Raw genomic sequence first — 72089 nt, 5'->3', positions numbered from 1 at the left:
CTGCATTCAACTTGTCTTTTCTGACTGTAGTACATTGCACAATGATTAATTAGAATGTGTAATGTGTTTATTATTTGTTTGTTTGTTTCCTAAGTGTATTTGTGGTGGAGGGTTGTACATGTGCCATGAAATAAGTCAAAGGAGAACATGTGAGTGTCAGTTTTCACCTTTCAACATGTAGGGTCCAAGTATGTCACTCATTTCATTGGGCTTAGCAGTAAGCACCTTTACCTACTGAGCTATCTCAAGTCCTGTTATAGTTTATGTTGCTACAGTAGGTTAAATGGTTTGTTTATCTGCTTTGTCACTGACAAACTCTCCCATAGAACTGAAGCTGGTAAATAACCCCGCTCTGGTGTGTGTGTCCCTTTCTCTCCTTCCTTCTCGCCCTCCCTTTTATATCCTGTTTGTATGGGGTGTGGTGTTGTTGCTCAAATCTGTGGGTTTGCACATATATTATGTAAGCATATATAAAGTATAATCCATATGTTTGAATGAACACTGATAGTAAACTTCACTGTCTTTACTTTCCTCTATATTATTGTACAATTAATGCATGTGCGATATACAAAACACCAAAGCAATTATATTATCTTTATTTTATATCACATCCACTAACTGTTTGGTTTTAATTTCTTTTTTTTCTTTTTTTTTTAATTTTTTTTATTAATTTATTCTTCTTACATCTCAATGTTTATCCCATCCCTTGTATCCTCCTATTCTTCCCTCCCTCCCATTTTCCCATTATTCCCCTCCCCTATGACTGTTCCTGAGGGGGATTACCTCCCGCTGTATATGCTCATAGGGTATCAAGTCTCTTCTTGGCAACCTGCTGTCCTTCCTCTGAGTGCCACCAGGCCTCCCCCTCCAATGGACATAGTCAAATGTGAGGCACCAGAGTACGTGAGAAAGTCATAATTTCAAAGAACTGATTTTATTTTTCTCTCTCAGTGATACCTATGTTGTTTATAATTTAATGAAAAAATCTTACAAAAAGAGTCAAGTAAGCCTCAAGAAAAAATTTAAACACAACCTTTTCCCCCACAACTGCAAATATTAATGTTGCAGAGCATTGGCTATGTGAATTTGAAGTTTAATATTTCCTACTAATAAAATAACATTTTGATTTGCTGTGTAATATCTAAGGATTTCACATAACATTTAATTTTCCATTTTATAATTGCAGTAAATTCAAGCTGTCATTGTCAAGCTCTAAGTTCATTGGACATGGCTTATTCTTTTATATTGAACTCAGTGAATGAGTACCAGCAATAAAAACTACAATGACAAATCTAAGCAAGATATTGATTTCTTGTTACTGGAATTTGAGTTTTGATATTGCATGTAAATCAACACCTCCTAGTTTTAATATGAGGACTTGATATAAATCATTAGCAACCAGCAAAGTGACAAAACATGAATTAAATGCTCAATTAAACCTGGCAAGACTACATAATGAAAAGTACTTCATTAAATGGACAGGCCATTATTATATGGGTCAACTGTTAAGTCTGAGCTTGTTTATTTCTGTATGGATAGGAAGCAAAACAGTCACAATGAAATGACAAACCTAATAGTAGATTTTTCCATGAATAATTTCCCTTAAGATTAGAGACAAAATTAATGTTGAATTTTCAAATAATTACTTTAAACTAATTAAAAATAAAAAGGAAAAGCAATGAAAGAAAGTGTTCAATGTATTAAATGAAAACAACTAATCATTGGATAATTTTCAGAGTAAACAACTCCTGCATACAAATTTAACTTCATATTCCCAGTTTGTTTCTAGTACAAAGTCAAAGTGTCATATCATATCAAGTGAATAATAAGACTCCACAGCTCATTAAAGCATAAATTCATTTCTTTGCTTCTCTCATGGTAACATGTTTGCATTTTTGCCCTAAGGACAGATACTAACAGGAACATTTATCTGTAATTAAAGATTCACAGACCATTAACAATATAGTTCAATTGCCAGTTAATGCAAAGGAATGAGATAATTTAAAAATTATTTTCTCCTCCATGTGAAATTTATGCTCCCTTGGTTCAGGTTTCTTCCATTTCATCTGCATGAGGAAAACTAGAACACTTTCTCAAAACCTATGAGGGAAAATTTCAATGACATAACATGTTACTTTTTTCAAAGAAAAATTTTAGATTCTCAGTTGTTAAGGACTTTCTGAAATGATTGAGAAAATAGAGGCTAACTCTTTTCTGTATTTCAATGCTGTAATGAGTTTCTGTCAGAAAAAGTAATATTGAAAAAATTCAACTGATATGTTCAAGTCTGCAAAGCTCATCATCAAAACACAGGTAGAAATATTTATTGACATAAACTAAATGTCTACAGTTAAAATACCATCAATTGTCAGCCAGAGAAAAGCATACTTTATGCTAAAAGTCTAAGTAAGAAGGCGGGAGCATGAGACTGGAAGGAAAGGAGTGAAGGGGCTACGATTGTGGTGTAATATGAATAAATAATTAATTTAAAGAGTGATTAATACAAAGCAAAACAAAACAAAAACCCAAAAAATTCTATGTAACATTGTCTTGTATATTGCACAGTTTTTATAAGTATTGAGAAAAATTGTTTTGAAATCTAGAGAAAAACTATCTTTCCCCAATTATTCACTTAGGAAATACATATTGAGCCTTTTTATGTGTTGAGCACAACATGGGGAATAATAATCAGGAAATTAAACCATTTCCTCTGTCATTACTCATCTCCTTGTGTGAATGTGAAAGCTCTATCTGTCTTGGCTTTATTTTAAATACACAGACAATATTTTATAGGACTTATTGCTCTTTGTACCTTTTTTGTTTGTAGCTACAATTCAGTTTTGTTCCTTTCTTATAATAGTCTCATATCTCAAAGTGAATTTATCATAAAGCATGCTAATCTAATTACAGTACTTACAGACTTGGCCCATAGCACTGATTTGATTCCCCTCATCATTAATAAGCATTCTGTATATGGACTTGGACAGTGGTGCAGGCTGAGGTGACCGTGAACCTCATCGTTGACTAAAGGAGCTTATCACTAACTCAAACAGATCGCTGTCATGTAGCAAAGAAACTTATCTTTGAGATAGAATGTTGAAAGTGTTGGAGATGGCTGTCAGAACTCACCTTCCCCAAACTCAACCTGAGAGATTATGGGCATTTTTTTTAGAAGTAAATGAGGGTTGCTTTAAACACACTAAAGGAAGAAATTTGACATTACAGTCATATTTCTTTCTATTGACTAGGATAATTGTGTCATGGGAAAGCATTGATTTAAATCATATACATGTTGTTGGTGACCACCCAGTTTTCTTTCATGTCCACTAGGGACGTAGAGGAATATAGGTAGAACCTTCCTAAGAGGGGATTAATTTATAAAGAAATGCATAAGTGTATCTTCTTTCCCTGTCAATAGTTATTGTACCCTATCAGAAGACTATAAAGATTCCTGAAAGTGTGTGTGTGTGTGTTTCATATTGTACCATAAACATAAGATTTTATATAGAAGTTTTACTATTCACTTGCACAACCTGAAAAACTGCTCATTTCCAGTGAGGATGAGAGCCAAATCATAGGTTCCAGCACACTAGAAATCTTCCTAAACTTACTTGGGAAGCGACAAGTACACATTTTAATTGCAGCAAACATAACACTGTATATAATATTTGTATTATTAAACCTATAAGAACTTCCACTCATCCATTAGATTAACTAAGGAGTGATATATAAAGTAAAATGCATGGTTTTGGGGAGATTGTTAGAGAGATGGTTCAGCAAGTAAGACGTCATAAAGCTGTTGTAGAATACTCAGGCTCAAGATCTAAACCACCAATGGAAATTTGCCAACCAATGCCCACTTCTGTCCTCTGTAGACACCTGGAGCACACATACTGTGCAGACATATATGCAGGCAAACACTCATACACATAAAATAAAATAAATCTTGAAAGCCCAAGAAGTAAGGTATTATTGTTTGTTTGTTTGTTTGTTTTTCTATAGGGAACCAGCAAATATTTTATCTGAGTTTTTAAATTTACATTTCTCTGGTAAAATAAATAATTCCTAACTTTGCAGATTACACATTTTATAAGTGAATTTATATTTACAAATATAAGGCAGACTATTTTTTTCTGAAACCAAGTAGTAACCAAAAATAAGATACCATTGTTGCTGATTCAGCCTCTATATAAGGTCTTGAAAATCTCCACGAAACCAAACCCGAAATGTAAGAAAAAAACATTAATTTACCTTTAGACCAAATGTTCTTAAAATTAAGCTAATCCTGTCTACCTGAGGCAGTAGAGAAACATTCTCTCCTTCATTGCTGTAAAACATTGAACTTACTTGATTTTACCTAATTTTTAGCAAGAATTACATTTTCTCTGTTCTATTTCCTTGTTTTCACCAAGTAAACACTGCTGCTCTCTCTTTGACTAGTTATCACTGTAATATCTACATGTGAAGCCAACTATCTCTCTGTTTGACTTATCTTTAACACAATAAGTGCATTAGAGATTTTCTATTAGTTTTAAAGCAAATGGCTTTTGTGTGTCTTCCTTCTTCTGACATCTTACTAAAGATACAAGCTTCCATTAGCTATTGGGTTTAAGGTAAGAAATGTTTACTGACCTATCAAAATTAACAATACGTGATTATTTTTGTCTTCATTTGGTATTAATAAAGTTAAAGAAATGTATTCAGTAATTATAAAATGCATAGATACAAAATCCTAAAATATTAAATATTCAACAATAATGTTATTGGTTCACTATTACATAATGCTTAAGCCAAAATTAGCATATTCTCTAATACCATGTGTAATTTCTATTTTTAAGAATAATTTCAGATTTGCTTCTACTTGAATTTTATAGTTATGGTTCATGAATTAAAAGTTAGAAATTATATTCATTGCACATAGTATGAAAAGTAGGAAATAATTTTAAAGTTATTAACTGCATCTATTTTTTAATCTATTATATTTTCTCTTTTTTATGTTCTTGGAATTTACATATCACTTTTAAGGTGATGTATTTTATTTTCTTTAGAGAAGTGCATTATGTATGTACATTAACAAAATAATAAACTGCTACTTGCCAGGTATTTAGTTTTAAAATACCTCATGAAAGTATCTAAAATTTCTCTATTAAAAAGAAATTTCAGAGTGATTCTCTGCATTCTCCAGAAAAATGAAACAGTCACCAGCACACATTGAGATAAAATTTTATATTCTATCTTTCAAGACAGAAAGCAGTATGGGAATAAATACACTGAAATTAAAAATTCAGAAGGGCTTCAGATTAATACCTTCATATTGAGTTAGTCCTGGTCAGAAAATTTACAAAGTTGTAATGTTAAATATAGCTTATCATGTGTCAGGAAATTTAAGTTGTGCTTACTAGTTAATTAGTTAAGAACATAACCTTGGAGGCCGGGCGTGGTAGCACACACCTTTAATCCTAGCACTAGGGTGGATCACTGTGAGTTTGAGGCCAGCCTGGTCTACAAAGCAAGTCCAGGACAGCCAGGGCTACAAAGAAATCCTGTCTCAAAAAAACAAAAACCTTATATATTGATGAATATATGATATATACTTATATAGGTGGATTTAGTGTATTAGGCCAATCAGCCTATTGTATCTAGTTTATTTTAAGGAGAAAACTAGTAATAATCCTGAGCAATATGCTATACAAAACTAATTCAATTTCAAAGAAACACTACTTAAATCATTTAGAAAGGAAAGAATGGGACTGGAGAATGGGAGTCATTGTAAAAAGAGTTAAGTACAACTTTGGTTGGTTTTCAGCCACCTGTAACTGTAGTTCTTGTAAATTTGATGCCTGCTTCTGTCTCCTCTGGTAACTGTATATATGTGTGTATGTGCGTGCTTGCATGTGTGCCTGTGTGTGTGTGTGTGTGTGTGTGTGTGTGCCCATATATGTACATACATGAATGCAAGTTAAAAAGTCATTTTGAAATTAATAAATCATTTAAAATCAATTGAAATTATAAAACATTGGATCATTGAACTACGAGAAGCTTCATGTTGGAAATGTGTTCTCTTTCCATGTCGGCATGATGTCTACATAATGAAGTCATTAAAATATTTTAGCTTGTTTATTTTTTCATACGTAGGTAGGTGTAGGAAAGCAAGCATTCTCTATTATGCTTTATTTTGTGATGTTTATTAGTATATGCTAGTTATTTGAGGAACTTCTGGGTTAAAAAAGGACAAAGATAAGGGACAGATGAGTTAGGTGAATCATGTAATGCCTCAAGATCTTTTTTTCATAGCCCCTTAAAACATTGCTTTCCCAAATCACATGTCACTCAGCCTGCATTTCCATCAACAGGCATAATATCCAAACTTACATATGTAGCTAAAATGAGGATAAAGCTTGAAAGCTCCGTCAGAACAATGACTGTCATGTTTATTCTCATGATCACACCAGTCAGAATGTCTAAGATAAAAAATAAAGATACCAGTGATCTTGTGGATAAGGGGAGTGAATACTCATTCTCTCTTGTTTGGATTATATGCTGATGAAGGCAGTCTCGGAATCCACATAAAGAACTCTCAAAAGTCCAAACATAAACCCACCATATGTTTCATCTATACCAACCCTTCACATGTGCTCATAGGATTCAGTATTCTGCTTCAGAGATATTTTCTCAGTTATATCACTGTCTGCTCTGTTCACGATATATAGGAATGGCAAACAATGTAAATGCCTTTCAACTGATGAACTGATAATGAAAATATGGAACATATGCACAATGGAATTTCACTCATTTGTAAAGAAAGATAAAATAACAAAATTATCAGGTAAATGGACAGAGCTTATAAATATAATTCTAAGTGAGGTAAAATACACCCATAAAACAAATATCCTATGTTCCCTCTTAGTTCCATATCTTTATGTGTTACTATATAACTTTGAGAGCCAAAGAACTCACAAAAGTAAATGTGGACCAAGCAGGAAAAGGAGCTCCGGAAGTTCTCTGGAGCATATGTCTCTGCAAAGAGAAATGCAGAAAAATCAAGAACAGCAAAATGATTGCTAAACACAGCAATGCAAAAGCATCATCTCACTGTCTGTGGGTTACAATTGATTTCTTCTCAGAGTCTATACAATGATGTTTTGCAGCTGGCAAAGACCGTGCTCCTCATAAGAGAAAGCTTCCATCAAAATATCACCTGCCCTCCAATGAGTCTTTTTTTCTGTGGTCAAAAAACATTTGCACATTCTACACTTAGGACCAAAGCAAAAACACACATTCACATGGCACACCTAAGTTTTTGAAGAAACCAGAATCTTCTACCTCAAGTTTCTGTCCTGCCACACTATCTTCATCAAGGAAACTTTAAGGTTTCTGTCTGTCCAAATTATCATCCACCCAGGTGCAGAAGAGATGCTGGCCTTTAACTTGACTCTGCAACAGACCTAGGATGTTCTCAATAATCTTCACAAGAGATGGTATTGTGGAGAGCTCAGGTTACCAAGGAAGAAAAGAATGCTTTCTGAGTCAGAAAATAAGTATTTCTTGTTTCTTACAGTCATACTTGTGGTGTGAGGACAGCAGAGATTTCACTGTGAAGCTGACCTGAGCTATTCTCCAAATCTCCAGTGAAAATTTCCTGCAGATGTTTGAGACTCAAGCAAAAATGCATGCATTCCACATAAATAATGGAAGTGTATCTTCTTTGATTTCATTTGGAATGGATATTGATGGGATTTGGGATAATATAGTGGCTTTCAGTGTTATCATGTAATTTTTTTTTTTTACTAATTCTTGGTAATTAAAATAAAAATTCTAGTCAGAGCCTGGTAGGTAGGTCAACACTGTTTTTCTCAAGGGTTTTATAATAAGGAACAATTACTGATTACATTAAAAATATTCTGAGTGGAGAGTGGGGTCTGACTTTCACATGAACTCTGGTGACCTATATTTGACAACGTCCCCTGTATCGGGAAACATGGTGGCACTCAGAGGAAGGAAAGCAGGCTACCAAGAAGAGACTTGATACCCTATGAGCATATAGAGGGGGAGGAGGTCCCCCTAAGTCACAGTCATAGGGGAGGAGAGTAAGGGGAAAATGAGAGGGAGGGAAGAATGGGAGGATAGAAGGGATGGGATAATCATTGGGATGTAACAAGAATAAATTAATAAAATATATTTTAAAATAATAAAAAATAAATCTGAGAAAAAAAGACGTATAGAAAAGCCTTCAAACCATAAGTCAATATTAACTCAGAATTCAATCATGTTTCTCAGACCATTGCAATTATAATGACTACTGAATAAACAGAGGGAATTTTTTCATGGAAAAATATTCTGTATTGTAAGTGTGTTTTAAAATGTTGAATACCTTAGAAATGTAGAGAATTTATTTACAACAACGAAACTTTCTAAAGTAAATGATTGAATGTCAGAAAATCAGGACTCTATTCTCAGAAAACAAATCTATCCTAATAATTTGCCAGCCAAGAAAACTTTAAGGTTCTATTGGTATAAACTGTGGCTAATACCAAAAGGCAAGACAAAAACATGAAACTAGAAAGGAGATATAGATTATTCCTGTAACTTCTTGCCAGGCCAAGAAACTCAGTTTTGACAACTTATTTGATTAAAATTTAGGAAGAAATGTAATAGAAAATGAGATAGCAACCAACTGTTAAAATAATGTACAATATATTTGGAATAAATCTAATTGGAAGCACAGGCTCTTCATGAAAAGAAAACAAAAAAACCTGGGAGAATGTTTTATAAACACCAAGGTTTAACATATTTAAGCATAAAGAGACATACTTTATAAACTAAGCAATTTCTCAAAAGTGATGAACATATATCACTGTCTAAAGTCAAAAAAGAGTATGGGGACTTTTGTAGTTTGACTAAAAACATTTTGCATTATGATATTTTAAGAAGCCTATGGAAGTCAGGAAAGGAAGCATGGCTGTTTGAATGAGTATGGCCTCCATAGGCTCACATACTTGAGTGCCTGGTAACAAGAGAATGGCACTATTTGAAAAGGTTAACAAGATTATGGAGTGTCGCCTTCTTGGGAAAAGTATGGAACTTGAGGTGGATTTTGAAATTTCAAAACCCCATGCCACGCTCAGAGAGTCTCTTTCAGCATATGAATCAGGGCATAGCTCTTAGCTGCTTTCCAACCACCATGATCGCATGCATCTTTCTTGCAACTGTTCTTCTTGCCATGAAGCTAATGGACTAATCCTCTGAAACTGTAAGCAAGTCCCAATCAACTGCTGTCTTTTATAACAGTTGCCTTGATTATGATATCTCTGCCTATCAACAGAACACTGACTAGGACAGACTCTGAAGACAGAGCTCAGTATATTGGGTTTCATGGCAAGCACCCTACCTGAGACATCTTACTGGTAATAGGAGCCTGTTGACTTCATGTGTTTGAAGTCCTATTACCTATTTTTTTATTATGCATATATCCTACAATATTAAATGTATCTTATTGCATATGAAATATGTATTATATATTCTCCTTGTTGAAAGCAAGAGATTTATCTCAGTGTGCTTAAGTCACATGTCATTTTCTAGAATATAGGCACCTGAAAATGCTTGTTTCAGTTACAGGCCATATCACTAAGCATCTTACATGATGCTGCTGATTCAGAAAATATGGAGTCTAATCTGGTTTAAAAAAAAAACTGACAGGGTGATTTTATTTCTTTAATATGAGGAGTTACATTCTTAGTCACATAAATGGGAAATATGAAGTATGTAACCTCAAATGCCAAGAAGCACTGATACCAGGGGTAGAATTCTTTGAATTCTGTGGTAGAAATGAAGACACTTTGCCCAGTGGCTGCTTTCTCACATTTGAAGCCATCTCCATAAGGAGGTTCTTTGATGTTCATCATCTTCTTCGAGGTAGGTTGGGTGTTGCCAGGAGTTAACCTGTCTTATTGTCTAAAAATTAATGTTTTAAAATAAAAACTTCTTTAAATGCCATATTCTGTAGGACTTTGAGGTTTTGAAGCCAGGTTCATATGCATTCTGTTTATTACTTTAAATTATACGTTTTTCAAAACCAAGTAGACAGATGAACTTGATCTTATTATTACTTAATTTGAAAATGCCCTATTATAAGAATGATAATACAATGATTTCATTTGCCAAGTTGAATAGAGGTGGCAGGAAATATAAGCTAGTTATTCATGTTATTCTCTTATTTTAACGATTTTATTACATTTTTAGTAAAATTTTATTTTATATAACTGCTTTAATATAATTACTCAAATTCAAGTATTTTAAAATGCTGATTTTAATTTAAATTTTCCATCATATATTTTAAAGTGCAATCTGGATTCACCACACACTTTTACTATGTTTTACATTTTGATAAGAAATATTAGGGTTTGGAAATTTAGGCTGGATTTGGGTGCAGTAGTTAATGGCTCTAATCCCAGCAATCAGAGAATCAGAGGCAGGCAGATCTCTGTGACTTTGAGGATAGTGTGGTCTACAGATATAGCCTAGGATAGCCAAGGCAACATTGAGAAACCCTGTATCGAAAAACTAAAAAGAAGAGAGAGAGGGAGAAAAAGAAAGAGGAGAAGAGAGAGGAAGAGAGAGAGAGAGAGAGAGAGAGAGAGAGAGAGAGAGAGAGAGAGAGAGAGAGAGAGAGAGAGGAAACAGGAAGGAAAGAAGGAAGAAAGGTCAATTGAAAAAGTAGAAATTTAAGCTATAAATGGTACAGGATTCAGAAACTCCCCTTTTTCCATATAACCAAAGTGAATTTATAACTCAATAACTTTTGGACTTTTGTACAAGCTTATGATTTTATGTGCCCCCTTTTGTGAAATGATTTCAGTATTTACTTCAGGCTAACCTTAAAATCAAGATGCTCTGACACTGCATTTCAATGCTCAGATTATAGCTATATGTCATTCACTCTGATTCATGCTTTACATTTAATGTGATAGCAAGTCATTACAGAGTGTAGAGAAATGGAAAGGCACAACCTCTTTGACAAGATTAGAGTAATCAGATCTATGTTGAAACAATTGTCTACACAATTATCAGATATTCTTGCAGGTGAATGATTATAATTCAGAATTGTGTAGAAGTAAACTGTTCAAACTCTGAAGGTTATAGCAAAGTATTATTTTTGTACTGGTTGTTACAAGTTGTTCTAATTTTAATCTGACATATCCTTTGAGGCTATTAGTTTTCTTAGGTGTTGCTGAGGAAGTGGTAACTGACTATGAGTAATTTAGTGCTTTATAAACTATTATGTATAGAACATCTGTCATCAGCCCCTAACACTATGAGCACATATACCACTGTCTTTTCTGGAATGTCTAAAGTACCATCTTTATTTGAATGTTTTTTTTTTAATTAATTTATTCTTGTTACATCTCAATGTTTATCCCATCCCTTGTATCCTCCCATTCCTCCCCCCCCCCCATTTTCCCATTATTCACCTCCCCTATGACTGTTCCTGAGGGGGATTATGTCCCCCTATATATTCTCATAGGGTATCAAGTCTCTTCTTGGCTACTTGCTGTCCTTCCTCTGAGTGCCACCAGGTCTCCCCCTCCAGGGGACATGGTCAAATGTGAGGCACCAGAGTACGTGAGAAAGTCGTATCACACTCTCCACTCAACTGTGGAGAATATTCTGACCATTGGCTAGATCTGGGAAGGGGTTTAAAGTTTACCTCCTGTATTGTCCTTGGCTGGTGCCTTAGTTTGAGCGGGACCCCTGGGCCCAAATCTGCCTATCATATTGTTCTACTTGTAGATTTCTAGGACCCTCTGGATCCTTTTATTTTGCTGTTCTCCCATGCGTCTCTCATTTAGAGTCCCAATAGGATGCCTTCCCCTCTGTCCCAGTTTCCTGGTAAGTGAAGGCTTTCGTGGGACATGCCCCTTGGGCTAGTATGCAGATATAAGTGAGTATATACCATTTGATTCTTTCTGCTTCTGGGTTAACTCACTCATTATGATCATTTCTAGCTCAATCCATTTATCCATAAATTTCGGGAATTCCTTGTTTTTAATAGCTGAGTAGTATTCCATAGTGTATATGTACCACAGTTTCTTTATCCACTCTTCTACTGAGGGACACTTAGGCTGTTTCCATGTTCTGGCTATTATGAATAAGGCTGCTATGAACATGGTTGAGCAAATTTATTTGAATGTTTTAACCGTAATGAGTTGGCTGCAACCTTCTGAAATTGTGAGGCAAAAGAAAGTCTCAATCTCTTAATGTATTGTGTTAAAAAATTTTATCCGAGCAATTTACTAAAATAAGAAGTATAGACAAAGGAAATACCGTTGATGACAAAAGTATTAGAGTTTAGAAAAAGATAATTTATATTAAGAATTTTCATTTGAGATTTGAAATATCAAATATATAGAAAGTGAAGGTAAAAAGTAGATTTAAAATTTTCTTGTTATCAATTGGGATGTGTTCATTAGAATGGAACTGCATAAAAAGTAGATTACAGGAATAATATGAAGTGAAAATATGAAGCAGACTTTTCAGAGTATGAATGGTATTTAAAGATTTGGAAGTGAATCAAGATATGGAAAAATGAAAGGTTTGTTTCCCCAAACATGGTGTAAAAGAATGATCTATTATGGAAATATTTGATGCAATAAATAAAAATGTTTAGTAGGAATATAAATGATAAACAACATTTTATATAGTACATAATGATGTGTTTATTTCAGTTTTGTGGTTCTATCGGACACTCCTAGAAAATTCCTGTCCCTCTGGCTCTAATTCTCTTTAAGCTGCTTCTGAGAGGATTGAAGGTAGTGGTATAAACTTCTAAATTTATACAGGAAGCTTCCTTGTGTGATAGATGTCATCAGGGAAGACAGTTATTTCAAATTTTAAGTATGGAAGGCAGAAGCATAATTGTGGGATGAGGCACTTCCAGGAATCTCAGGTGTTCAATCTTAAGCAGTGTAAATATTATTCAGTGTAAAAAAATTGATATTTCCTTGTGGAAAAGACCATTTTCCGATTTCACTATTATTCAAACTTTGACTCTTTCCCTATTTATATCCTGATTACTTAACTTTCATACCTGTTTTGTCTTGTATTATTTTGTTTCTCAATAACATTTCTCCAATAATTCATGTATATCAGTCCAATTAGCACAAGGTATATTGAGACAAAAGACTAACCCAAGTAATAACCTGGCTATATTTTAAAAAGAAAGCCAACAGGTAACAAACGGTCATTTTCTGTTTTGGGAAGCTGCTAACCAGCACTCACTGTATACTCATGTAAGCAATTTTATTCCTTCTCAAATCTCTGATGGGGTTGAAGACCAGATATTTTAGTTTTATAATTAAGCTTAGTTGTTTAGGAGTTAAGATGCTTTTTAAGTCTAGATAGATGTGTTAGTTTGATAAAGATGAGATATGATAGATATTGATTTACATTCAGAATTTTAGATGCACCAAGATAAGCAAAAATGTTCTCTTCAAGACTGACAAATACAAATAGCCAAAAAACTATGAATACAACATTTATATAATTCTTAGTTGTTTCATGGGTTTTGTTGCTGTAGTTAGTTGATTGTATATATGTGTATTAATATAAATATATATATATTTATAAAATGAAAATGTATAAAATAAAAATGAAAAAAAATATTTGATAAAAACAAAGAGGCTGAAAATCTTAACTTATCTTTCATTTCAAGAATTGAGTAAAATAAAGGATGAATTTAGTTTAATATTAGAGAGTTTATTTGAGAGGATTTGGATTCAGGCCAGCCATTAGATAAATGAGCTGGAAAACACTTTTATTCCTAAAAGTTGAGTAGTACTCTTGTTATACTATATTTGTAGTCATTCAATACTTTACCCCTGTGCTGAGCTAAGATGTGATAAACACAGAATGCTATACAGTGAATGGTGAAATGTTGCTTGCATGTGAGATTTATGGAGAAATTGAAATTAGTGCCATGGAATCTGGTGACTTTTGCTAAGGATATTCAATATTCTGGTAATATAAAAGTTTGTACTTAAGTGAATTCATCATGTGTGAAAAGAAATATGCTGTACCTAAAATCCTCAGTCTAGAAAAGTAATTTTATCCACACTGCTTGGAGGATTGATTGTTCTGTACATCACATTTGAGACTATATAAAAATATCACAACATCAGTAAAATTGAATTGTTAGCTTTGGATATCTATTGCACCATCTCTGGGTACTGAACAGAGAAATACTGAGGCCATGAAAAACCATCAAAATAGAGGACTGATGGCAAATGCTTAGAATTGCTCAACCCTTTGAAACTAAAGAAGAAGCTTTATTATTTTTCCTTTCTTTGAGGCAAAAAGAGTTACTTTTTTTTCTACCTTCTTCTTCATTGAGGAAGAAAATAACAGTGGTAATATGAATCATCTTAGGTATAGAACCTTAATTCCACATCTGGAATAAAAACCATTAATTATCATAAGAACACACAGCTTGGTCTTATGAAGAAATCAATGTCTTTGCTAGGAATTGTTTGTGTTTAAAAGACAAAATATCTGCATTAATGGATTAATATATTCTAGAACAAACTTGTAGCCTATGCAGGGGAATAACTCAGTACCAAGGGGTTAAACATAAATAGGAATTAGAACTAAAGTGCCAATATAAAAGTTTCTTCTTATGTGTCACATTATTTATAGTCCTGGCAAAAACATGAAGAGCCAGATCTAATATTATGTCTTTGAAAACCATTTCTCAATTGGGTTATTCGGTTTGGTGGTGTTTAATTTCTTGAGTTCTTTATATATTTTGGATATTAGACCTTTGTCAGATGTAGGGTTGGTGAAAATTTTTTCCCAGTCTGTAGGCTGTCGCTTTGTTCTCTTGACAGTGTCTCCTGCCTTACAGAAGCTTCTCAGCCTCATGAGGTCCCATTTATTAATGGTTGACATTAAGGCCTGGGCCGTTGGTGTTCTGTTCAGGAAGGTTGTCTCCTGTGCCAATATGTTCCAGGCTCTTTCCCACTTTTTCTTCTAAGTGAGTTAGTGTCTCTGGTTTTATGTTGAGGTCTTTAATCCACTTGGATTTGAGTTTTGTGCAAGGTGAGGGGGAGACCTGGTGGCACTCAGAGGAAGGACAGCAAGTAGCCAAGAAGAGACTTGATACCCTATGAGAATATATAGGGGGACGTAATCCCCCTCAGGAACAGTCATAGGGGAGGGGAATAATGGGGAAAATGGGGGGGGAGGTTTATGGAGGCTTAAAAAACAAACAGGCCCCATTAATTGAAGTAGAGCTGCCTGCAACAGTGACAGTCTGTGGAAGATGGGTCAAAAGGCTTAGAGAATTGCAAGCACTGTGACAGCTCTACTGTATGAGACCATGAGCTGGTGTGCTAGGCTGTTTAAGAGCAGGAGTGTACTGTTAACATTGGCAATGATGAGCAGATCATGCAGCAGTGCTAGAAGCTTCACCATAGTGCCATGGCTGCTCTTTGTAGATCAGGGTTAACAAGACATGCTGCTACAGAATGTGGATGACAGGCAGTTTAATCGCTAGGGTTCAGTGACAGGTTTTTGCATCCACCAGCAAGGTTCGGTAATAATAATCAGATACCAGTTAAAATACTTTCCTGGAAGTTTCTTTTTTTTTTTTCTTTACTTATGGGAGTGCATCATAAATTTATTAATAGGCTTTGGTGTGACAGGAATAGGTGATTTACTGTAAAGAGAAACTCTAATTGACATAAAGAAAAGATATCTACAATCTCAAAGCTAAAACAATTACTCTGGTGAAAAAAAAAATGGTAAACTAGCTATTAGCTTACAATAATGAACTGGAAATCAGAATGGACCTCGCGATGAAGACAAGATTCAGGATACATTTGATATATGGACCCACATCTATTTTACATCATTCTTCCTCCAAAAGATTATAAGCCCTGTTTCATTGGCATCAAACACTAGTGAAAGTAAGGACATTAGCATTTTTCTGAGTGTTAAACATATAGTCTATGATAGCCTTAATACAGGTTGCAAGCCCTTGTCATTAGAGTGTATCAGAAATAAGTTGACTGTTTCAGTTTGTAATCTTAAAGAGTAAATTCACTGATTTTAAAAATTATTACTTTTCAACTTTGTATTTCTATGGGACAGACTATTTTAATGGAATACATATATACAGTATATAAAGAGCATGTCTGGGTAGCTAACATTTCTAGTACCTGTTATTCTCTCTTTGGAGACATCTAATTCTACTTTGCACCTAACAAAATATATAATGTGTTATTGTAAACTATAATCACATTACATTGCTGCAAAATGTTAGAAGTTTTATTCTTCTGTGGTTGTTTTTTGGTACATATTTTCTTCCTTATCTTTCTATATTTTTACTCCTCTTAATCTCTAGTAAGTACCGTTTTACTTTCAGAATAACTTTTACATTCAACATATGATCCAGACATGAGATAGTTGTCATTTGGTGCCTTCTTTTTTCCATGAATTTTCCTGCAAAGGATAAGATGCAATCAATCCTTTGATAGCTATATAATAGTATATTATATGCATCCTACACTTATTATTCATATATTAATCTATTTATAGACATCCATATCTGGTTAGAGTGTGACATCTCAAATATCAAGTACTGGAGAACAAAAGCCATAAGTGTGCATATCTCCATGTTACATTTATTTCATTTTTTTCTGTATATACACAAAGTGACTAAATATTTTTGTAGAAAACTTTTTTCTTTTTTCATTTTTTATTTATTATAATTTATTCACCTTACATAACAGTTGTTATCCCTATGATAATATCTTCCCATTCCCAACGTTCCTCCCACTTCCACCATATTTCCTTCCCTAGACGTCTGAGGAGGACAGCTTTCCTCCCTCACCATCTGACCACAGCCTATCAGGTCTTACGGGGATACTCTGCATTCCCTTCCTCTCTGTGCCCCTGGCCCCTCCTTGCCAAGAGGAAGAAATTAAATTGTGGGCACCAGAGTTCTTTTCAAAGTCAGTACCCTCTCCTCCCCTCTTCAACCATGGAGAATGAGCTGTCCATTGGTTATATCTGAACAGGGCATCTAGGTTCTCTGCACACATTGTCCTTGGCTGGTGAGTCTATTTGTGTAGGACCCCTTGTGTCCAGATCCACTGACTTGATGGTCTGTCTCCCTGTGGGGCTCCTAGCCCTTCTGCGTCCTTCCATACCCCACTCTTGCATACAACTCTCAGCACTAGTCCAGTGTTCAGGGTCAATCATTTGCTTGTAAATTTCAAGATTTCCTTGCTTTTAATAGCTGAATAGTATTCTATTATGTAGATGGCCCTCAGTTTCTTTATTCATTCCTCAGTTGAGGGACATCTAGGTTGTTTCCAGGTTCTGGTTATTAGGAATAAGGATGCTATGAAGACGGTTGAGCAAATAGCCTTGTTGTACGGTGGAGCATCTTTCAGGTGTATGTCCAGGAGTTTTGTAGCTGGGTCTTGCTGTAGCAATATTCCCAATTCTCTGAGAAAGCTCCAGATTGATTTTCAAAGTGGTTGTATAAATTTGAACTCATACCGGCAATGGAGGAATGTTCTCCTTTCTCCATATCCTCTACAGTATGTGCTTTCACTTAAGTTTTAGATCTTAGCCGTTCTGATAGGTGTAAGATGGAACTTTTAATGTTCTTTTTTCTATCCAATCATTTCATTAGCATTTCTTATTTTCTCACATTTGATGGAATACATTCCAGATGATTTTACCTGAATTTATGTGATTAGTCAAACAGTATTTTTCAAAAATGTATTTGAAAGAAATTATTTTTATCTTTAAAGAAATACCTTGCTCAGATGTAGTAGACAGGCAGCACAATCTCCTTGTGAGTCCCATAATATGGAGAGTAGGGACTAATTCTGACATGGACTCTGGTGCCCCACATCTTGATCACTTCAACCTGGCCACAGAGGAAAAGGATGCAGACACTCCAGATGAGACTTAATAGGCTGAGATCAGATGTTAGGAGAGGAGGGCTCTATTTCTGAGGACTAGGGGAGGGAGAGAGGCCATATTAGGAAGGGAAGGTAGGACTGAGAGGTGAAGGAGGAGCAAGCTGCAATTTGAATATAAAGTGATCAAATTTAAATAAATAAATAAATATCGGAATTATTTACCAGATTCAGTCTAGATTAAAATTGTTTGTATTGTGTTTAGGGCTTGTTTATCTATTATGAGTATTTGGCCTTTGCAGGATGAACTGTTTCCTCACTCATTCTCCACTACATATGTATCTTCAGAAGAAACCATGTATCTCTCTTTGCTCATTTTCTTGTTGCTTATTACCTTGCGCTTTGAGTATTGTACAAAGAAATTAATCTTATTATGATATTCTAAAATTATCCCCCATTTTTCTTTTAGCAAGTTCCTATTCTTGGGGGTTCTACTCTTGTTTTGATTTACCATCAATTAGTTACATATAGTGTGAAAAACAGTGTCAAGTATTAGCCTTTTAAATTGCAATGCTTAGTTTTTTCTGTCCTTTTATTTAAGATGGGTATTTTTTCTCAATGCGCATTTTTGGTTTCTCTACCCCTAGTAGAATGGCTCAGAGTTACAGGTTAATTTCTGAGTCCTATTTTTATAAGTAATTATACATTATATAATCATTTCAGTTACCATAGTCTTAAAGATATGTTAACATATCCTGATGCCTCAAAATTTTTTCTTTTTGGTAAAAATTGTTTTTGTTTTTGGAAATCTTTTTGTGTTTCCAATTAGATTTTGCAATTCTTTTTACTAGTTTTGATAAAATAAAATACATATGTTGATGACTGTTGGACTGACTTTGTAATGTGCTTTATGAAGTAAGAAAAATTTAAACACCATACTTGTTCTGATCATAAGGATTAGAAGTCTTTTTCTTTGTGTATGTGTAGATGTGTCATATTCAACTTTATTTATATACATTGAAGAGTTTTCATTGTAAATTTCATTTTGTTCCTTGGTAAAATCTATTTTAATTATTTAACTAATTGGTTCACATATTACTTGTTGCTGTTTAAAATTTGTATTTAATAATAAAAGAACAGAATTTTAAGTACTGCAATAACCATTTAGTTTGTGAGGAGAAGAAATGTTCTTCCATTGGGAGAAAATGCATAGTCATTGACAGTGATGAATGGCTTAGTTTATATTTTAAAGGACCTAAGAAATTAATGTGTAAAACCAACTGAAAGATGTAGCTGGTAAAATGAAATATAGATGGGAATAGGGAATAAGCAAAAGGTTGAAAATATTCCTTAATAATTGCCATCGGCAAACTTCTGTTGAGATCTAGTTTATACCTGCCATCGTGTCTCTATCCATATAGAACCAATGCCTTGTGCTGTGGTGGCAGAGCAGAGAGGTGAGCATGATCCCCAGAGTAGAATTTATCACATTACACAGTTGATTTAACATATGCTGCTACTGAATGTCAGACCTGCTACATCGGAGATAGCAAACTTCCCCTGGGAGAACTAACTATCTAGTTAGTGACAAGTTGTTTACACTGTGCCTTTTCCACTCTCATTAAATGCAAAGCTTCATGTTGATATTGGTGGAATCGTTTTCTGTGCATGTGTTTTTAGTTGTCATCTATCATGCCTATCTACCATCAACATGTCTGGTGGTCCACACAATAAAATTTAGCTTGATAACTTTAAATATATCATACCATTTTCTTAAGATAAGGAAATTCTTCATGCTGAATTAAGTGCAAAAGACACATTTTTCTTACACATTTTCCAGTGCATTAAAAAAAATTTTTTTATACATTTTCCAATTCATCTGCTATAGCATGACAAATGAAATAAAATATGGTTATGAGGAGGTGAAACACTGTATGTAAAGGTTAAAGAGACACAATTCCCATTCCACAGCGTCCTTATTGTGGCATTCTTAGTCTTGTAGGTTTAGCCTTTCGGTATCTAGGGATTTAATACACTGCTATTTAATAAACAGCGAACATCTCACTCATCTAAAACAAGAGCAAAATATTGAGCAATTTCCATTACACAAATGGATAAGATCACATGTACATAATAGGATTAGAGATGACTATGGTATGCTCAACCCTTATTGCTCCTCCTAATCACCAAACTACAGGAGCATCCCAAAAGAAGGGAAGGAAAGAGTGTTAAGAACCAGCGTTCAAGCAGAACTGTACAAAGCAGAGGAAGCAATAAATAAGTAAAACCCTGAATGAATGTGATATGATTACATGGACATGCCTGCATCAAAGAATCCATGCTTTGGAGCCATGTGAGATCAACAGAGCATTTCCCTATGTAGACCATACTCGGAGGGATAGAAAAGCATTCCTTGGAGATGTGAATTGGCACACTTACATCTAGAGAAGGCTCACCTGTAAAGACCACCTTTCAAAAGTAGATAACCCTATCCACTGCGCTGTCACATAATAAAAAACCTGAGGTTTTAAGTTACAGAATTATTGGGTGTACATTCCACCTGATCTCAGCTTTTCTGCATGTGTGTCTGTGTGCTTGTTATTCCCCTATTACATTGACATTCCTTCACAGGGTTTCAGTGGAGAGGTATGAAGGGTATAGTAGCCCATTGCTAGAAATCATTGGCTTTTGGCTATGAAAGGGCCTATTTACACAAACTCAGAGAACCTGTGCTTACCTTCAGAAAACCTGTACACAATCAAGCCAGTCAACAGTAAAGCATGAGTGGTCGAGGAGCTTACAAGTTCCAACATTAGGTGAGATGTTGTTGCCTCAGTGATGAAGAGGCATTTTTCCTGAGAGGTATGTCCCCAGGTAGGTTGGCAACATTGCAGTGCTTGGTCCAATAGTCAAACACATTACATATGGATAGAAATAACTAGACTCACTGATCTATTTATTTTAATTAAGGAAAGATGTAAAGTTAGTACATAATGTAAAGAGTAGACCAGAGAGAGTTCAGGGCACAGGTGACACTATCAAATTACATTGTGTATATGTGTAATATTTAAACAAAACTAATACTTTAAAGTGAGAACCAGTGTGAACTTAAAGTAAAATGATGTTTTGTTGAAGATGAAATGAAGAAATGCGTTAATTATTGTTCTTGATTTGTTGTCATATCTATATGAAAGCATATGCATATCAATATATGTCTACACATATAGTTATACAGAAGGGTAATAGCTTACTATCATACTTACATATCTATAAAACAATTTTAAGTGGTTTCATGTTATGTTAGTAGTCTCATTATTTGCTTAGTTGATATAATTACCTTGTTATTCTTTTTGTGATTATTTCTACATTGAGATATCTTATAATCTGTATTTTATACATGTACACATTTTTCTAATCAAAATATTTTTAAATATATTATAATTTGAATATTAGTATATCAAAATCTCAATATTTTGAAAATGCTTATTATTGTTTATAAGAGATTAGATATAAATACACATAATCATTTGTACTAACACTAATTTAGGTAAATGAACAATTTTCTTAATTTTCTCTCTTCCAAGCCTAAATTAAAAGATAAAAGAGTTCTTCAGTATAACTATTTTATCCTCATCAATTTGCAGGGATTCATGATAATATCAAGATATTAAGTTATTTATTATATAGTACAGGAGAAAAAAGTGTGAAAAGGTTTTGAGACAAAGAAAGGCAATAATGTAGTAAGAAAAAGATTGTCATTTCTTCCACACACAGCACACCTAAAATCACTCGTTCCAACATTTCCTTCATTGAAATATTTACTTCAAAATTACAATTCACCTTTTCCCTTTCATCACTCTTTAATGCATTAATTGCATAATATATTTCATATTAAATATGATTTCAAAATGTTTCTGATAGAATCAGAATTGCCTCCCCATGACTCTATGGAAGGCTTGTTTGGCATTGATGGGCTTTGGGGAAAGTGTTGCTACACAGCAGTATTAAGCTAATCACTGGATTTATTGTAATGAACAAATGGACCTAGTGAAAACTATACACTATAGGGCAAATGTGGAGAAAGTGAAGCACAGGTGTCTTCCCCATCTTTGTGCTTCCTTTTTTCATTTAGTTGTCTGGATACATGAGAGAAGTCATATTGCTATAATGAACAGTTCCATCAAATTGTCTCTGTCTTACCATGGGAGGAGGACAAATAGAGACATCTGACGTTGGGGTGATACTTCTAAAACCCTGACCAATGTATCCTTGGGTATCTTGTGGTTGCAATAAACTCTTAAAACTGAGATAATGTTCATATGTTTATAATTTTGTCCATGAATATTTGTAGCTACTGGGAAACTTAGCTTTATTTTATTAAGTTTTGAAAGATCACACATTATACTCACTGAATTTGGGAAGAAAAAAAAAAAACCAACTAAGAGTGTTTTCTCTTGTATTATGAAGATGAAAAAAATTTGGTAAAGTCAATTATCATAATTCATACATTTCTATTCCTAGAGGAGCTATCACATATTTATTTTTATTTCTAAACACACTGGATTATACTTAAGGACTTCTCATTACTTTTATGTCTAATTTGTGCTGGAATTAGTTAAGGTACTAGAGTAATACAAATTCATACACCATAAAAATAAGTATATTAATTTATCCTTTTAAATATCAGCAAGTTGTCATTAAGATGTATGTATCCAGTTTGTTTACTGTGCCATAGGACTCAAGCCAATAGACAGGAAGCAAACATTAATACATTGTCATTAGTGACTATACTTTTGCCAACTGAAGACGATTTCGACTAGGGAAAGGATGCCTATAAGGTGATTAAACTAAAATGATGAGAAAACAAATAAATAAAAATTCATGATTAACCTGACAAGCACTATGTTAGGGAAGAAACTGAAGACTCAGGTAAGACAAACATTGAATTTTTTCTCTAATATATAAAATGTACATTTTAAATGAGATAAAATAATAGGAAGGCTATGTTATTGAAAACTAGATTACTCAGGTCAAACATAAAAAGAAAAATCTGTAGTTAACCATGTCAGTCAATGAAATATTTACATAAAGCAGAAAAAGCGTAGAGCCCGGGAGAGATGACAATCTCATTGATTCCCACTGCTCGAAAAGAATATGTTGATTACATTGTTTGCTTTTCTGTAACACTGACACACGTAACATTTATAGACAACTTCCTCCTGGACATGGAGGACTCCAGCTCTAGCCAGTTGTAATGTTTAGTAATGAATATACTTGGCTATCACAGCTGCGTTGAAAAATCCCAGAAATCCAGGGTGATTTCACCTCTACAATTTGAAGAAATCACCCAATTACCATCAGATATGGCACAGTTTTTCTCTATCATTTTTGAGTGAAAAGAAAGAATACAAGCTGTAGAACATAGTCTCAGTCCCACCAAACTAGGAAAAAAGGAAAAATAAGGGATTATTAGTGTAACAACTGCAGACACAGAAAATCAAAAGTGACAGAAAATTTGTTTCTCTTTATTGTTTTTCGTTTCATGATTCCTCTAACATTATATTATTCTATTCCTGCTTTCAAATCCAGACAGTGCCTCTATATTTCTCTACTAAAAGCTCAGAACCCAGTGCTAGAAAGATGGCTTAGCAGTTAAGAATACCCTACTCTTGCTGAGTATTCAGCTTTAGCTGCCAGCCCCCTGTGCTCATATGGAGGGTCACAGTCACCTCTAACTCCAGTGCTAGAGGATTTAATGCCCTCTGCTAGACGTCAAGGAGATCACTTGCCCATGGTGCATAGATATCATACATATCAAATTTAAAATGTAACCAACTATCCAAACACACCTGATATACTAATTATTTTTTTGTATATCATTTTATTTTGTATCTGAAAAACGGTGTTCTATTTTTAAAAATTAAAAGACAAAACGGTTACGTATAGTAATGTCAAAACTCACATGTTTACTAACTTTACTTTTTTCTAATTGGGTGATTGTGTGTTACTTTTTAGTCTCCATTTTCAGACAATTTTCTGAAAATAGAAAGCCGGGGGAAGTGATATGAAGTGATAATAAACTTGAGGCTACAAACTAAAATCATTGGCATAAAATTCAACCTAGTATAATCTGCCTTCAAGACACCTATCTGTATCATTGTCACCACATGGAATCTAGTATCATGTTGAATAGAGAAAACACACATTTCTCTGACCTCATCAGTAATGAAGAGATTTTTTTCAACATAAAATAGATTAAGATATTAAGAGGTTAAGGTGATGGTACTCTCTTCAACACTGTAGGAAGACAAGACTTTACATGAGAGGCCCCCTGTGCTGTTAGGTTCAGAACATTATATTTATGTAATTTTGCTGTTGACATGAATTACATTTATTCTCATTGTTCTGCAGCAAAGGTGGATAGTGTATGAGCTATATTTTTCTGTTAGACAATCTTTTGGGAGCTATCTTTCCTTCATTCATTCTCTTTCCCCCCCTCCCTCCCTCAACCTCCCTCTGCCTTCCTCTACCCCTCCCTATCCCTCTCCATCTCCCTCCCCTTTCCCTTTCACCTTCCCTTTGCCCTCCCTCTCCCTTCCTCTCCCTCTCTCTCTTTACACGACAGGGTTTTCTGTGTAGCCTTGGCTGTAGTGGACTTGCTTTGTAAACTGGCTGGCCTTCAACTCCCAGCAATCTACCTCCCTCTGGCTCCCTGAGTTTTGGGATTAAAATCATGTGCCACCATGCCTGGCTCTGTCAGACAATATTAAATATTGCCTACCATTACTTAGAGAACTAATTAGTAGTTGAATTTTTAATTTTATATATTTCTAATAGAGAAAAAATAAAAATATATAACAATCAGCCATCAAAGGAAAATTTTACTAACTCTCACTACAAAAAACCAGATATATATCAATGGAAAAGATTTTTCAATATTTATAACACTTGAAATATTCTTTTCATGGTTTTATACAATATGCTCCAACTTTCATTCATGTTTTAACCTTACAGATTTAATTTTTCCTGTATTTCTACTGTGTATCAATTTTATGCCTTTTAAAATGTATTATATAGTACCCCCTCCAGGGGACATGGTCAAATGTGAGGCACCAGAGTATGTGAGAAAGTCGTATCACACTCTCCACTCAACTGTGGAGAATATTCTGACCATTGGCTAGATCTGGGAAGGGGTTTAAAGTTTACCTCCTGTATTGTCCTTGGCTGGTGCCTTAGTTTGAGCAGGACCCCTGGGTCCAAATCTGCCTATCATATTGTTCTACTTGTAGATTTCTAGGACCCTCTGGATCCTTTTATTTTGCTGTTCTCCTATGCGTCTCTTATTTAGAGTCCCAATAGGATGCCTTCGCCTCTGTCCCAGTTTCCTGGTAAGTGAAGGCTTTCGTGGGACATGCCCCTTGGGCTAGTATGCAGATATAAGTGAGTATATACCATTTGATTCTTTCTGCTTCTGGGTTAACTCACTCATTATGATCATTTTTAAAGACATTGAAAGTTCAATTCTGAACTTCATATGGAAAAACAAAAAACCCAGTATAGCTAAAACAATCTTGTACAATACCAAGAATTTATATGATGTGTGGAATGTTTTACTTATATATTATCTATAATGAATTTAAATCTGTTCTCTATTTAAATCTATCGTGTACGTATATCCATCTAACATGTCTATATATTTATCTTGTTACATTTTTCATTGTGACAAAACACTAACAAAAGCAGCATAAGGAAAATAGGACTGATTTTGGGGGTCCACGGTTTGAAGATAAGTCATGTTAGCAGAAGCATTAGGCAGCTGGTATCATTACACCTGCATTCAGGAAACACAAAATGATTAATGCTGGTGCTTAACCTCCTTTTCCCTTTTTATTCCACCAGTAACCTTAGCACATGGAATTATGTCACCCATATTAAGGGCAGTTATCCTGCTTCAGTTAAACATCAGGATGATCTCTGTCACAAACAAAATCAGAGGTTTGTCTCATAGGCAGTTCTAAATATCAGCATGTTGGCAATCAAGATTAACTATCATATTATCCTCTACCATCTATCAATCAATCTATCATCTATCTATCATCTACCTATCATTTATCTATCTATCATCTACCTATCTATCATCATTTACCTGAAGTGAGTTTAAGTCTGTTTTTTACCCACCTATATTCAAAGTATTTGGACACCCTTTGGCTTGCTTATCGTTATGTCATTATGGCTTATCTAGTTACTGATTTTGAAGTATACTGAAAGACACAAAATGTTTATAAATAGAATTTATCTTTCCTTAAAAAATTATCTAATGAAATATATTTTTTTTCTAAATATTATCACTGAATATGTGCAGCTATCATAGAGCCAAAGAATAAGGTTATTTTTAGAGCTAGAGCTCTGTCTGAATAATAGCAATGCAATAATTTGAAGAAAGCCCCACTCTTAGTTTCAAAAAGTTGATATTTTTTAAGATTTGCTTTTCTTCAGCAATATTTTAGAAAAATTACTGTCACTCAAATATGTTCTTTCCCAAAATCTCTACTTCCATTAAATAAGAATAATTGACAGAGAGCTCTGTAGAAAAGTAGGGCATTGAATTGTGATAATCATTTGTGAAATTGCCTCATTCCTCTGTTTTCTTTGTGGTTGAGCGAGTGGAGCCTTTATTTATGAACTTAGGTATTTGATAGTTGGTGTAAGCAGAACAAAAAAAAAATAGTCTGATTCTATGTCAAGTATCGTGACATTGCTATCATAAACTTTTATTTTAGTATGATTTGATATTTGTTGCTCTTTACTTTTGCCTCAGGACATTTCATGCTTCTTTGATAATGAGCATCCATAATTTGTACTTGGGTTATTCTCACTAATCAACCTTGGCTTACCAAAACTAAGTTATAAAGCACCATGGCAAATTTTTCTTCTTAACTTGTACTTTATTACCCCACAATTTTGTTAACACTCCAGTTACAGCTATTAATAAGATGGCAAAATAGTTCAACTATATTGATTCACCTTTGTCCTGCTAATTCCAAGGTTGTTGTCTTTTACCATATCTCAAGAATATCAACATGGATATTCTCAGGCATGTCATCTTAGATACATATGTGCATACTTAGCTCCCATCATCTGAGCTTTTATTTTCTATGGTAAAATCAGGTATAATATTAAAATCTTCTTGTTCTTATAAAGAAGAATAACATGCACAGGCATTATAGCATTTCCAAAACTGCCTTGTATAATACATTGTAGTGATTTCAAGTTATTGTTTGGTCTAATTAATTCAAACTGCTATAACAAATACCATAAAGTAAGATGTTTAAGCAACACATGTCTTGTGTTTGCATAACAAAATAGAAAATGTTGACCGTGTACTCTAAAAAAGTATGGTTCAGATGTGTTTCTCACATGGCAGGCAGCACTCACTCACCAGAGGGTTAGGTTCTTTTTCAGACATGTGTATTAGCAAGAGACCCACTTTTATGACCTCATTTTACCTCAATTTTTTCCCTAAAAATATTTCCTTATCCAGTCAAACTCAAGACAAAATCTTTAACATTTGAATTATGAAAAACACAATTCAATTCCTACTGTTTTTTCCCAATGTTCTTTGTTTTTTCTTTGGTTGACTTTTGTTGAACTCTGCAGATCTGTCTGTAAGGCTAGGATTTGAGGACCTGAAAGAATGAGGCTGACTTCAGTCTAGTTCTGCAAACAACTTTATTTCAGTTTCAGTGTACTTTTATGCATAAAGAAAACAGCAAGGTTTGTTTGAGTTCATAAAAAAGTAATCAGAAAAAAATATAAATAAATGGCAGGAACCACACACTAAATATTAACAGAGCAGTCCTTTTCCAGAACTTCATCAGGACAGGCTAATTTTACCAAAATTGCTTGGTATATACTATAGATTCTATCTGAGAAAGCACAAAAGCAAGGTAGAAGACCATATCCAGATTCAAGCTGCATTGAGGACAGCACTCAGCACATATTATGACCAGACTCAGTTTTATAACTATGTTCAGACATCCAACAAAAACAAAAATGTTTTAAAATCTAATATAAACATTTGTCACAGGAGGCATAAAATTATGTCCAATAACTATCCGCGGAACTAATTACACATGAGATTAAAGGGCATCGACCTTTTTTCTTAAAGTCTTTCTGAAAGTTTCCCCAATGCATTGTTTACGATGTTTTATTCCCTGGCCACATTCCAACACTTTTTAAATTAGTTTGCAAAAATAAAGTGAATACTGGTTGATTTATGCAAATTTTAAAACCACATAGAGCAATATTCTTATTTAGACTATAACAATGGCCATTTTTATCTGAAATGCTTTTGATCTTTTTATATATTCATATCTAAAGCTATGAATATTTATGATTGTCTCATTTTTATGATTGGCATGTGTTTATATCTAGAATAACTTCCTGTAAACTTTAAGGATAAATTTGGCTTTGTTAAAGAAATTATACTTGTAACATTCCACCAAGGATCTATAATATTTTTGATATTATACTTACATGATTGAAATTTCTTTCCCTGAATTCCCAGAATTTCTAAGTAAAGTGATGCCTGCTTCTATTTTGCTATGCACAAATATTTCATTATATTTATAATTTTTACTCCTTCCTTAAATTTATTCAGTTTATGGCTTTTCTGTGTTTCTTGATATTTTTATTAATTCATATCAACTCTATATTATTTTAGTATTAGAATTAGTTTATTAGACTAATATAAGACTTGGTTTTTTATCATTTTTATTGTTAACTGGCTGCTAGTTCTGTAAAAAAAATAAATAAATCCCATTGTCTCTGGACACCCAAACTCTGCCAAGACAGGGTAAACAAGTTCTCAATAGTTCCTGCTTCACATGTATGTTTGTCAGATATATTGGGCCAGAACGCTGAAGATGATGTTCCAAGAACAGAGAGTTTTGGGTGACTGTTCAGATAGCAAACTGTGTCTGTCTTTTTTTTTTTTTTTTTTTTTCATTTTGGAAGCTGCTAACCTGCACTCACTGTATACTCAGGTAATTAATTTTATTCCTTCTCAAGTCTCTGATGGGGTTGAATACCAGATGGTTTAGTCTTACAATTAAACTTAGTTGTTTAGGGGTTAATATGTTTTTAGGTCTAAATATATGTTTCAATTTAGTAATAACATAATATGATAGATATTGATTTACATTCAGAATTTTAGACTCACCAAGATAGGAAAGATGATTTCTCCAAGACTGCCAAATGCAAATAGCCATACCACTAAGAATGTAACATTTATATAATTCCTGATTGTGTCATGGTTCTTCTTGCTATAGGTGATTTATTGTACATATATGCAAAAATGTAAAAGTATGTGCACCAAATGAAAAATAATAATAATAAAAGAGAAACTCCAACCCCCACAAAAGTCTCTCAAATCCTACCCTCTGCTTAAAGGTACTCATCAGGAATTACCAAATTTATTCTCTACTCAGTATTAGTATTGAAACAAAACTTTAATTTGTGACAGAGTTTCTACCTACTTCTGCACTTTCACTGCTTGTGTTCATATCTCCTAGCATTTTAGTAAAAATGCTTTCAGGTATGCTAGCCCAAACTATGTACAAATAAATGTGACCTTGTTTAGTATGGTGTCTCCCTAAGTAAAGTCTCTAATGCAGTATTTCTTTCCAATGCAACTAAAAGTAGAAAAAAAAAAAAACAAGAGACTTATCAAAAACACTTGGGGAATTTGAAAATGTTTTAGAAATCAAGACTCCAGAAAGGACATACCTGCTCCACCAAGTCCACACCTCCTAAGCCTTTTCCAGCAGTGCCACTTCCTGATGACTAAGCATTCAAATATATGTGCCTATGCAAATTCATTCTTATTCAAACCACCAGAGAAGCCCTTGAAAGCAGAGAGGAAACAAGGTATATGCTGGAGAGCCTCTGATTAGACATTTTAAGCAGAAAAAAACACTCATCACATCTCTTTAATGTCTGTGAATATGACTTGGTAAGTAGGGTATTTTTGCTAAAACTTAGTTGTAATACCTGGCATTATGTTCACATGTGAACTATATTTTTGCGACTCAAGATCGTAGCAAACAGTCTAAATGGTAAAGCACGCATGAGTGTCAGTATTCACTAACTGAAACTGCTCATTGGTGCTCACTGATTGTCTCCTGCAGGCAAATATTTCATTTGCATATAGAGAGTAAGCCGTTGCTTACTTCCTGTACAGTAATGGCTAATGTTCTTAGTTTCCAATGTGAAAATTATGCCTAAACTGGTTCTCTTCAAGTGTTTCTGGGGCTTAGGGATGTTACATGACAACTAGAAGTCAGGGTATAAAAATCTCCCTTGGAAAAATACTAATCTGTTTTGTATTCCTCATGTTTGAGGGGGAGTGAGTACTTGTGACAGAGAAGCACAGAAAAAGAGATATGGACTAATATATTATAATAAATTCATATTGTAAGTACATATATACTTTAATAAGATATATGCAAATAAAAGTAATAGAAATCAAGAAGCATGCCTGTATATTAGCCATATCTAAATTATATTTAATTGTAGTGAAATATAGCAGTACCTACTTTCTGGATATTATGTTTACAGACTGCTGGGTCTCTCATCAAATATGAAACAGCATAACTATAATAGACACTATTCATACTTCAGGAGACTCCTGCATTTTCTGTCTTATAATCTTGAATTCTTTTCTCCCTAGTTGATCATTGTTGTTTTTGTTTTGTTGTTTTGCTGTTGTTGTTGTTTTTAACAACTCTAGAAGCCTCAGCTAGTACTCCTTGGAAATACTTCATCTTGACTAATTAAAGATGAAAGAAGAAAAAAGAGCCAAGTGATAATTTACTGTCCACATACTGAACATAATTCATGAACATGCACTTACATTGTGTACACACACACACACACACACACACACACACACACACACTAGGTAGAGAGATCTGAAACTTGTGGTAAGTTATATATCCTTGAAATCTGAGGATGTCTAAAATAATAGCAGCAAAGGAATAACGTTTGAACACACATTTGAGAAGAACTCAGTGTGTCTTCATTTCTTTAACATAGTCATGTAATGTAAGAAATTTGCAACAGGACAACATCTTTCCTTCCTATTATTCACTATTCATTCTTTGACATACGTGCCTGCGGTATCTTCTTTTATTTTTCTCAAACTAATGTAAACTCATTATATGAGCTCAGAGATAGTATATACTTTCTACAATCATTTAGTTATTCTGAGAAGTTTTTTGTTGTTATTTTGCTTTTATTTTCTATTTTGCCATATTTTTTGAGATTAGAGTATGGAAATATGTATTTCATGCTGGCCTTATACATGAAATCCTCTTGCTCTAGTCTCTGAGTGCTGAAAATGCCAGTATGTAGTGCCATGTACAGCTCAATTTGGGATTTTACTCAATATAAGCTAGTATTCTTGGTCAATTTATATTGCTATTTTTCGGGCTCCAAATATTTATATTTTCTCGTTGCCAGTTTATTTTCCAAATGATGCTCTGTGCAAATAAGTAACTTTGAGTAAAACAATCATGCAAGTTCCCATGTTTCAATACCTCCAAGCAGAGAAAACAGCAGTGTCACAAAATTTTCATAGAAACTCTATAAAAAATAATTTGTTAAATATGATATTGAACCAATACCTGCCAATGATTATATTCCAAGTAATGACACACACTCCTTTTTACATTTATGAATTTATCTAACAAATCATATAGGCATTATATATAACTCTCTATATATAACCTTTAATTTAAAAGTTGTCCTGTAAGATGATGGTTTTATTTTTTTTTTATTTTTATTTTTTTTATTAATTTATACTTGTTACATCTCAATGTTTATCCCATCCCTTGTATCCTCCCATTCCTCCCCCCCCCCCATTTTCCCATTATTCCCCTCCCCTATGACTGTTCCTGAGGGGGATTATGTCCCCCTATATATTCTCATAGGGTATCAAGTCTCTTCTTGGCTACTTGCTGTCCTTCCTCTGAGTGCCACCAGGTCTCCCCGTCCAGGGGAACATGGTCAAATGTGAGGCACCAGAGTACTGAGAAAGTCGTATCACACTCTCCACTCAACTGTGGAGAATATTCTGACCATTGGCTAGATCTGGGAAGGGGTTTAAAGTTTACCTCCTGTATTGTCCTTGGCTGGTGCCTTAGTTTGAGCGGGACCCCTGGGCCCAAATCTGCCTATCATATTGTTCTACTTGTAGATTTCTAGGACCCTCTGGATCCTTTTATTTTGCTGTTCTCCCATGCGTCTCTCATTTAGAGTCCCAATAGGATGCCTTCCCCTCTGTCCCAGTTTCCTGGTAAGTGAAGGCTTTCGTGGGACATGCCCCTTGGGCTAGTATGCAGATATAAGTGAGTATATACCATTTGATTCTTTCTGCTTCTGGGTTAACTCACTCATTATGATCATTTCTAGCTCAATCCATTTATCCACAAATTTCGGGAATTCCTTGTTTTTAATAGCTGAGTAGTATTCCATAGTGTATATGTACCACAGTTTCTTTATCCACTCTTCTACTGAGGGACACTTAGGCTGTTTCCATGTTCTGGCTATTATGAATAAGGCTGCTATGAACATGGTTGAGCAAATTTTCTTGTTGTGTGCTGGAGCATCTTCTGGGTATATTCCAAGGAGTGGAATAGCTGGGTCTTGAGGAAGCCCTATTCCCATTTTTCTGAGATAGCACCAGATAGATTTCCAAAGTGGCTGTACTAGTTTGCATTCCCACCAGCAATGAAGGAGTGTTAATTAAAGAAAAAGTAATATACACTCAATTTAACTTCAAGAAGGGAAAGATTTATTGGAATGTGTTTACTAAGGAAATATGATTGAAGTGGTTTATATGCTCTATAGTTGTCACCTCTTTTAAATCTGCATTTATGGATCGTTTCTTACAGTAATCCCCTAGGGGAGACATATATGAGGTGATACGCAAGTTTGTAGTGAGGCTAATGAAATAATTTGTGGTAGTGTTGACTTTTAGAGGACTGTTAACATAGCAAATGAATGAAGGTTAGCTCACCCCTCCTAATGTAATACCTTTATGCTATCAATAGTAAAACATAGCAATTTAAATTCATTCTAATATATTTTGAATACCTGAAATTATACTATGCTCTTTTAATATAATTTACTCATAGCTTTGCTCACTTAAACTATGTGTTCAAATTTTAAGGCTGCATGAAATGTTTCACTACTGTTCCGGGGTTTAAAATGCATTAGTTTATCATGAAATGAACCTTGTTGCCATGAAGCAGTACTATGCAGAATTTTAAAGGCATTGCTAAAAGGATGAAGTTTATTTTAGGAAGAAGTAAGATATTCATATGTATATGTAGCCCAAAGTGTGAAAAATACAATCTGCTTTATACTATCTTCTGTTATTTGAAGCAGATATTCAAATGAAATGGTTTCTGTGAAAAGAGAGGGGGGAATGGTGCAAACCTTAAAATATTTCCTGAGAAGTGAATTTCTTGAGAGGGTAATGTGTGAGCTTCCTTTGGATTTTTGTCATAATGTAAAAATGAGATGAAACACTTTTTCTGCTGTCTTTCTTTCTTTTCTTTCTTTCTTTCTTTCTTTTTTCTTCTTCTTTTTTTTTTTTTTTACAATATAATAGTGTGTAAATATAATGATAGCCTGAGGAAAATTTATGGCTTAGGATAAATTGAAAGTAAATAAGACTGCCAGAACATATAGTCTTTCAATGTCATTCCTGATGATTTCTGTCATTTTTCATCTATCCATTCTTTCTAGTGATACCTATAGAATAATCTTTTCTAAATGCATTCAGAACATTGAGGATGTTCTTGAAGGAAATTGATTGAACAAGATTATTAATAATAAGATTAATAGTTATGTTAATCCATGACATTTAAAGAAATCTTAATCCTTAAAATTAGACATTATTTTGTGAACATTTTGTCCAGGTATCACTATGACTGTGTTCTGATGACAAATTAGTCTGAACATCATCAGGAAAGCTAACAGGAACCCTCTTTTCCCCTACTTTATTGACAGGTAAGGCTTCTTGACTCAAAAACAAAAGGTCACAAGGTACTAGAAATCTACAAAGATATCTGGACCCCCCCAGAGACTGTTTCATATTATAATTGCTCCTGGTAAAGCTTCCTGCCCTCTGCCATCATGGACATACTTATAAAGAACCAAAGAACAGTTTCATTTCTCCAAAAACTAGTTCAATAAAAGACCATATCACTATTTATCATTTTGAAATCCCCCAAGCATCTGGTGTCAGTAATTTTGTACTGACTCATAGCCCAACGAATATTTAATATTATTCATCGAGATTTAATATTATTCATCATTATTAATGTCATCTTCTCTAAACATAAATTAGCCTTAACACCTTTCTGTTCTTTACAGTTGTGATACTGATTTGAGGGAATTACAAATGACATTCTTTCTAGGGTTGCCAGATGGATCCCAAGAAATGACTCTTCTCGCTGTTATATCCACATGAAGTTTATATCTCTCTGTTGCATGCAGTGTGTTACTGATTTATGGGAATGATAAATGACATTCTTCCTGGGATTGCCAGATGTATCACAAGCCAAGTTTCTGCTCACTGTTATCATATCCACATGAAATTTTCACTTAGCTTAAATGGTGTAATGAATTACATTTCTGCTTATGTGGAAAAATGATGAAAAGCAACATAAAGAAGGGAAAGTTAAATTTTGGTTTACTGTTCAAAAGATAAGAGTTAATCATACTTTGAAGATTAGGGCATTATTATAGGAGCAGATAACTGGATGGATGCAATTCATAACACATAGGACACAGAGAGAGAAGGAAACAGGGTAAGGCTATAAAGCTTTAAAGCCCACCTCTATGATGTACTTCCTCCAGCAAGGTTGTCCCTCCCAAAGTTTTAATAATGTCTGCCAAGTACACCAGCAACTAGGAACAGCATTTCTAAATATGTAAGCCTATGGGGAATATTTTTCCACTTAAAACATAATATTAAGATTCTGTGCCCAATAAGCTTATAACCATCTCATGTTGTGGGATAATGATTTATTCAAATATCAAATGTCTCTATAACCTTTAACACTCTCAGTAATATTTCAACTATTGAAAGGCTTTCCTGAAAATCAAGACCATCTAATTGTGATCCTCTGTAAAATACTGAAAAGGTAAATACTTCCAAGATAAAATATCATAGAGTGCACATTACCATTTACCATTCCAAAAAGGATGAATGAGTGAATAGTGAGGAAAAATTGGGCCAAAATCAAAGCCAAAATTCATCTAGGCAAACACCAAATTTTTCATCACTCTGTCCTATGTCTAGTGCGCCCATTTCAAAAGGTGTAGATGAGTCCAGCACTCCAGCTTTGCTGCCTGTAACATAGACCTCTCTACTGGGTGGAATGTTCTTCCTGTACACATCTCTCCATTCCAGATGCTTCCTGGCTCTGAAATCTCCAAGATCCTGGAGGTTCCATTAAAGTATGGGCTTCACTTTCACAGATTCATACAGTTGCCTTCTGTGGCGTCTATTCAGTGTCCACAACCTTGCCAAAGAGGCTCTTCATGACAGCAGAGGAAGAATCTATCATTTCCTCCACCTTATAGCTTTTTGTATCTAACACAAGTGTCATAGGGGCAGCATTGTTTACATTCAGCTGCCATACTCGGAAGGAATACAGCTCCTTCAAACCATGATAACAGCAGCTTCTATAAGCATTCCAATAATAAGACAAATTCTTTCACAAATCAAGGTGTACCCGAGACTGGTGTTTCTCAGACAACAGGCAGAAGGCAGCCAAATTCACTGACACACTATTCCATGAATGCTCTCTAACCCAGTTGATAATACAAAGTTCTTATTCTATCATAAGCTCTCAAGATCTAGGACTCCACTTCACATATTACTCATAGAAATTGAGTCTTTCAGACTCCTAATAGATGAGTCCCTTAATTTCTTGTTACAGCCCCAGAAGACAATTATAATCCAAATCCTTTACCTGTTCCATGTTCATCAAAAAAATATTCTCATAATTTCCAACAAGCGCATTTCTGGTACAATTTTTGTATTAGTTAATTTTGGGTGGTTCTGATAATATATCATGAATCAAAACAACTTTAGGAGAAAGAGTTCATTTTAGTGTAGAGTTCCCAAACAATAAGAACCCAGTATGACATAAAAGGCATGGCATGGTTGCAGGAGCAAGAAGCAGAAAGATCACCTTGCATCTAATTACAGGAAACAGTGAGAAAGAGAAGACTGTATAACAAGGCAATGTGTCTTCAAATCCTAACCTCAGAGATACTCTTTCCCCAGAAAGCCTGTATATCTTAAAATTAATCTTTTACAATAGTGCCAGCAACAGGGACTTATGAATACATAGAATCATTTTTCTCTTTAAGCAACAAAATAGTTCATTGGGTAGGTATTGTGACAATAGAATTCTGTAATCACTGGAACAGTATAGCACTGGAATTTGACATGAGCTAAGTAAGTCCATAGTGAAAAAGTATGTCTTTAATAATTTTGTTAAAGATTTTATTTTTGCATGCATGGGCATGTGCACAAGAATGAGAGGGGCGGGGGAGAGTGTGTGTGTGTGTGTGTGTGTGTGTCAGTGCCTTTGGGAGAGCAGGGAAAGACCAAGGTATTTATGAAGAAAATCACATGAACCTGACTGTGTAACAATGTGTTTTTTCTTTAATTACAAGTTATATATTTTTCCTGATTTAAAGAATTATACAATATTTTCTTGCCACCTTCCTAATTTTTCCATGATCCTTCCCACTTCCCTATTCACTGAATGTAATAGTCTCCCTTTTTCTTGAAATGGAATACAAAAATAAAAACAAATAAATGACAAACAAATCTAATTAGACAAATATAGTACCTAAAAAAGAAAACAGGAATCAAACACTGCCCCTCCCCGCTGACACACATACACACACACAGGCACCGACACACACACACACGCGCGCACGCACACACACACACACACACACACACACACACACACACACACACAGGTATGGCGTCTTGTCTTAAGCATAAATTCTGCCCAGGTGACATCAAGGGGTACAAAATCAGTACTTTTGATATGATCTTTTTCAATGTACTAAGTAGGCAAGGTTGGAATACATTTTCCATGTTTGCTTTTCTAGCATATTTTTGGTAAATGAGAAGCAAGAAGAGAAATATACATGATTTCCTAAGTAATCAATTATATGGCAGTGAAATAGCACAATTTGCTCCTATATATGACAAAAAACAGAGGCTGAATCTGTCACTTCCTTTTATTCTTGATTCTTCTTATAGTCTATGATAATCCAAAGTGCTCAGGTCTGTTATAAAAGAAGAACTGTGCCTCTGCAGGGTACCCATTCACAAGCTTACATGTTATAGACACCAATATAGCATTAATCCTCGTGTTAAAAATACCATTGCTGCTGAGGAATTTAAGATTCCTTTTTTCTTGTCTCATATCACATACATCTTCCTTCTTTACCCACTGTCCTGTAGACTTTAAGTCTACCAAAATTTTCAAAGATGATATTACATAACCAATAAGCATAACCATCACTGGTAATAGAAAAAGATAAAATTTCTGCAACAGCGACAACCACAATTCCATAAGACTAGCATGTTGAACAATATAACCATAACACTAGGAATCTGAGACAGAACGATTGCTGCTTCTTAGAGCATAAACATAACTTCACATTGAGTTCTCTAGTAGGTGTGGATTGAGTGAGATACTGGTCTCAAAATAATTAAAATAATAACAATAACAAGTATTATTATTAATAATAAAATACTAAATATAGCTTCTGGATTTTTCAATGAATAATACCCACAAAAGGAAGAAGATATACAATTTTATGCACATATTAGATGTTTATAAAATCATGTTTCAAACATTATTTCTCATATTAAACTCATGTGAGCACTGCTGATCCAAAGACAGGAACTATGGGAGCCTCATACTTACTAGGCAACTTTGAAATTTTAATGTTTCTCTGCCTCACCTAACTGCAGAGAATGGTTGGCTGTACTACCATGTCTGGCTTGTACAGTGCTGATGATTGTATGTATGACTTAGTTCCAGAAAATTCACCAACTAAAATGTATCCTCAGGCTGTAATACATTTTTAAAACCCATTTAATCCATCAATGATTTATACTTAGAAATATTTGGGTTGACTTATGATTGATAAACTTAGCCTTGATGAATCTGTTTCCATAGATACAGATTATTACCATTATTATCATGAGTGCCACTATTTAAAAGTTTAGTTGTGCTTGTTGTCACCATTCATACTTTTAATTAAAGCACTCTGGAGATGGACCCAGGAGCATACTAAGCTCTAACTTAACGTGGTGTATGTAGGAAGTTAAAGGCTTGAGTGTTTTATGTTGTTTCTCAAAAAACAAAAAACAAACAAACAAACAAACAAAAAAAACTTTAAAGATAAAATGAGTTTTCTTTTTCCAGATAATTTAAAATTTCTCAGGAACATGAAAACTCTAGCCATGTTTTAATTTGGTAAGTTGCTTTATTTCTATCATTTTTAATCATTTTAGTCATATGTCCTAAATGTACACAATTCTCTCCATATTCCACCCAGCTTCTCCCATATACCTCTTCTCAATCCCTCCCATATACTATCTCTTTGAATTCCTGACTCCTTCTCATTCTTTGGCTCATCCTGTCTCTTGGGCTAGGCTCTTTTATTATTATCACTTCTGAATGTATACCTAAATGCAACCTGCAGAGTCTGTTTAGTGTTCCTTGAGTGTATATTTTTTAAAGACTGTCTATTTGGTATTGGATAACCAACTGGGGGCTATTCCAGTGAAGCCAGTCTCCTCTCAGGAGTCAGTAATTGCCTGTTACCCTTCAACTAAGAGTGGGATGTGTAAAAGTAATTTTATTTGCCTGGTGTAATTGGCATGTCCATCTACTCACCTAGGCCTAGTCCGGGAAGATTCTAGCCTTCGTACAAACTAATCTAGGCCTAGAATATTTTCAACCTCAGAGACTTACTTCTGAATAAGCTCACCCTTTCTAGTTCTTTCTGACCTCTGGCTGGGTGTTTCAACTCAGGTGTTCTGGAACAAATTAGGCTCTAAACTGACTGATTCAATCTGGCTTCACTCAGTTTCTCACTGAATAGCTCTGCTTGGGTTAAAACTAACTCTTATTCTCTAGCTTATTCTGTCTTCACTCTGTTTAGCTTGTTCTTTCTTCAACCTGTCTCTGTAAAACTGTCCCTGGAAAACTCCTGAATTCCACAAACTGAACTTCCATGAACACAATTCCACTGCTCTGCCTCTTAACTCAGAGAATCAACCAAACTCCTGAACACATCTGACAATGACTCAGAGATCTGTATATTTCTGTTTCCTTGGAGCTGACATTAAAGACAAGTAGCAGCACATTGGGACCTAAGCTTTTCTTTGCTTGAAACTTGCTCTATACCTGCTTGTTTTGGAATCAGAGAGATTTGCTTGCCTCTCTCCTGGGATTAAAAGCATGTCTGTGTTTCAGACAGATAAGACAAACCTGGAGAGTCTTTGAATGTGATCTTTTTCCAGAGCATCCATGTTAAGAATTAAAGTTCTACAGAGAAGCTATAAGATTTCCTAGTTCCTAGGGTATCAAGTCTCTTCTTGGTAGCCTGCTATCCTTCCTCTGAGTGCCACCAGGTCTCCCCCTCCAGGGGACATGGTCAAATATGAGGCACCAGAGTATGTGAGAAAGTCAGACCCCACTCTCTACTCAACTGTGGAGAATGTCCTGTCCATTGGCTAGATCTAGGTAATGGTTTGAAGTTTACGGCCTGTATTGTCCTTGGCTGGTGCCATAGTTTGAGCGGGACCCCTGGGCCCAAATCTGCCTATCATAATTTTCTTCTTGTACGTTTCTAAGATTCTCTGGATCCTTCTACTTTGCTATTCTCCCATGCTTCTCTCATCTAGAGTCCCAATCGGATGTCCTCCCCTCTGTCCCAGCATACACAGGGGGAGGAAGTACCCCCTCAGTCACAGTCATAGGGGAGGGGAGTAAGGGGACAATGGGAGGGAGGGATGGAGGAATGGGAGGATACAAGGGAGGGGATAACCATTGAGATGTAATATGAAAAAATTAATTGAATTAAATTAAAAAAATAAAAATAAAATTTAAGATTTAAAAAAAAAAAGATTTCCTAGTTCCATGTTGACACGTTGACTCATCTTTCATTGTTCAGGTCTTATTTAGACAGACATGTTGTTGAATTTTATGTGTATGGCTTCTCTGTCATATAAAGAATATACAATGGCACTGGAGATTTTGGGCTCCTCTGACTCTTAAAATTTTTGACCCCTATTATCTGTAGTGTTCCTGAGCCTTAGGTGTAGAGATTGCATTGCATATGTATTTATTGGGTTTGTAGACCACTTGTTCAGTTGTTCTCTGCAACTTGACCAGCTGCTGTAATTATCCCTATCCTCTGCAAAAAAAAAAACAAAAAAACAAAAAAACAAAAAAACATATATGTGTATATATATATATATACACACACACACATGAGATATATACTAATATTTGAGCAGAAGAACAAACATTTAGAATACAGTTAGCAATTATCCTAGCTTAGGAAAATGGTAGTAAAAAGTTTTCCTCTAAGAACAATGACCTCCTTAACCATGAGTAGATGGCTATATTTACAGTACCTAGATTGTTTTCCCTTTTTGGGGTAGGTCTTGAGTTCATTGAGACAGTTGTCACTTATTGTAAATATGTAAATGCTATTACTCTACTTTTAGGAATATCTTGCTGTGGTAATAATTGTGGCTCACAGGCTTCATAGCTGGTTATAATTATTGATTGCCTTTCTGCCTAGCAGACTGGATAGCACATTCTATCTATTAAAGCTAATCCTCAGGGGGGATGCTTTGGGTCATTTGCTTATTTTTATTACAACATTATTCCAATAAGTTAAAATTTTTATAGAAACAAATTAAGTGAAACCACTCTAAATATTCATTTATCAAGGTTACTTTTCATTATATTTTCCCATATGTCCCAATTATCTCACAGTGAAAAGATATTGTTTTCCTATTAACACTTAGGATTGCTTGAACATATGGATGACTATTTATAAAATTCTTTATCCTTCTAATTTCCTTTACCATCTTGTCCCAATGCTAAATTCTGCTTAAGGTTAATATATATTAATAAGCTATACATTATTCTTTTCAGGAAACATGATACTAATTATATTTATTTACAAATACTTTCATGTGGTCTAGCAACAGAAAAAATGAATAACTTTATGTTTTTGTATGACTTTAAAGGTAAGATTTTGAAAATTCAAATAGATATAGTTTATAACAGCAATTTTAACTCATAGGTTGGTGCTTTATTTAATAATTTGGAAATAAATGTGCACATTCTAATTTTTAAAATATTAGGCAGGAAATGCAGGAAAGAACTCTATTGATATAATTAACTAATATTTGACAGAGAAAAAATTACACAAGGCAATAAAATTTCTCTTTTCAAGTGATGGTGTTGGAATGACTAGGTATCCACATACAAAAAAATTTAATGTTGAAATAAACCTATAACTCATTTAAAAAATTATTTTAAATGCATTATTGAATAACTTTCAAATGCAACAGCAAAAACTCTTAGATGATAAATATGAAAAAAATGGATATGGCTCTTAGTACAATGGCTTGTAAGAAACACATAAGGAGGGGTCTAAGAAAGTTAGAAGGCTTATGTAGGAAAACATGTTGTAAGCATCAAAAGAATATTTACTCTTCAAAATAGATTATTAAGAGAATAAGATGAACAGCCAAGAAGTAGAAGAAAATATTTACTGAAGGCATGTGAATAAGTTCTGTTATATATGTTATAATGTAATTGTAACAAATCAGCTCTATCTTAAAATGTACTTAAATAGCTAAGCAGCAACTTGAGCAAAAAAGAAAAAGAGATGACAAAAATCAATATCTTCTGTCAACACAAGACAAAACAATGATGAAGTACCAATATCTGCTTCTCAGAGTGCACAAAATTCAGAAAAAGCACTCGTATTGCTGACCAGGATGTGGCAAAGCAAGAACTTTCATTGCCGACAGGTGGGCACGTAAAATGACACCATTGCTACTTACAAAGATCATATGTAATTATTATGAAGCTAACCACTATTTTGTCATACAATCCAATTTTTACCCTATGAAATTAAAAGTGCACCCTTTAAATTTTTTCTTTATAAAATTTATTCTCTCATCTATTACGTCTATCACAGTCTCCCCTCACTCCTCTGTCACTATCTTCTCCATCCCTGTTCTCACTTCCTCCTCTCACCCCGTCAGTCAATTGATCCTCCATTTCCCTTCAGAAAAAAAAGCTGGCCTCTCAGTTCTATCAACCAAACTTATCATATCAACATACAGTAAGATTAGGCACCTCCTTTCAGATCAAGACTGCATGAAGCAACTCAGTAGGAGGACAAGAGTCCCAAAAGCAGGCAAAAGCTTCAGAGACATGCCCCAAATGCCTCCGTTAGGAACCTTACAAAAACAACCAGCTACACAACTATAACATACATATAGAAGGCCAAGGTTAGAGCCATGCAGGCTCCCAAGTATGCAACAGGTGGAGATGAAGACCAAAACTGAATGATGGCACAACAGAGATGGCATTATCCAGTTCAGCTTTGCTGGAATTTTGTCAAGCAGCTGTGCTTGCTTTATGACTTTCACTGTTCCCAATAGATACGGCAGTGCCAGTGTTAAAAGGTACCTTAATTACATTTAGAAAACAAGCTAAGATATAATATAACTAAAAGTTCTCTTTATTTCAAGAATGTGGCTCTTAAAAATTAAAGTCAATAGTTTCTAAAGAATAAATATTACTCAATCCACTTAAGTTGGATACATCATTTAATTTATAAAGGATATTTTATTGTAGCAACCCACATATGTTTCCAGTAATTTTCTGTTCTACACAACTCCTGCTAATTAAAGTGTGCCTGCAATCAGAGGAGTGTAAAAATCCACACAAAGATGATGGGTTATTGTAAATTAGGAACTGTTTTTAGATTAAATGCTTATTATTTTTTCAACCTGGATTATGTCGAGTGAATCACTAAATCCTCTCTGATAGTACTTGATTTACCAGTGTTTATAAACTACACAGTTGAAAGTATGAGCACTCAGATGTTGCACTCTGGAGCAGCAGTGCTTGGTTTTCCTCCCAGTTATGTGTGATTGGTGCAAAATGTTCGCGGATTTGAATCTACACTGGGTTACTGAATGAATCTTTTACAAAAGTTAAATATAGTAAGTTAGAACAAAACACACAAACAAAATGCTTGCACTTTCACCGAGCAACAGCATTTGTTAAATTCTTACTAAGCATAGATTCAGATACACCATTAGAATTCACCATGCTTAAAAATGTGGGTAATTGCATGTTTTGAAATCTGGAAGCTGTCATGAACTTTAGTGCCCCAGATTTGACCACTTCCCCTTGATAAGGAGACCTGGTGGCACTCAGAGAAAGGGTAAGCAGGCTATCAGGATGATGCCTGATAAGCTGTGACCATATGGTGGTGGAGGAGGTCCCCTTCTGTCCCAGACCTAGGGGAGAGGAGTAGAGTGAAAGAAGGAGGGAGGGAGGAATGGGAAGATACAAGTGAGAAGATAACAACTGAGATGTAATCTGAATAAATTATTTAAATAAAAATAAATAAATAAAAATTGATGCTGAAGAAAATAAAATAAAATCTGGAGGCTATATCAAAATAAACAATGTAATAATAAATTTCTATAATATATATTTTTATATGCAGGATGATCATCATAATGCTATTATGAACATGTTTTTGTTTTGTTTTGTTTCAGGCCAGGGTCTCTCTGTGTAGCCTTGGCTGTTCTGGACTCACTTTGTAGACCAGGCTGGCCTCCTCAAACTCACATGGATCCCCGTGACTCTGCCTCCTGAGTGCTGAAATTAAATGAGTGTGCTACCATGCCTGGCTAATGAACAAGTTTTATTCAACATCTTCTTATAAGATATGTCAGCTTACAAAGATACTGCTTTTTGTTCCCTTCTTTTATTTTATAACTAAGCGAAAGCTAGTTTATTACTGTTGTTGTTGTGTTCAATCCATGGCTTTCCACATTTTGTTGGTTGTCTGTTTTGAATAGGGAATTGCACTGAAGCATTGGCTGGGTTCAGGTTTCCTATCTTCCTACGATAGGCTCCCAAGTATATCACAGATGTGAATCACCATCCTTGACTATGTTTCAAACTTGTGAATGTGATTGTTAAGTCAATGTTGTTGGTTATGAAGATTTCTATAATATTTACCACATTTTATGTTGCTATAAATAATTTATTTTGTCTAATTTATTTGAATCATCAAACTTTACCAAAACTATCTATCCTGTAAATAACTGATTTGTGTTTCAAATCTTGGGGTTGTACATATTAGGCAAAAAATTTACCATGGCAATGAATCATCAATCCAATATGGTAACACTTACAAACATGCATTATCTTGAAAATGAAGTGATCTTCTCTTCTTTATTACTTGGTTTTATTTATTTAATTGAACTTAAGTAATCATAGTTTGATAATATCATAGTCTGCCTTCTCACTTTAAAAGCCACACAGCATTGGTTAAGTCTGTCACAGCACTTCTCTTTTTTTATATCAAAACAATTAAAAAAAAAAAAACATTTTTCGAAGTTCCTGAATGAAAATCACCTCCTCGCTAACAGAAACTGTGAATCATGTCTCAATTATAACTATAAGACCAAAAGGGAAAAACTGAGTAATAGCTGTCTGCAGTTTGGAAAACTGAAGAGGATTAAACTTGGAAGTAGGTATTAGAGAAAATGATCTCAATGTCTATTATTTGTGTGTACACAGCTTCTACCATGTCTAGAATGACGTTTTATAGGAAAAAAATATCTCACTGTGATTTTGTGTGACATATTTATTTTCCAAATAATGGAAAAACAGTAATCATTCATTAAAACTCATTCATTAAAAATAATTCATTAAACCTCAGAAGTATTATTCAGGTAAAACTCAGAACCATATTACAAATATACATATATTTATGAAAGATAAAGGACAGAGCAGAGTGAAATAATGAAAATCTTTCTGATATTTGTTATTAGCATCTTAGCTGGTTTAATGTTTATTTTAAAGTTTACTTACTTTAGTGTTAAAGAAAAAATAAATGCTTTAACTTCCTATGAAATATTTCTACATAATGCTTTCTTTAAATTTAAAAGTAGAATGTGACACCCATAGAATTACACAAACCTGTATATCATATTGATTGCTTGTTGCTTTACATTTTCTCAAACTGCAATAGCTTTTACTATCTTGTAATTACGGAGGGATTTTTTCTACCAAAAAAAAATCATTGATTATGAAATATCTGGAGTCAAGTTCATTCACTATTCCTTGAACTTTTCGTCATTTATAGACTCCTCTCATTCACCTTTTCATGAATATTCTGGAATGTTGTTTTTACACATAATTTCATGATTTTCTCAAAGTAATCGGATCAGTGGAAGGAAATATCATTCATGCTCAAGTAGAAACAAATATATTTTTTTCAAAAATTATAAAGTTCATAAAGTTATGGTGAGTGTCCTTGACCGTCACCTATGATTAATACTCTCACTGACTTATGGAGTCTAGCTCTGGATTTTAAGATTTGAATATGTAAGCTGAAATACCTATAATTACAGCATCCAGGAAAGTATAAAGTATAAAGGGCCGATAGGAGGCATGAGGAAGATGGAGTTCTAAGGAGAGGGGCATAGATATGATCACTGAAAAAGAAATTAAAAAGTGTGGGACTTTACTGTGATGGGGACATTTGGGTAATACAGAGGAAGATACAATAAATGGAACTGAGAGTGCATGAAAGAGTCATATGTGAACACAGTATTATAAAAGCGTATTCAAAATCCATTTAATGTGTGTCCCTGTGTGCATATTTAAATACACCCATTGTATATATGCATGAGTATATATTATACCACACGGAGGGATGATGATTTCCCAACGACGAGATCCATGGAGTATCCTAACCAAAACCCTGTAGTCAGACAAGAGAATTCTTCCTTACAACTCTTGGTCAGGTGAGTCTGACAGACTTTCCATATAATATGGGCTCTTGACCATGGTTGCTTTGCAGAACATGAAGTAAAGATGTGATATAGACACCACTCTGTCTTCCCTTCAGACTGAAGACTCAAAGGAATAGAGTTAGGATAGAACTTTAAGCCCCTTCCAGGAAGGCAATACATAAAAGTAACAGAAGGTACTATTCATGATGCTAAGGGGGAAAATATCAATCAATAATCCTTAGAGCTGCAAATCATCGAACTTCAGCATGTACTAACCCATCAATATAGCCTGTGTCAGAGTAGCCTTGGCTGTCCTGGACTTGCTTTGTAGACCAGTCTGGCCTCGAACATCACAGCAATCCACCTGCCTTTGCCTCCCAAGTGCTGGGATTAAAGGCGTGCACCCCCACGCCAGCACCACAATAAGTCTTAACACTAAACCCTGAAACACTTGAAACATATATGTTGTTTGTTGTTTATCTGCTCCATTTGCATATAAAATTATTTTAATTGATAAACTGAAAATTAAAATTTAAAATAATTGATATACCCCTAAAGAAAATATTCAATGATATTACAGTTTTGAAACAATAATTGACACCTTTTTAACAAGTTTTTTTTCCCAGAGGAGTTCTAAACCTCACAACATATGGTAATTGGTTTGTCTAGAAATGATTTTACAATATGCACTTTTGTAAAAAGTGTAACTTCTTGAGCTGTCTGTCATTTTAACTAAATTCACACTTTGCAAGCATTTTTGTTTCCACCTACTGCACCTAATTATGGAGTCTTGCCCCCTTGTCTACGTTTAACAGTCTGAGGATGCTCTTCAGTAGAGAATATGCTGTTTCCTATGGGCAACTGGTCCAGGTAACAACTTTAATAATGTCCCTTACTGTGTCAAATGTGCAGTGTTCACTAGCAATGTGAGCTCCTGTATTTATAAATTCCTCTTATATGACATTGATTGCAAATGATATAATCTAAATGTTCAACTTTTTTAAAAGGTAGAATTTCCAATGTCTTTACTCAAGTAAAAATGTCCAAATAACTTCTTCATTTTATAACAGAACAAAACCAAATAGAAATAAAGAACTTTGAATAGAATGAAAAATTATTAAAGAAAGGTTAATTAAATGAGTGCTAAATTCATATCAGCTTGTTAGGAAAAATATTTTGAAAAATATATTTTGTTGTTGTTGTTTCTTTTTCTTTCTTTTTTTTATTAATTTATTCTTGTTACATCTCAATGTTTATCCCATCCCTTGTATCCTCCCCCCCCCCCATTTTCCCATTATTCCCCTCTCCTATGACTGTTCCTGAGGGGGATTACCTCCCCCTATATATTCTCATAGGGTATCAAGTCTCTTCTTGGCTACCTGCTGTCCTTCCTCTGAGTGCCACCAGGTCTCCCCCTCCAGGGGACATGGTCAAATGTGAGGCACCATAGTACGTGAGAAAGTCATATCACACTCTCCACTCAACTGTGGAGAATATTCTGACCATTGGCTAGATCTGGGAAGGGGTTTAAAGTTTACCTCCTGTATTGTCCTTGGCTGGTGCCTTAGTTTGAGCAGGACCCCTGGGCCCAAATCTGCCTATCATCTTGTTCTACTTGTAGATTTCTAGGACCCTCTGTATCCTTTTATTTTGCTATTCTCCCATGCGTCAATTATAGCCAATCAGAAGGTTTCCAAAGATAAAACTTGGAAGAAAACTTTTCCATTTTGGAAGCATTGGCAGCACCTATTAAAAGGACATTTAATCTTGGTTTTAGAATACTCAGTGTTGATTTTCAAAATTATGCTGTGAGTTGCTGGGGCATTTTGCTGAGCATATATTTTTGTTCTGTGTGCTTTTCTTAATGTGAAAATTAAAATCATGATATAGCAATATATCTTTTTAAAAAAGAGATAAGAATAACAAATTTCACAGCAGTTTCCAACATACTATATAAAACTAATTAAAGGTGATGATTTAGGTGGCTGGAGTAAATACTGAAATAATACATGCAGAACTTTGTGTCATGTGTGAGTTAAAATTATACTTTAACACTTTCCTTTGCTTAGTTTTAAAATTCTGTTTAATAATACATCTATTATAACTTTTAAAACATAAGACTTTGATGCAAAACTGTCATTTATTTGTTAAAAAAAAAAGGTTGACTGACATTAGAACTTAACTCTAGTTAACTAGATACCATTAATAATGAGCTGTATATGATTATGGAATTATATCCTGTATGGATTTTAGTTCACATTTTGCAAATATGTACATTTATACTTTCATTTTTGAAATTTTTTCTTGTTAAACTAATAACATTTATGGTTCTTTAAAGTTGTGATCGATGTGTCCTTATGTTCTGGTGATGCCCTATTTATTATACTATGTAGAGGTAATTACTGCATAACTTAAAATCCAATAAATGAGGGTGAAGCTTACAATTATCTGCGAGTATAAGGACAGATGTTTATAGATTGTAGCTAGGAATTATTCTGGTTTGTTAATTAGAGGCTGTAGATTTTCTGTCTGGAACCAGGATTTCACTAGCACTGAATAGTTAGGAAGATTTTCAGTGCCAGGAGAGAACTTCATGAACAGAACACCAACAGCTCAGGTGGTAAGATCAGCAATTAATAAATGGGAATTCACAAAATTAAAAAAGCTTCTCTAAGGCAAATGATACTTTTAATAGAACAAAATGGCATTCTACATATTGGGAAAAGATCTTCTCCAACCCTACATCCAACAGAGGCCTAATGTCCAATATATGTATATAGATGTCAAGAAATTAAAACCAATAAACTAAATAACCCAATTAAAATTGGTCTACAGAGCTAAATAAAAAATTCTCAACTGAGAAATCTGTAACGGAAAAGGAGTACTTAAAGAAAATTTCACCATCCTTAGTCATCAGGGATGTACAAGTTGAAACTACTCTGAGATTTCATTTTACCCTTCTCAGAATGACTAAGATTAAACACTCAAGTGATAGCACATGATGGAAAGGATGTGAGAAAGAGGAAAGCTCCTCTACTGCTGGTCAAAGTGCAAACTTGTACAAGCACGTTGGAGATCAATCTGGCTGTCTCTCAGAAAAGTAGGAAACGTTCTATCTCAATGGCCAACCTAAAAGATGTTCCATTGTACCACAAAGACATGTGCTCAATAATATGCATAAAAACTTTAGTCATAATAGCCAGAAGGAAGAAGCAACCAAGATGCCCTAAACAAACAAACAAAAAAGGATAAAAAATGTGGTCCATTTACAACACTACTCAGCTATTAAAAACAAGGACATCATGAAATTTGCAGGCAAATGGATGGAAGTAAAACATATTATCCTGAGATAACACTGACCCAGAAAGTCACCCATGGTGTGTACTCATTGGTGGATTTTATAATCTCTATAGTCTATTGCTTCAGCCTGTTTGAGCTTTCCTTGTGTTCTAGCCTCTGCTATTATAATACCTCTATATTAAATGTGCTTGCTGGTTTAGTTTTTGTTCAGTAAACCTTTGATGTAAAGTCATCTGATTCTGTATTGTTTTTGTTACAATTAAGAGCTCCGTACTCTGTTTTGTTGGGAAAAAATAATTTTGTACTTACTCCAAGAGTTTTTCTGGGTTTTGTTTTGGGGGGTGGAAGAAGAGCCAAAATAGATGTAATTTGTGAGGTGGAAATTCATGGAGGTTTTTTTTTTTATTTTAATGTTTTAGATTAACTGAATTGTTATCTTCTGGATTTGAAGAAACGATTTGATTATACACACAGGACTTTATTTATGCTGGAGTATGTTACTAGTAACATACTTAAATACACTATCAGATTATAATTATTATTAACCTTTCAAAAGGTTAACTATATTTTAAGTTTATTTTCAGTTTTATGTCTCTTTTATTCCTCATATTTATCATAGATATTACAAAAAGGAATTTGAACTCCAGTAGTTTTTTGACAAGTAAGTCATTGTGATTAACTTCTCTCTGAAAATGACTTAATTTTGTTTAGGTTGTGCTCAACTATAGGCATTTACTTTACTTATATTCCCACATCCATAGTTATGTCCATATGACAGAATACTGAATAAGATAGATGTGCTTAAATTTCTTCAGAAAATAAAGTTATTAGAAAAATATATGTAATTTAATTATCCTGTGTCTTCTGCAAGCCCACAAGGCAGTCATGATCCTGAGTGTTGAATCATTACCTTGCCACCAAGAAGATGAAAGTCACGTGGTATGGATGAGTAAACAAGAAGAGAGAAGAAACTGAAGTCATCAATAAATACTCTCAGTCAACACTGTATGCTCTCAGAAATGTCACTCTCCCTGAGATCCATTTTAAATGTAGGCAATGAACATGAATGGTTTCAAAGTAGGCAGACCGATGAAACATGAAAGGAGATGGTCCATGAAATGTTTCCTGACAAATGAACTGGCAGAGCATGATTGATGAAGACCCTTCACTTGCAGGAGTATGTAGTCCTTTGTTTCAAACAGTCAGAATTCAGTTTATGCCATGGACTACTGGTAGCTGTATGCTCCCAGTCCCCTTCTTAGCATAGTGTCATTTTGCCACTATCATTTTCACCTTATTCTAGTTTTGCAAGAATCAGATAACATGTATTGTGATGATTTTAAATGGTTCTAGGTCTTAAAACATAAAATTTTGCTAAGCCATATAAAAACGGAAAGAAAATTGAACATATTGTTCTACAATCTCAATGAAGTAATTTATAATGATTTGGGTTACTCTCCTTGAAAGTAGCTGAATATATTCCCTCTAAGAGTGGTAAATTAAGAGATGTCAGGAAGCTAGGCAAGCCAGTTTTGCACTTGGTATTTGCCTGTCTAATGCATTACTCCTGAAAAATCAGTATGTCTTAAAGTTAGTAGTGTGAGCAGCTAAAATTATTCACAAACAGTACTTGTTCTGTTCTATCTTCATGAACTGTCTTCAAATATATTAGATTTCAAGTAGAAAAGTTTAGCATATACTAAGCAATAAAAATTTCCCCAGACGTCTAAGAATACACACTACTATGCAGAACACTTTGAAATTAAATACTAAGAAACAATCATAGTATTTTTTCTTACAAGTGAACAAGTTGAGGCTCACAGAAAAGTAGGGATAATCAGTAGTGAGACTTTCTTAGAGGAAGAAGTTAATCACTACCAGAATTGCTGGTTCTCTGTCAAAAATAAGGTTCTTGGACATGAAATTGCTTGGGGAAATGAAGGTCCTTTCTGCTAAGCCTGGGAACCTGGATTGGATTGCTCATGCCCACATAGTGGAAGGAGAGAGCCTTTTGAAAATGGTTCTCTGAATCATATGTGCCATATCAGTCATAAAAAGTACACATGTGCACACACACACACGTACACACAAACACAAAGGCACACATGTGCACATATATAAGGATACACATGCACATGCACAGGGACACACATGTGCATATACACATGGACACACATAAGCACACATACACAAACGAATGCATATACATGTACAGGAAGGAACACACAAGCAATGCTAAAAATGCAAAAGATGATGTAGGTATGGAATTTAGAATGTAGTCAAAGTTGATATGTAGGGATTAAAGTTAAACAGAAGTGCTGGTTTATTCAATTTACAGAAGCAGAGCAAAGGTGCACAGGCAAACTGATGCTCAGTGACTTTTCAACTCCATTCAGTGACTATATTTCACCACTAAAATAAAACAGCCATTTCTAGATTTCTTATTATAATATCTTCTCTAGTTTGTTGGTAGTTTGTTTTTTTTCCCTAGATGCTAATTGAAAATTGGAAATAGTGAAGAAAATTTAACACACATTTAATTTAAGTGATGTGATACACAGTTACCAGTCCAATTCCCTTCAAAGAAAGACAAATATCTTCTACATTGAGGGGTTTATCCTTTTGTCTATTTACTATAAATTCTTCCAAATTCCTCATTCCTGAACTTGAAAGAAACTCTTTGACTTTGTTCATCTTAATTATCAAATTGTTTAGATTAAGAAGTGGTTAAGATATTTATAAACCTCATATGTATATGTTCTTGTAATGGTATATCCACAGAGGGTTACTCAAGGAACAGAAACCTACTCTGAATTTAGACATAACCATATCATAAGGTGAAAAAAGGCCAGTTAATATTAAAGCCTTCTATTTGTAATCTAGATGCCTTGCTTTGTCTTGCCTCCTTGCTAAGCTTTGTGAAACTTTCAGGAAAAATAAGTGATTCTTTCCTTTAAGTTATTTGGCTAAGATATACTGTCACAATAAAGAAACTATTGAAAAAGTCACCCCAGAGAGGTAGAAGAAATGGAACAAAAAGTCATACCTACAAAGGTGAATGTTATATGGCAGAAGATGAAATCTCTGAGTGACCCTGAAGAATTCCCTGAATCATTGAAATAGAAATGAAATATTGTCATAGAAAGAAGGTAAGTGAGCTAAGTGAATGATAGTTAAGCATAGTGGTTTTTATTATTAAATTGTATATGTATGAAATAAAAAAATTCTTTATTTTAACACAATTAAATGCCTTAACTGGCAGCATAAGGTGTGGTATCAATCATGTGTTTTCCATTTTCCTGGAATCCTGGAACACTATTATCATCATCATCATCATCATCATCATCATCATCATCATCATTATTAACTTGTTCACATTACATCTAACTTTTTGCCCCCTCCCTCTTCACATCCTAGGCCCATCCTTGTGCCGTCTCCTACTCCTCAGAAAGGAGGATTCTTCCTGACTAAAATCTGATTTTAGCCTATCAATTCTCATCTAGAGTGTCTTTTGCCTCTTCCTCTGTGGCCTGGAAAGGCTGCCCTGCCAAGGGAAAGTGATCAATGGGTGGACACCAGAGTCCATGTCAGACGTAGTCCCTCTTCCCCATATTATGTGCTTCCTATCTATTCAACTGAGCAGAGGGTCTCGGTCCTCTCTATGTAGTGTCTTTGCTTGGTCCTTTAGTCTCTGTAGCATCCCCTTTATCTGCCTGAATTTGTTGGCTCCATTGGTCTCATTGTGGAGCTCCTGTCCCCTCCACACACTTCTATCACCTAGCTCTTCCATAAGACTCACTGTGGTTCACTCTGAAGGTATATACTCAGTTATAAACTACATAACACACTATACATACAAGCTACATAATCAGACTACAGTATACAGACCTAAAGAAGCTAAATATCAAGGCGGACCCTAGGGAGAATGCTTAACTCTCATTTAGAATGGCAACTGGAATAGACATCGGAAGCTGTTGAAGAGAAGGAACAGCACCAGATCCTACCATAGAGGTCCCCTAAAAGACTCCACCTTGCGGGCATCTAAGCAAATACTACAATTCTATTTGGTACTCAGTTTCAGATCTTCCTTAATTTCAAAGTTATTTCTTTTGTTATCTTCAAAAACTGTCTCAGGCTAGGAGGAGCTATCATTGTCACCCTCTACAGGATGGGTTTTCCTGAAGCTACTGTAAGGCTCTCTCTCTCACAGCCGAAGCCTGAGAACATGACCCAGGCAAGCTTGGGAAAGTGACCCAGAAAAAATTGAAGGCCAGTTCCAGTTTCTGAGATCAAAGTGGCCAACTGAGATAAACAATTTCAATTCAGGTAAACAAGTTTTAGAAAACTACCATCTGGAAATTCTCTGGATACTCCCCAACACCCCTCATTGCCAAGAATAGCCCCCAAGACTAATGACCCCTGCAATAGCCAATAACATTTAGACAAGCACCCTTAGTGACCACCAGAGCCAATCCTAACATAGGACATGCAGCCTCTCCTAACCTTTGCAGTTTTAGCCTTTAAGAGTGGCCTGTAACAGGGACTTGGTGTGCCTCCCTCCCAAGTGAGTGCTGAGGGCCCCTGACGCGCATCAGCAATAAACCTTGTGCTTTTGCATCAACACTGTGGTCCTCGAGTGGTCTCTCGCGATGGCCCCCTACCCGAGTGGACTCTAGGGTCCAAAATTGTGGGGGCTCACTGGGATTTGAGGGTCTCTTTGAGACCACCGACCCACTTGTAGCAAGGTTTCAATGGCCTGGACCTCGCCGACTCAAATGACTTCTGAGACCGTGAGTTACTTTCACTTTGTCTTTTGTTTGTACTCCCTGCAGGAGCGTTGGAGCTTCACGAGCTCCTGCAGACTCTCCTTTTGTTTGTGCTCTGCGGGCAGCCGTGAGCTTCTGTGGGCTGGCCTTTCTGTCTGTGCCAGCTCTTGCTTTTCTGGTCGGTGAGCCACTTTCGGTTCACCTCTGTAGTGCGCGAGTCTCTATTGGGAGGAGAAAGGGGACAGACGTGTCCAGATCTTTCTCCCCTTCATCCTGGAGGATGCTCTGGTGGTTGTCTGGAGGAGAGGTCTCCTCAATCCGAATCCGAATGGCAGAGAAGTTCTGCCATCCCATCTGAATCCTGTTCTGTGGTGCTGATATTTTGCCGTACGGTTGATAGGTTTCGGTTTTGTTTGTCTGTTTGTCTCTGTCTTGTCTCTCTCTGTCTTCCTCTCTCTCAACGGTACTGACATGGGACAAACTGTGATGACCCCCTTGACTCTGACTCTGACTTGGCCTAGAGACGGGACATTTAACCTTACTATTATGCTGCAGGTAAAGATGTTTTTTGCAGACCTGGACCCACGGCCACCCAGATCAGGTCCCATATATAATCACATGGGAATCCCTGGTCCGAGACCCACCACAGTGGCTCAAGCCTTTCCTCCTGGGCCCCCTGCCAACTTCTCTCTTCCCAGTTGCAGCTTTCGAGACTCCTGAGACACCCGAAGAACACCCAGGACTTCGCACGAAGCCCTGCTGCCTGACAACCAACAACAAGATCTCCTACTTCTAGACCTGCCTCCTCCACCTTACCCTACGCCTTCAAGTTCTCCCTCTGACCCTAACCCTTCTCTCCCTACCTCATCTACCCACACGCCCTCTCCAGCCCCTTCAACTTCTTCTCTTACACCTCCCCCCGACCCTCCTCAGATTCCTCCCTGCCCCCTCCTTCTCCTCCCCGCCTACGTAGCCGGCGGGACCTAAATCCAGGCCAGGAAACCTCATTGTTTCCTCTTCATAATATCAGCGGTGACATCCATTACTGGCCATTCTCCACATCAGATTTATACAATTAAAAGATCCCCAGGCCCTAACTTCCCTTATTGATCCTTTTAACTCACCAACCCACCTGGGATGGCTGTCAACAGCTTTTACAGGCTCTCCTCACCGTGGAGGAAAAAACAGAGAGTCCTCCTGAAAGCGAGGAAAAATGTGCCTGGACTAAACGGGGCACCCACCCAGCTCCCTAATGAGATAGACGAAAGATTTTCCTTGACACGCCCAGATTGGGAGTTTGAGACGGCTGCAGGTAGGGAGAGTCTCCGTTTCTATTGCCAGACTCTATTGGCAGGTCTCAAGGGAGCTAAAAAGCACCCCAACAATTTGGCCAAGGTAAGAACTATTACTCAGGAGAAGGAAGAAAGCCCTGCTGCCTTTATGGAAAGATTGCTGGAAGGGTTTTACATGTATACTCCGTTTAACCCTGAGGCTCCAGAACATAAGGCAACAGTGGCCATGTCTTTTATAGATCAGTCAGCTCCGGATACAGAAAGGAAGATAGGTTAGCAAGGGAACAGGGGAAACAGGAGGATCGCAGGGATTGTAAGAGAGACAGACATTTAAATAAGATCTTGGCCACTGTAGTGACAGAACCTACTAAATATAAAGAACAGGAGGGGGGGGGGGAGAACGAAGGCGGCCCCGTGTGGATAAGAATCAATCTGCTTACTGCAAAGAACATGCACACTGGTTAAAAGACTGCCCTAAGCGACCCACAGATCGGAAGAAACCTGTCCCGGTCCTGGCCTTGGGTGAAGACGATGACTAGGCAAGTCGGGGCTCTGAAGCCTCCCCACCCCCAAGCCCAGGCTAACTCTTACCATTGGGGAGCAATGAACCACTTTCCTGGTAGATACAGGTGTTCAACATTCCATGCTAACCCAGCCATCAGGACCAATGTCTTCAAAGACATCCTGGGTACAAGGAGCAACTGGTGGCAAACTACACCAATGGACCAACAAACGGACTGTTAACCTTGGTACCTGTACTGTGACTCACTCCTTTTTAGTAATTCCAGAGTGTCCTTATCCCCTATTATGGAAAGATCTGTTAACCTAGTTGGGGGCTCAAATTCATTTCTCAGAGGAAGGGGGAACAGTATTAGGCTCCAGGGGAGCACCTATGCAGGTCCTCACACTCAAATTGCAGGATGAATACCAGCTATTTCCGACTAGCCCCAATGACCCCCTTCCTGAAGACAGCCCCTGGACAGCCCCAAGCTTGGGTAGAGACTGGAGGGCTAGGACTGACCCATACACAGCCTCCTATTATTGTGACTCTCAAACCCATGTCTGTACCGGTCTCTGTAAACAGTACCCTATGAACCAAGAGGCCCAAATGGGCATCAAGCAGCATATTAATCGATTCCTACAATTAGGGGTCCTAAAACCTTGTCACTCTCCCTGGAATACTCCACTCTTGCCTGTCAAGAAACCAGGAACATAGGACTATAGACCAGTGCATGACCTCTGAGAAGTAAACAAAAGAGTGGTGGACATCCATCCCATGGTGCCTAACCCTTATAATCTTCTAAGTACCTTGAGGCCAGATTTTACCTGGTATACTGTCTTAGATTTAAAGGACACTTTCTTTTGCTTGCCTTTGGCCCCTCAGAGCCAACCATACTTTGCTTTTGAATGGAAGGACCCCGAGCTGGGGCTCTCAGGGCAAGTTACCTGGACATGCCTCCCCAAGGTTTCAAAAACTCACCTACTCTTTTTGATGAAGCACTCCACCAGGATTTGACCGATTTCCATGTCATGCACCCAGAAATAACTCTCTTACAATATGTAGATGACCTCTTATTGGCCGCCCCCACCCAGGAGGCCTGTATTGAAGCTACTCAACACCTACTCCAGAAAATGGATAACAAGGGCTAGTGGGCCTCAGCTAAAAAGCACAACTCTGCAGACAAGAGGTAACATATTCTCAAAGAAGGGAAGAGGTGGCCAACTAAGAGCTGCATAGAGACAGTGGCCAGGATCCCCCTGCCACACAGCCCTCGGCAACTCAGAGAGTCCCTAGGAACTGCTGGGTTCTGTCGGTTATGGATCCCTGGCTTCGCTGAATTAGCGGCTTTTCTATATCCTCTCACTCGAAATAAAGACTCTTTCAAGTGGTATAAACCCCAACAACAGGTCTTTGACGTCATAAAAAAGGCCCTCTTGTCTGCCCTGGCCCTCGGGATACCTGACACTTCCAAACCTTTCACTCTATTTATAGACGAAAGGGGTGGCATTGCTAAAGGTGTGCTAACCCAGACCCTAGGGCCATGGAAACGACCAATGGCTTACTTGTCCAAACAATTAGATACTGTCACTGCTGGATAGCCTCCTTGCCTGCGCATCATGTCTGCCATGGCTTTGTTGACCAAAGATGCCAATAAACTGACTCTGGGACAACCCTTGACTGTCATCACGCCTCATGCCTTAGAGTCTGTAGTGGGACAGCCTCCTGACAGATGGATTAGCAACGCTCATCTCACCCACTATCAGGCTTTGCTCTTAGATTCTGATCATGTCACCTTTGGCCCCCCAGCGACTCTCAACCCAGCTACCTTGTTGCCAGCCCCAGATCAGGCACAAGAGACTCCACATGACTGTCACCAGGTGATGGCAGAGACACATGGTACACGAGAAGACCTACAAGATCGTCCTATCCCAGAGGCTGATCATACTTGGTATACTGATGGCAGCAGCTTCCTGGATTCAGGTACCAGAAGGGCTGAGCCCGGCTGTGGTAGATGGACAGAAAGTCACCTGGGCACAGGCCCTTCCTCAAGGGACTTCGGCCCAAAGGGCAGAACTTGTCGCCCTAACCAAGACATTAAAACTTTCCAAAGACAAGAGAGCTAATATTTACACTGATAGCCGATATGCATTTGCCACTGCTCGTGTCCATGGGAGTATTTATGAACAAAAAGGACTTCTGCCCTCGGAAAACAAGGAGATTAAAAATAAGCCTGAAATTAAAGCTCTCCTCAAAACCCTATTTCTGCCAAAACAAGTGGCCATCATACACTGTCTAGGACACCAAAAAGAAAAAAATCCTGTCACCATGGGCAACCAGCAGGTGGATCAGGTGGCAAAACAAATAGCCAAGTCGGGACTCCTGGTGTTGTCTATTGAGGCTAAGAAACCCCCTCAGCCTGAGGTTTATAACTACTCCCCCGAGGACCAGGCCAAGGCCCAAGCCCTAGGAGCTATATTTGACCCAGTTTCCAAAAATTGGACAAAAAGATGCTAAAACTGTTCTGCCAGCCCTCAATGTGGCTGCCATGGTCCAGCAAATGTGTACCTGGACCTACCTAGGAATAAAAAAGCTTCGACAGATCCTGGATAAGACAGAATTCATCATCCCTGGAGCTGCTGCCCTGGTTGATAAAACTGTAACTACTTGTCAGGCTTGTCAACAAGTCAATGCTGGCAAGAACCAAGTCCCAGAAGGGACCAGAGTCCGTGGAGACAGACCAGGAATTTACTGGGAAGTTGATTTTACCGAGGTAAGGCCCCCAGCTGCGGGTTATCGATACTTATTAGTTTTTATAGACACTTTTTCAGGATGGGTAAAAGCTTTCTCCACCCAGCAAAAAACAGCACAAACAGTGACCAAGGACATCCTAAAAACCATCTTTCCTCAGTTTGGATTTCCCAAGATAATCGCATCAGATAACGGGCCGGCCTTCGTCTCCCAGGTAAGTCAGGGACTGGCCAAGATCTTGGGGACTAATTAGAATTTGCATTGTGCTTACAGACCCCAAAGTCCAGAACAGGTAAAAAAAAAAAAAAAAAAAAAAAAAAAAAAAAAAAAAAAAAAAGAATCAGACTCTAAAAGAGACCTTGACTAAATTGACCATTGAGACTGGCTTAAAAGGTTGGAGACGCCTCCTACCCTTTACTCTATTCAGAGCCTGAAACACTCCCTCACGCTTTAACATGACCCCCTATGAAATCCTGTACAGACCACCCCCTTTGTCTACTATGCTTAATTCTTATCAACCTTCTGCTTCCAAAACTGATTTACAGGCCCACCTTAAAGGGCTCCGGGCAGTTCAAGCCCAGGTTTGAGCCCCACTGGCCTAACTTTACAAACCTGGCCACTCTCAGACAGCGGGACATCCCTTCCATGTTGGTGACTCTGTCTACATCCGTTGACACTGGTATCAAGGACTCGAACTTTGCTGGAAGGGGCCTTCCACCATCCTGCTCACCACACCCACCGCTCTCAAGGTCGATGGAATAGCCGCCTGGGTTCACGCCTCTCACGCCAAAGCTGACCCAGTGACTCTTGACTCTGCCTCAGAGACACCACGATGGCAGCTCCATCGCTCCCAAGACCCACTCAAGATAAGACTTACCCGATTATGGGATTGACTATAAGAATTCTGGTTCTCACCCTTGTACCTTGTTTTGGCTATGACTCTCCCTCAAATCCCCACCAACCCATGAAGTTAACTTTGCAAGTGCTTTCCCATATTAGAGAGCCCATATGGGAGACTTTGTCCATAGCCCCCTTATGGACCTGGTGGCCTACACTGTACCCTGACTTATGTAAATTGGCTATGAAAACTTCTGCTAATTAGAATATTGAGAGACACTCAAACCTCAATGAGGCTCCCACCAAAAAGTATCCTGAAGGGAGGAGGTTGGGTCTTGACCCCTGGGGGGATATGACACTATGAGAAAAAGGACGACGTCTGTCTTTTTATTTCTGCCCTGGCTTACACCAATCAAGAGCCATAGTGGCCAAATGTGTGTGTGTGTGGGGGGGCGCTTCCACATTCTATTATAAAAACTGGGGACACGCCTTAAGATTAAGGCTAGTTAAAAACTCATGGGGGGATTGTAAGGCTCTCTCTCTCTCACAGCCAAAGCCTAGGAACGCGACCCAGGCAAATTTGAAAAAGTGACCCAGAAAGAATTGAAGGCCAGTTCCAGTTTCCGAGATCAAAGTGGCCAACTGAGATAAACAACTTCAACTAAGGTAAACAAGTTTTAGAAAAGTACCATCTGGAAATTCTCTGGAAACTCCCCAACACCCCTCCCTTCCAAGAATAGCCCCAAGACCAATGACCCCTGCAATAGCCAATAACATTTAGACAAGAACCCTTAGCGACCACCAGAGCCAATCCTAACATAGGAAATGCAGCCCCTCCTAACCTTTGAGGTTTTAGCCTTTAAGAGTGGCCTGTAAGAGGAACTCGGTGTGCCTCTCTCCCGAGTGAGTGCTGAGGCCCCCTGATGCGCATCAGGAATAAATCTTGTGCTTTTGCATCAACACTGTGGCCCTCAAGTGGTCTTTCGCGATGGCCCCCTACCGGAGTGGACTCTAGGGTCCAACACTACCAGCTCCTCCAGAGCACACCAGATTTCGACTGCTCCCACCAGCTCTACAGGTGATGGTTAAAGGCAATTATTGTGTTTAAGAAGAGCAAGATGTTAGAAGAAGGGGAGCAGTTTGTGCGAAGAGAATTGGTGATATTTTTGCCTTCAAATGAAGGACAGCTCCTAGGATGAAGAAGCCACTTGGGTGGTGGATGTGGCAAAGGATCAGTGCTTCCCAACTTACATAAGAAAGCTGACTGCACCATCACTGTGGCCTACTCAGATTTGCTGGCTTTGATGACTGGCAAAAGAAACACTCAGTCGGGCTTCTTCCAACTTAAATTGAAAATAAAAGGATACAGAGGGTCCTAGAAATCTACAAGTAGAACAATATGATAGGCAGATTTGGGCCCAGGGGTCCCGCTCAAACTAAGGCACCAGCCAAGGACAATACAGGAGGTAAACTTTAAACCCCTTCCCAGATCTAGCCAATGGTCAGAATATTTTCCACAGTTGAGTGGAGAGTGTGATATGACTTTCTCACGTACTATGGTGCCTCACATTTGACCATGTCCCCTGGAGGGGGAGACCTGGTGGCACTCAGAGGAAGGACAGCAGGTAGCCAAGAAGAGACTTGATACCCTATGAGAATATACAGGGGGAGGAATCCCCCCTCAGGAATAGCAAAGGGGAGGGGAATAATGGGAAAAAGGGGGGGGGGGGGAGAGAGGAATGGGAGGATACAAGGGATGGGATAAACATTGAGATGTAACAAGAATAAATTAAAAAAAAAAAAAAAAAAAAAAAAGAAACACCACAAAACCAAAAAAAAAAAAAAAAAAAAAGAAAAAAAAGAAAAGAAAATTGCTTATAACATAGGTCTGGCAATGAAACTGCAAAACTTTCAGCTTCACCTGGGCAAAGTTAAGCTAAGTCTCATTCAGAACTTAGTTAAGTCGGTGTGGCCAATCATGGTTTTCCTGAGCTGGGTGGGGATGCATAGGGCCTCAAAGCCTCCCACTGCTGCTTTGAGGACCTGCATATACCACTGCACCACTGCTCATGACAAAGCTACTATGATAATGATGGTTTCAGATAAATTTGAGTTTCAGAAGAAAATTCGGAACAGTAAAATATAAAAACTGTGTAAACAAAGCCTTTGTTTGCTTAGACGTATATTTAAAGATTATTGTGCTGAACACTTGGTGTGAGAATTCCCCTTAGGGAAACTGGAGAAGAAACAGACTACCACAGTTGACCAGGAGTTACTGTCTCGCATTTAATTACCTGCATCAAGTTTTCCCTAAGAGTTCTTAAAATAAAACTCTATACTAAGAATTAAAAAAAAAAAAAAAAAAAAAAAAAAAAACTCTAAAAATGTTAATTTTATACCATCAGAAACAGTTCTTTTCTTCCAAAATAAGTTACAAAAATTGTGGTCAGAGCTTTGGAGGGAATTTAAAGCTGAACAGAGCTGTTTTAAAAAATATTTTCAAAATGAACATCCTTTAAAAAGTCAGGGTATTAGAGCCATTGGATGCTGTTGCTAAAAGTTTCTCGCAAAGGCACAGATTTCAATTGTAGTTTCGTATTAATACATTTATGAACTGAGAGTCTCACAAAGTTTCTTTTTCATATGTTTGATTGCCGGCATTTATCTTCTCATTTTTATAATTCTAATGCTGTTTGCTACAATTTAGGTTTGGGATAAAAATGATGCTTTTGGAAGATTTAAAATGAAGATAAAAATAGCTTTTCTAGAAAAAAAACTGTCTTAGTTGGATTTATTGATATACTCTAAGCATTTAATACTTCAAATGTGATAAATACTCTTTTTATATTTTCTCTATCTATTTCAGTCTCCATTAACTTAATGTTTTGTTTTTCTTCTATACTCATTATAGTTTTCTCACCTTTTATTTCTAATTGACAATTTCCTGTTCGTTTTTAATTATAGAAAGATTCATGTGTCTGTCAGTATCTAAAATCACATAAGTACTTGCTTTTTTCTAATCTTCATTATCTTTTAAAACTTAAATTATTACAATTCATCATTAAAAGAGAGACAGTTGGGCCTATAGTGACACACAGGTAGTCTGCATAGGACTGATCTAGGCCCTCTGCAAATAAGTTATAGTTGTTTAGCTTGCCTTCAAGTGGGACTCCTAAAAGTATGGGCAGGGACTGTCTTTGACTCTGTTGACTGCCTTTAGTACTCTATCCTTTTACTGAGCTGCCTCATCTAGTCTTAATAGGAGAGAAGGTACCTAATCTTACCACAACTTGATATTCCAGGACTAGTTGATATCCATGATAGGCCTGCCCTTTTCTGAAGAGATACAGATTGGATGGGGGCAAAGAGGAGTGAGAGGAAAAGAGCAATGAAAAACTAACCCTAACCTTGAGTTTAAGAAAAACCTGGTCTACACAGAAAAATGCTTTATCAAACTCAGGCTCTCCGTCTCTCTCTCTCTCTCTCTCTCTCTCTCTCTCTCTCTCTCTCTCTCTCTCTCTCTCTCTCTCTCACACACACACACACACACACACACAAAGAAAGAAAAAATCCATATATATAATGAGAGAATGACTAATAGAGTTCACATCTTTCTTTGAACTCATTGATCTATGTTCTTTTCATTTATGTGCATTCAAAATTTCTTGTGAAAAGTAGCATCACTAAAAAGATAATGTGAAATATTTATTGTATATGTGATTTGTAAGACAACACATATTTAGATATTGCTTAAAATTAGAAAAACCAAAATATGTACTAAATATGTAAAGAATATAGTATATTATTCTAGCTCTACAGAGGAAGAGTATTGCAAGATGAGTGAAATTTGAAACTATTACAACATAAATTGTGTCTATTTCTATATCACCATTCCTATATATAATTCATGTTTTGATTTCTTTCTAGGTAGAGAAATTGAGATACTTTAATGTATCATGTTGTGGTAGGAAGAGGAAGCGTAGACAATTAAGTTCTAAAGTGTCAATAGAAGTCATTTGATAAGTTTTACATTAAAACCATTCTCACACCATGCAGTTCATACACTTGGAAAATAAATATGCAAATCCAGATTTCAAGGAGGATTTTCCTTGTACCAAACTTCAAAATTTGTAACATTCTCTAGACATTCACAGATTTATTAAATATAGTCCAATTTAAGACTTTTAATTAATTTGTTTATTTAGCTATTTTAATATAAAAAAGCTCTTAAAGTTTTTTGATGATAAATGGAAAAACAACTACATATATGTTATTCTGATAATTGTGTATCTTTAGTATCACAAAAATATGTCCTATAACCACTGTGCACCACACAATAATAAAGGAAAATATTTTGGATGGCTGTAAATTGACTATAATTTACTTTGTATGATGGAAACATTTTCTTTTACAGTCTGAAGTTATCTGCATTTTGATGCATTTGTCAATAAGAATTTTACTTCAATTTTTGGTCAACGGCAAGCTGTGTTTATTTCAGGTTATACAATATTTTTTTTTTATTGTGACTAGTTCATTTGTGACTCATATCTATAATATGATGAAAATTTAGATACAGTTTTAATTTATTTTAATTTGCATAGAAAATAAGCATATCTACTCAGATATCTTGTGGTCTGCACTTTGGTAGAAAACTGAAGTTCACAGTGAAGTAAAATATACCCTATGTTTTTCCCCTAAAGGAGCCAAATCCCACTGGTGAAGCCACATTGAAATCTTGCTTTGTGCTGACAGTTGAACTATAACTGTATTTCATAAGCCATAGCATTCCCAAGTTACTGAAAATAAATTGATTTTCTGGAAATATGCGACACACAGGTTCTCAGTATGAGGCTTGAACAGTCTGTCCCTAAAGTAGTTATTTCCATTTACACCCCTGACCTGCCAGTATCTTCAGCGCTACTGTAGTTTTTCATGTACTTCAAAAGCTACAGATCTGTTTCCATCCCTCTTAATCTAATATAAACTGCACATGCTTCTATCGGTAAAGACCTTCATTTTTATCCTTCTTCGATTTCATGACACCAATGGTTCTATATTTCATAGCAAAGGGAGCCGAATGAAATTACACATTGCTCAGATTTCAGCAATATCTGCTTTATGTGATTCAAGACCTCCATACAAAGAAGAGGTCATTCTTAATATTTCAGACAAAATTTTTTCAGGGGATTCTATATGATAAGCTTTACAGTATGATGGATACTTTTACTTGGAAAACCTGAAAACAATGAAAAATAATTAAAGGATAAAACGACAATGTTCAATATGAACTGAGGCAGTTAATAAATCCATTGGTCAAAACCATGACATTGCCTATACAGCAGAAAGGCAGAATGGAGTAAACAAAGTAAGTATAGTAGTCTACGTTTAGGATAAAAATCACTGGTAAGTTTATACATAGAGTCAAAAGAAAATGGTGAAGATAAGAAAATACAATTTTAGATATTCAAGTAATTATAGAGAAAAAAGCTTGTTTTATTTCCAAAATAGTGTCTCTATTGTTCACAAAGATTATATGTGTTCACATTTTGAGTAGAGATTTAATTATAATGTTTTAATTAAGTTTTATCAGAGATTAAAATACAAGAAGAAAGAAAACCATTGTAGGAACAAAAAGAAAATGTAAAAAGGAAGTATCGTGAAAGTAAACATTTTTAGATCTTAAATCTACATTGTAGTGCAAGATAGACTCCTTTGGGAATAAATCTGTGCAATGTGGAATAAATTAATCTCAGTCTTCCATGTAAATTACGTGTGAATTGGGTGGTCAAAAGTACGAGCATTGTATCATAGTCCCCACTGTATGGTAATGTTACAGAATTTCTTTGCATTCATGTTGATATCCTACTAGTTTCAATTTATAGCACTGGGTATGGTAGAATTAGTTCAAATGTTCCAGTCTGTTGATTTGAGACATTGTAATGCATTAACTATCTGCCACAGAAACTCCAGGCAATAGAAAAAATATTAAGGTCTCAGTCATACAGATGGTTGTCAGGGCAAAGATCCAGTCCTGTTGTGAAGGCAGAACTCTGAATATGGATGGTGAACAGAAGAGGATTTGCATGTGCTATAATCCATGAGGCCAGCCAGGGGGAGATTCCATGTCTATAACGGGGTAATTGACTGGAATGGCTTGTCTGAATAGATGTAAGCTGATTTGAAATGATGGAGAATGAAACCCTGCTGGGAACCTGTAGCAGATCTGAATAAATGCATGGGCTGAAGCCAGAGAACAGAAATTAAGCCTCCTGAAAACCAGGGATGTGTGACCATGTACCAGGAGTGAGTCCAGGAGCATATGCCAAAGTGAGATCAACAAGGACCAGCTGTCACCATCGTAATATAGGTGGAGAAGAAAAGAAGCTGAAGACAATGAGAACAGAAGCACAGAAATCTAAAGGAGACGTGCACATGTGTCTTTTCATATGCTAGGTGGTCTGTTATTTATAAACTTTTACTCAACGTGCCTGCTTTAATTACTAAGGTTTCATTCAAGGTAGAGGGAGTTCTGGTAAAAATGGCTTGATTTAAAACTCATATCTCTTAACATTGCTTCAGATTTCCAGCCAAATTAATCTTGCACACTAATGTAGCCAGGTTCTGCATGGGTGAAATGGCATGACTGATGTGCCTAAAATACACAAGGAACTTTGATGTGCATTTGATAGATCATTTCTCTTCTGGCATGAAATATGCTGAGAATGCTCTTGAATGTACAATCTTGTTTGTTATAACAAATATACTAATAAATGCTTTTGGCTGCTTTTACTGTTGCTGTTTTGGTGGTTTATTGTTCTAAATGAGGAAAGGACATGAGAAAAATATGTTAAAATGAGCTTCCTTGGGTGAGTGAATGTGGAAAAAAACTTAATATTTTTGATCCATATTAGCAAGCTATTGGATCTTTTCTGATTTCTCTGCCAAATTATACAATCTACGTAGGAGGACAACTCAAACTCCATATATTATGGAATCTTTGTCTTATAAAATGTACTCAATCACAGTTGAATGAATCAACTTCTGTAGGATGTGATTTTGTGCTACTACCTTAAATAGAAAGAAGAAAGTTACGAAGAAGAAGAAGAAGAAGAAGAAGAAGAAGAAGAAGAAGAAGAAGAAGAAGAAGAAAAGGAAGAAAATTACAAGCACTTAAGCATAGATTACAATAACGTGAACTCTAGATGAAGACAAATATACAAATAATTTGTTACAAGCGTTTTGGTAAGTAATAATCATATTTTGTTTATATTTTCTCACCCGGATAATGGACATAGCAATCACATTCATCTCCATGGTAAAGATTGTGCTATGTATGTTCAAGATAGTATCCATGCGTTTGAAACATTAGAAGAATATATATACATATATATGTATATATAAATTATATGTATCTGAAGAGTATATATTCACAGGAAATAAGAGACATATATTGATTGTTCAAAGAAAATTACACATTTACCAAGTCACAGCTTTTCAAATAAATATTTTATTCAAAGAATGATCAAATATTATTAAAAAATTTAAAAATTCATTTTTTTCTCACTCAGGCCAGCCAATGATAAAAATCCATTAACAACTTTGGACTGGACACATCAGCTTTTCAGATGAATTTTACAATAAAAATTTGAAGGTCTTTAATTAATCATGATTTTATTCTTACTAAACTAGACAAAATTATATTAATTTTGACTGAAAATTTTTCAATATTACTTTCTAAATCAAGGACTCTATTGTCTCACTAAAATTTATCCAGTGTCCACTTGCATTTTTATACACAGTTGTATATCTTAGCTGTTTCGCAGAATAATGTTTAGAAACTTGATAATTCTTCATGATAATTAGTTTATTATGGGTTGTTATTATTAAAAACAGTATCAGTGTGGTATGATTTGAATCTTCTATAGTTTGCTTATTACAGTTTTATCATAATGAATGATTAATTTTTGTTGAAAGTAGATTCTACTCTCATACAATACAGCCGAACCACAGTTCCCTAACCATGCAAATTCTCCAAACTATTCCACAGTTTCCTTCCCCCCAGATCCACTCCTTTCCATTTCCCTTCAGAATGGAGCAGGTCTCCAAGAGACATCTATGAAACATGATCAAACAAGATACAATAAGACAAGACAAAAATATCTTATATTGAGAATAAATAAGTCAACCTAATAGGAGGAAAAAATGTCCCAAGAACAGGCCAAAGAGTCAGAGACATACCAACTCCCACTATTAGCATTCCCACAAAACCACTGAGCTAACAACAATAACATATATCCAGAGGACCTGGTGGAGACCCCTGCAGGCCCCATGCTTGCTGTGCCAGTCTCAGCCCTGCTAAGGTGAATCAGTGGGCTATCCTTTCTTGGTGTTCTACTCTCTCCCTCTGACTCCTACAATTTTCTCTCTCGCTTTTCTTGGGCTCCCCAAGCTCCAAGTGGGAGGAATCATATGAAACCTTCAAATAAGATTCTCTCTCTTCATAATATCTGGCTGTGCAGAGGCACACACTCCGGTGTTTAGCCAGAGGAAGCTTCTCTGATGATGGCTGTACAAAGCACCAATCTATGAATATAACAGAATATCATTAGGAATCATTTCATTGATTTGCTTTTGTTTTTTGGCTAGTGTTTGATTCTAGTTTAAGTCTCTGTGATACCCAGTCTCTGGTTCCTGGCCATCCAGGGAATGCATGGCATAGGCTGTTACACTTTGCATAGGCTCTGGGTAAATCAGATTTCAGTTGGCCACATCTTGAAGGCAGGACAACACTTTAATTACTTTTGAAAGAAACAAAATTTCATCACTATCACACTCCCCCAGTATATCTTTACTTCTATCCTAACACCCATAAAACTCTGTAACTAAATTCTGTTTCTGTAGGTATTCTAATAGGAGTCTTTATACATATTCTTCTCATATAGCCATAATTATATATCATTTGACCAAAATAACCCTTTGCCCCAAAATGATCACAAACTTCAAGTACCCACTATTCAACATTTTACTAAGCAGTTAATGTTGGTTTTTTGTTGTTGTTGTTGTTGTTGTTTTTTTCATGTGTATGAGATGCTACGCTTGTTTGTCTTACAGTGTCTGGATTATATGGCAAAACACATAATACTCTAATTTATCCATATGACCATAGATGACAGTATTTCCTGTGTCAATATTTCACTATGTTATACACCAAAATTTATGCCTTTATATTTAATAAACCCTTAGGGTGATTCTAAACCTATTGTGAATAATGCTGAATTAATCAGCATGATAGGTGTTTTTCCTATATGCAAAAATATTATTTCTGTAAACCTACCAAGTAACTTCATAACCACATCTCTAAGAAGCCCTAGTTATAAGTTTTTAAGAAATGTCCACAGTGTTTTTATACTCATACATTAATTTTTTCACAAACCTATTGTATAAGCTTTTCATACTAATTTGAATTATATGAAGATTTAATATATTTCTAATTGCAGTTCCTTGAGAATTAGTATTGCTGGGTCCTTTCATCTTGGTAATTTATTTATATCTTCTGAGAAATATTTATGTTGCTCAACTGCCCATTTTAATAAATATTTTTGTCACTCAACTGCATTCCTTAAATTTATTTTGAGTTTCCACATTACCATGAATCTTTCTTTAATTTTTGTACCAGATGAGATTTTTATAAGACAAGTTCCTAGATACCTTGGATTATCTGCCTCAACTCATAGCTGAGAATATAGGTCTACATCACCACATCCAGCTTCTTTTAAATGCACTTTCAATTGGGAAATAAAGGATAATTTTATTTAAAAATTTAAATGCAGGAGACTACTCTCAATTTCATTTGTAAGCATAGAAGTCTATTTTTAAATAGCTTATGTAGCTCTACAATATCTTACTACTCAAAATATCTGAGAAATTTTTTTTAGAAAATTTAAAATTCTAACATACTCAAATTTTTTGAGCAAGTATTTCAAGGAATTATACATTTACGAACAACTAAAATGTTTTGAAAGGGGAATTTAGCAGTTTTTATGAATTTAGTTGAATATCATGCAGAATGATAACATATTGCACTATTATTCTTTTGAAGGGCCATTGATATATTGTATTTATATTTAGGGGAGTAAGCTCTCAGAGACATTCTTCATAAGACCACAGGCTTCAAATTACCCCTTACTAAGGCCTCGCTGAAATACTTTTTTTCATATATAACAAAATTGAAAGAGGATGTTCACATTTTACATTCACATATTTTTTTCAATTCAAGTATGTTTACAGTTCTAGTATCTGAATTTTTTTCATTTATATTAAAAAGTACACACTAGAAAAATTTTACAAAATAACTCTACCAGGTGTCAGAACAAGTAACAATTCCTGAATAGTTTCATACTCTTTTGAATGTGCTATTTTAAATAATTTCTTTTCAGAATCTAAAAGGATATGCAAGTCTATGCAAAAAACCCTGTCAAAACTTGTGTGAGGACATAGAAGTTATAGAGTCTCAGTGTACATATATTTTCTTTCAAAGAATTATGACTATTGACCTAGTTACCTCAGGTTGCTGCAAGAAAATATTCTAGGAAGAAGAAACAAATGAAACTGATCTTTCCAGAATAATGAGGATGGGAAACACAGATTCAGGCACTCAGCAGACTAAGCTAATATTGTGACTCTCTTTTTAGATTCCAGTTGGCTATTACTCTGTACTCTTCTATGGAGAAGAAGGAGAGAGACATAGTGAAAGAGTGTGGAAGGGGGAGAGAAAGAAGCTGACAGAAAGAGAGGATGTATCTTGCTGCCTTTCTTTTCTTTTTAAAATATTTTTTTCTTTCTTAATATATAAATTTATATGATTACACATGAATAAAATAAACTACATACAGCAGGAAGAACCACGAGACAATCAGGAATTATATAAATGTTACTTTCATAGTCACTTGGCTATTTATATTTGGCAAACTTGAAGTAAATATCTTTCCTATTTGTTGGGTCTAAATTTCTGAAGGAAGATCAGTATCTATCACATCTCATCTCTATTAACTTAAAACATTTATCTTGATCTAAGAACATCTTAACCCCTAACCTACTAAGCTTAAATGAAGGACTAAACTATCTGGTCTTCAAACCCATCAGAGACTTGAGAAGGAATAAAACTTAAATACCTGAGTGAACCTGGAGTGCAGGTTAGCAGCTTTCAAAATGAAAAAAAAATGACTGAGACAGTTTACTGCCTGAACAGTCGCCCACTCTGGGTTCACTCAGGTGTTTTGAAAGGTGTTTTCTTATCTTATGTTGACAATAATCTTAACCTATGATTTTGCACCCCATATTTATACAAATTGCCTAAGCGTATCCCCAACTAAAGTTATTATTCAATGGAAAGCTAGGGCTTAAGAGGACATATTTGGGAGAGAACCAATTCAGTCCGTAACAAATTTCAAAACAAGATTTTTAGCTATTTAGAGAATTAAACATCATTCACATTCTTTTCAAACTTAAATATTTAATTGACAAATTGAAACAAAATTTTACATTTTAGTGAAGTACTATGTTTTGTTTGGTATATGCATAAATTTTTGAAGTCTAAATCTGGTTATACACATGTAGTCCATTATGTACATTTATTTATGGTGAAAATGTTAATACTTTCTTGTAGCATTATGAAATATTCAGAACATTATGGTTATCTATCTTTACCCTACTGTGCAATATTACCCCAGGAATCCTGACTTCTTTCTATTTAACTATAATTTTTTATGTTTTATAGACAATTATCAAAAATTATAGCCTTTAAATGACCTTCTTTTGCATATACATCAGTGAAACCAATTACCATATAAAAACAAAATGTTTGACATCTATATTTTTATTCACATTTTTTCCATACAGTTATGTTTATGGCTGAAAGAATTGTTTATTTTATTGTGTATAACATAACTTATAAGTAGAAATGTTCTGTTATCTAAGGTTTCCCTGCTGTGTAATAACATAGTCATCTAACTGTAATTAGTGTCATCAAATTATAGTCATGTCTTCACTGATAAATATTTCCCTACTCCTTCCACCCTAAAGCTTCACCATGAGGCTAGAGATAGCTGCGTTGCTTCCATCACAGCCAATGTCGTATAATTAAGTCTTACAGGATTTGCCTGTCTCTGTTCAGGCTTCAGACCTGGTTAGCTTAGGTTACTGAAAATGTACCAGCCCAGTCTTCAAGAATAGGTCTGGGTCAAGCAATTGCAAACAGGTATGTCATAACCCAGTTCTCCATGAAGCTAACATAAGTTCATAGGTGGAGGAAGGAACAATGTCTACAGTGCTATGGACTATGTTTTACTGATGGGGACCATTGCAACCAGTAAGGTGATAATGGTTTCCTAAGTGTTCATTGCTACTGTGATTACATGTTACCAACTACCACATCCATCTCTCTCTCTCTCACCTGCTTCTTCTTCAGGCTTGTCTGCGTATGAGAGTTTCTGAAAATTTCCAAGTCTTATAAGG

At 35.7% G+C, this 72089-nt stretch overlaps 1 pseudogene; it reads left to right on the top strand.

Moving 5' to 3' along the window:
* The first annotated feature begins 46078 nt into the window (after positions 1-46078).
* LOC127193583 (uncharacterized) lies at positions 46079-58505 on the top strand (annotated as a pseudogene).
* Positions 58506-72089: the final 13584 nt, after the last annotated feature.

The sequence above is a fragment of the Acomys russatus genome, chromosome 9 (genome assembly GCF_903995435.1).
Source record: "Acomys russatus chromosome 9, mAcoRus1.1, whole genome shotgun sequence".
Taxonomy (NCBI): Eukaryota; Metazoa; Chordata; class Mammalia; order Rodentia; family Muridae; genus Acomys; species Acomys russatus.
Note: the sequence above shows the minus strand (reverse complement) of the source record. Positions and strands in the feature narration are given on the sequence as shown.